This window comes from Tachysurus vachellii, chromosome 3, assembly GCF_030014155.1.
Source record: "Tachysurus vachellii isolate PV-2020 chromosome 3, HZAU_Pvac_v1, whole genome shotgun sequence".
In the NCBI taxonomy this organism is placed as follows: Eukaryota; Metazoa; Chordata; class Actinopteri; order Siluriformes; family Bagridae; genus Tachysurus; species Tachysurus vachellii.
The window spans coordinates 16,860,642-16,932,730 of record NC_083462.1 but is presented as its reverse complement, the minus strand read 5'-3'; the positions used below and the strand labels follow the sequence as shown (position 1 = coordinate 16,932,730).

At 40.9% G+C, this 72,089-nt stretch overlaps 2 protein-coding genes, 1 long non-coding RNA gene and 1 pseudogene across 4 annotated transcripts; 1 reads left to right on the top strand and 3 right to left on the bottom strand.

Annotated features, from left to right (window-relative positions):
- Positions 1-3,760: 3,760 nt before the first annotated feature.
- LOC132842413 (uncharacterized) lies at positions 3,761-12,018 on the bottom strand. The gene is made up of 7 exons (XM_060865093.1): positions 11,974-12,018; positions 11,647-11,700; positions 8,560-8,686; positions 4,982-4,984; positions 4,554-4,898; positions 4,336-4,398; positions 3,761-4,115 (listed from the first exon to the last, which is right to left on the bottom strand). The coding sequence occupies exons 1-7, from the start codon at positions 12,016-12,018 to the stop codon at positions 4,009-4,011; spliced, it is 744 nt and encodes a 247-aa protein (XP_060721076.1). The 3' UTR covers positions 3,761-4,008.
- Positions 12,019-41,132: 29,114 nt separating this feature from the next.
- LOC132843008 (G-protein coupled receptor family C group 6 member A-like) lies at positions 41,133-51,322 on the bottom strand. 2 transcript variants are annotated; one of them, XM_060866042.1, is made up of 6 exons: positions 51,015-51,322; positions 50,611-50,902; positions 49,093-49,887; positions 47,026-47,232; positions 42,807-42,924; positions 41,133-42,721 (listed from the first exon to the last, which is right to left on the bottom strand). In XM_060866042.1, the coding sequence occupies exons 1-6, from the start codon at positions 51,203-51,205 to the stop codon at positions 41,565-41,567; spliced, it is 2,760 nt and encodes a 919-aa protein (XP_060722025.1). In that variant the 5' UTR covers positions 51,206-51,322; the 3' UTR covers positions 41,133-41,564. The 2 variants fall into 2 exon arrangements, with proteins under 2 accessions (XP_060722025.1, XP_060722026.1); XM_060866043.1 differs by having other exon boundaries at positions 50,611-50,814; positions 51,015-51,075.
- Positions 51,323-53,657: 2,335 nt separating this feature from the next.
- LOC132842258 (uncharacterized) lies at positions 53,658-63,568 on the bottom strand. The gene is made up of 5 exons (XR_009648010.1): positions 63,466-63,568; positions 63,207-63,289; positions 62,832-62,987; positions 62,366-62,467; positions 53,658-54,130 (listed from the first exon to the last, which is right to left on the bottom strand). It is a non-coding gene; the product is annotated as an uncharacterized LOC132842258 (long non-coding RNA).
- A 1,204-nt stretch (positions 63,569-64,772) lies between these two features.
- On the top strand, positions 64,773-65,730 carry LOC132842412 (uncharacterized; annotated as a pseudogene).
- The last annotated feature ends 6,359 nt before the right edge of the window (positions 65,731-72,089 follow it).

Genomic DNA, 72,089 nt, shown 5'->3' with positions numbered 1-72,089 from the left:
CATTCTGACATCAGACCTTAAAAGGACATGCAGCATTAGAACAGGTATACGTTAACATGCCAGGATCGGTAATTAAAGTATAACTGATGTGAATCCAATGCTGTGTTCTGATACATAAATAAAATACACCCTTGTCAGGAAAGTAAGGAGCAAATAATTTTAAGTCATCAAGCCTTAACAGAAGAAACACATTACAACAGGGTTATAAGAATAAGAATCTTAGAGTATCTTATCTACTTGTTTTATTAGTAAAAGGAATGTCTCATTGTGTTTTGTGTGTGTGTGTGTGTGTGTGTGTGTGTGTGTGTGTGTGCGTGTTTTATGGTTGAGGGCCTTCCCTGTGAATTCACCCAGGAAGGCCAGGGGGTTATCTGGTTCTCTCTGTGTGTGTGTATGTGTGTGCGTGTGTGACACTGTGGAATGTAGCCCCCTCAATAAAATTGTAAACTGGAGATCTAAACGACCTGTACCAGACGCTACAATAGGAAAACAGAATGTTGGCTTCTACAAAGCCAACATAATTAAGAAAAATAGAAGGCAGACTGAAAAACTGAATGGCACAAACCAAGCATGCCACTCAGGGAGAGGCTAATAATCAAGTAACCTCTACACTATGGAATCGCCAGCTTGATTGGAGCCCCCTACTGGCCTAGTTGAGAAAATACTGTCATTACTAGAAACGTTTGTGTGAGACAAATTACACTGTGTTCCTCAAAGCATCCTCCTTCTCCGTTAAAAAAACAGGAGAACAGAGCCTGGTAGACATTAGAAGCAGAATCGCAATGCTTTATTTATAAAAACTGAAAAATCTATGAGTTTGTTTATGATCGTAGCTTATATTAAATGGGCCTAATGACTTAAATATTTCTAAAAAAATTTCTGTCAGAAAAGAGTGTGGATCCTAAGGCCCTGTCTCACTGAATTGGCTCTTAAAAGAGCCTTTATTAGGAGAAGGAAGAATGGACACTAAGGACAGTTCTCCAGGTTTCACACAAACTACAAACAAAAATGTTCACAACACTGAGGAGACTAGTGGACACTGCAGGACCAGACATGAGAGCAGTGGCAGAGGAGTGTGGGCTGCGGTCACAACAAAACACAGAAGCCATTTTTTCCATTTTCACTCACTTTACACTTGTGAGCTAATTACAGTTACAGTTCTCTGAGTTACCATTGTTCGTGTTTGTATTGTATTTTCATGTTGTACACACAAAGTTTGAGGAGAAATAATGTTTTCTTCCAGGTTTTTCCCCAATGTATGATTGAAGCCAAATAATTAAGTGAACTAGTAAAATTAGTTCATGTTCCAGTTCATATTTTAGAACATTGATAATTTTTTTTCAGGTTTGTTTGGATAATTCTTATTCGCCCTGCTGTCGCTACCTCTGAGCTGAATTCATTGAAAAGAGACACACTGCGTTTGTATAGTGAAGCTTTTCAAAGATTACTGAGACCAAGAGTGAGTATTTGTATAGAAGAAAGGTCTAGTACTCGGGGTGACCTATAGGCAACATGTAGAAACAGATGTGGTGTTTAACTCATTTACTGATGTTTCGAAAATCTTGTTATGGAGCTTCTGAGTTTGGCACATTTTTAACAGAACAGAACAAAAATAACGTTCAGACCAAGTCAAAGTACACCACAATCACAGACGAGGACAAAAAAGTAAGTCACATACAAATGATATCATACAGTCTGTGAAGCTGAGTGTACTGAGCATGGTGAGATATACTCATAGTATATCAATGCCCGCTTAGTTCTAAACGAGACCTGTTCTTGCTCTTAAGGAGCATAAAAAACAGTCTCACTGCTCACAGGGCCATCCCACAGCCCCAACCTCAAACGACAGTCACCCTTTAAGTCTGTGCATGCTAGAGATCAGAGGGTAGAACTAAGAACCAAGGCCTACTTTATCATGTTGAGTGGGGCGCCCACATAAACTACGAGCAATTTCCAGGGATAAAATTGGAACAAAAATACCATTACAATAGTTATACCTCCAATTATTAGGAATTGGTTTAGACTGGTCACTTCCACTCATTGTTACAATACACAAAGACACAAAGACAATTAAGACACACAGACGACAGAGTTAGAGGAACTTGTGCAGCACAAACAGCAGGACAATGTCAAATTTATCTTTAACATTCATGATGTTCTGGCATAGCAGAGAATGAGCAAACCTCCTGGTAAAACGAGGAACGAACAAATCTCCTGCTACTTGGTGAAGATTAACAACTAAAAGACTCCTTTTAGTTACTTTTTACAATATTCAGATGATAGAAGCACTGCAGTTTAGGAATATGATATTTAACTGAGACAACAGATGATCACCACATGGAGGCAGATAGTAAGAAGAGGCCTTTATTTGCAACATACACATTACAGTGCTGTGTAATTCTGTCATCATGTGTCCCGACTTTAGATGTTAATGTCAGCCATGTTACAGCTCCCCTGGACCTTACCTCCTCCTGGTTAATCCTGGACAAGCCCTCAGAGAGCTCTGTGGAATCTTTTTGAGTTCACTGCTGCTGCTACCTCTGAGCTGAATTCAAGGAGTATTTATACAGAAGGAAGGTTTAATTCCTGGTGTTATCTTTAGGCAACACTGATGAAAAAACGTTGTCAGAAGAAACAGTTGTGGGTAATGCATTTAGAAATTGATCTAAGCTGCCCGGCTTGTTTTCAACCTGCCAAAGTTCTCGCATACCACCCCGCTGCTGCGATCCCTCCACTGGCTTCCGGTAGCTGCACGCATCAGATTCAAAACACTGATGCTGGCCTACAAAGCCAAAAATGGACCAGCTCCCTCTTACCTCAAAGCCCTCATCACTCCTCGCACTGCACCCCGCACCCTCCGATCTACCAGCACTGCTCGACTGGTTCCACCATCTCTCAGGGTAAGAGGCAAGTATAGTACAAGACTCTTCTCTGTACTGGCACCAAGGTGGTGGAACGAACTTCCCCTAGAGGTCTGGACAGCTGAGTCACTGGCTATTTTCAAGCGGCGGTTGAAGACCTACTTATTCAGGAAACACTTCAACTAGCACTTCTTCATTATCTTTTGCACTTTAAAAAAAAAAAAAAAAAAAAAAAACACCTTTGACACTTTCATTGTAACTTTGAACAAATGTTTTAAACTCATGGTATCTTAAGTATGTAACTTAGTGAGCCAGCATTAATGTATTCAATGTTAGAGATTTAAGCACTTATGTACGTCGCTCTGGATAAGGGCGTCTGCCAAATGCTGTAAATGTAAATGTAAATGATCTAATCACTGTTCTCAGTTGCAGACTAAGATAGACAGAAGTTGAAGGGGGAAGTGTGTCTGTGTGTGTGTGTGTGTGTGTGTGTGTGTGTGTGTGTGTGTGTGTGTGTGAAGAGGTATCTAAACTACTGAAAAGCAGAAATTGTAGAGAAAATAAAGAGCTGTTAATAATAGAAATATGTGTTGGTCTATTAAAACCAGTCAGGATGGAAAAAAAACAGAAATCACACAATGACAAAAAGAATGTTTTTTTTTCTGCCTATAACAGAAACGTGAAATCTATATGTTAATATTAAATAAATGTATTGGATGTGGGAAGTGAACGATTAGAAATGATTAAATTTTGCTGGTTTTGAGCAGAAATGTGTTTAAAGGGTTCAACACTTTTTCATGCTGCAACAATTTGAATGATTTTCTTTGGACTTGACATCGTCCTGCAATCATGCTAAGTAAATGAAAAAGAAAAAATGATGATGACTCTGAAGATCTTATTAAAAGTCTAATTTTATTGCACTGTTCATGAAGTTCATGAAACACTTCAGGTTCAGCAGAATCAACGCAAACTTTGAATAATATCAGTTCAGACATTTGGTAGTTTTTAATCCAGTTTTGCATATCAATGTAAATGAACATTCACACACACACACACTGGACAGAAATTTTTGAAAAAATAAATGTCATGTACTGGAAAATACAGTTAGAGCGACACAGACAAGAGTTAAAAGACAATTATATCAAGTTTAAGATCTTGATTTTAAAACCTTGTACCATATTGTAAGGATAATAACTGTAATGCTGAGAACTCCAATTCTTGAAATGGAGAGCCAGAAGAACACACGCATCTCACCTACAGGGAGAAACACAATTGTTTTTAGGAATCGTTCAGTTCTGGATTCTGATTGGTCAGAAGTTTATGTCAAGTTTCTTTTTTTGTATTAAATTATTTTATTGTTCATTGACTTGTGTTGTATTGTTTTGGTAAATTTCAGTGGAACAAAGAATAAATCATAATTATGCAAAAAAAAATATTTGTTTACCTTCAAAATGAAAGGAAGCCAAATTCTTACTTGTTCCTCTGCTGCTGGATGAATCTCTGTGTGTTGTTCCAGATGTTGGACGGTGTGTCGTCTCTTTATTTTTACAGATACATCAGAAAAGGAGAAAATAAACAGAAATGATACTAAATATAAATAAAGTGAAATATTCAACATTTAATGCATATGTAGACAATTATGGTTAAAGTGTTGATCTGGAATTAGCAGGTTATCAGAGTAAAACTGTTTGCCGTTAAATTGCAGACGTGTTCCAGATGTGAACTTCACTACATTTCCGTCCATTTCTCCACAGAAATATTCTCGTTCATCATCTTCTCTTGTTTTTTTAATACTGAGATCAAATTTATTGTCATTTACACTAATACTGGAACGAGTATCATTAAATACATCAATAAATTTGTAGCCCAAATCGCTCTTGTATGGTTTTCCAATAAACTGAGGTAATTTTCCTGAAATCTGTCTGTACCAAACTGCATCATATTTCTTTGCGGCACTGCTAATGCTACACTTCATAGTTACATCTTCTCCACGCGCCACTGTTATCACATGAATCTCTTTGATGTCAGAGGTTTTCACTGTAAAAAAGTTTAATATTTAATGTCAGTAAATAAGTTAAATATAAAATATTATTGTTTTACATTAATGTTTCAGAACTCACCAGCTGTGAAGAGAGAAAAAAGAGCACAAAGAGTCTGATCATCGTTCCTGTTCACACCAAGTGATCTAATGAACTTGTGTGTTCAGTAGAAGACCAGGTCCAGACTCACACCTGATTGGATGATTTGAAGCTGTGAACTGATTTGATTGGTCCATTAGCTGTAACATGTATTATGATGGTCACATGTACCAGTTTTATTCAGAAACACACAAACAGTTTGGAGCACTAAAACATACACATGTCATTAAACTAGACTCTCTGACTACTGCACAGAAAGAATAATGTGTAAAAATGACATAATTATTGTGTAATGACCATCACACTGCTGTAGTGCCTGAAATAAAGGAAGTGTGTGCTGGTGAATGTGTTAGTCTGGAGCTGTTTATGTTAAAACACAATGAAGGTGTGAAAGTCCTGCTGCAGCCACGTGCACGTTCAAATGTGTTAATTTCACTAGTTCAGTCCTATGAGTTTATGTTGTAGGTCTTGAGTCTGGCCTCCAGACTTCTGTATTCACTTGGACTTGTGTCAGATTTATTAGTATTTGTACTTGGACTTGTTTTGGTCTTGGGCATTGCTTTTACTAAAGATGGTGTGGGTCTTGACCAAGAAATAATACTGTTTGTGATGTTTTTTCATGTTGCATTCACAATGTTTGTGTAATGAACACGGGACAGAGCGGACCCAAATGCAGGATAGCAAAAATAAACAGGGTTTAATAACAGGAAACACGAAACATGACACGGACTAGAGACAGGACAAAACCACAGTAGATGCCACGCTGCACAAGGCAACGCGGCACAGTTAAATAGACAAAGGAATTGACAATGGGCAACAGGTGTGTAGAAGCGGGAGGAGCAGACAAAGGCGGGGCAGACACGTGACGAGAAACATAAACAAATGCACGTGGCCAAGTCCGGGCTGAGTCCTGACAAAGCCCCCCCAAGGCGCGGCTCCTGAAACAAATGGACTGAACATACTGTAGCATGTGAAAAGCACACACTGCAATTCAACACCAAAAATTACACTGCATGATTTTTCACCATCTTGAACCAACCCCTTTAGATTAGATTAGATTACTGTAGATTCAACTTTATTGTCATTACACATGTACAAGTACAAGGCAACGAAATGCAGTTTAGGTCTAACCAGAGTGCAATAGCAGCAAGTGCAGGATATACAGTTTTTACAAGACAGTTAAATAAGTTAAATAAAATGGTAATATGAAGTGATTTACAGATGTGTGTGTACTATGAACATAATATACAGATGGCTATGTACTATGAATATAATATACTGGTGAATATATATGTGCTATGAATATAATATACAGGTGAATATATATGTGCTATGAACATAATATACAGATAAATATGTACTATGAACATAATATACAGATGAATGTATATGTACTATGAATATAATATGCAGATGGCTATTAGTATAAACTGAAATTTACAGAATGGTATGTGCTATAAACAAAATATATGGCTATTAGTATAATATATTGCTGTTACTATAAACACAAATCAGGTGGGTATATACAATGATAGGGCAATGGTGAACAGCAGTGCAAAAAAAGAGCAAGTGTGCAAGTGAGCATAGTTTGTGTAATAGTCCATTAGTGCAATAACGTCCATTTGTGTAAACAGTCCATTAGCGCAATAGTGAAGTGTGAGGGGGAGATGTAACAATGTATGAAGGACAGTAAGATCAGCGAGGGGCAGAGTTCAATAAAGAGACAGCTCTAGGAAAAAAGCTGTTCTTTAGTCGGCTGGTCCTGGTCCGGAGGCACCTGAAACGCCTGCCGGAGCGCAGAAGTGAAAACAGTCTATGGGCAGGATGAGAGGGACCCTTAAGAATGCTGCGAGCTCGACGCAGACAACATTTCCAACATATTGCAGTGTGACAAAACTGAAATTATGGTTTTATGCCACAAATTTAAAGAAACAGCCCATAATGTTGATGCAATATAAATAGCAATTTATTTGCAAATAAAAAAATCACATTTTCATGTTTCAAACGTTTCGCTGTTTCATATTGTCACATAGTCAATGGATGATTTTACAGCCCCCTAGTGGAGTAAAACCTTTTTTTTCCCCTCACTCATTAGTTAAAGTCTGTATTTCATATTTCAGCATTGGTTCAAACCTGACCGACTGCACATCAATAGCATTTAGAGAAAAAAAAAAGACTAGCCTCACAAAATTCATTAAGAGAAGAGAGACTGACTTTTTTAAATGTTCTTTTGATTTATATATTTAAAGATACAGAGTGTTCCTGGGGAAAGCATTTAGAGTTTCTGGATTTGACTCAATCCACAGTTGAAGTAAACTTCAAGTAAGTCAAGAAGCTTTTATCGTCATTTCAACCATATAGTATATAGCTGTTGCAGTACACAGTGAAATGGGACAACGTCTCTCCAGGATTGTGGTGCTACATAAAACAAAGACAGGGCTAAGGACTTAGTAAGTTAGTCCTAGTCACATAAAGTGTATCTGTACAACCTGGAGCAAACAGTGCAGGACAAGACAAACAAAAAGACAAGACAGTGCAGAACAAAAGACAGTGCAAACAAAAAATTACAAGACAATACAAAAAATACACTACACAAAAGACAGTAAACAGAAACAGTGCAGACCAGTGTAAATACTCTATGTTCAACAGTATTGCCTGCAGTAACACTATAATAAACACGGTTTCATAGCAGCAGATCCCTGAGATAATGTAACGAATTTTTACTGTCACACAGTAACAGTTGCTTCGGGACTTTTTTCCAGATGGCAGGAGGGTGAAGAGCCTGTGTGTGGGGTCATTCCCAATGCTGTTGGCCTTCCGAGTCAGGCAGTCCAGGATCCAGTTGCAGAGGGAGGTTTTTAGTCCCAGCATTCACTGCTTCCCAATCAGGTGCTGAGCTATGATTGTATTGAATGCTGAATTAAAGTCTATGAACAGCATTCGTACATAAGTGTCTTTATTGTCCAGGTGGGTGAGGGATAAATGGAGGGCCGTGGCAATTGCATCGTCTGTGGAGCGGTTTGAACGATACACAAACTATAGGGGGTCCAGTGAGTGTGGTAACTGGGTCTTGATGTGCTTCATGACGAGCTTCTTGTAGCACTTAATAACAATGAGTGTGAGTGCGACGGGACGATAGTCATTGAGGCAGGACACTGTAGACTTCTTTGGGATGGGGACAATGGTGGTTATCTTGAGGTATGTAGGAACAACGGCGCTGCTCAGGGAAATGTTGAAGATGTCAGTGAAGTCATCCGCTAGCTGTTCTGCGCATTCCCTGAGCACCCTGCCGGGAATGTTGTCTTGTCCACCAGCCTTCCTTGAATTAACTCTGCAGCCTCTGCAGGATTAACCTAATGAACCAGTATTAATGTATCCAATGATTGAGATTTAAGCACTTATGGACGGTGCTCTGGATAAGGGCATCTGCCAAATGCTGTAAATGTAAATTTAATGTAAATGTATAGAGTTCTCCTCAAATCCGCCGTGGATAAACAGAGAACCTGGTAATTGGGGGGAAGCTTGGTCTTCCTTGCTGCTACGTTGTTTTGCCCTCAAACCGAGCGTAGAATCGTTCAGCGCTTCTAGAAGGGAGGCATCTCTATCACAGGCAGGTGAAGCTGTATACAGGTGTATCTCTGGTGTATCTCCGCCATCTCTGGTGTCCATGTACTGGTAGTATTTGAGCTAAAAACCACAAAGAAAACCGTAAAAAATGTAAAAAGCACCATAATGAATCCGGAGAGACCGCTGCCGCACCACCAACTTTGAACCATTATACTGGTTCCCTCAAATAGTTGGCTTAATTCATGCATTGGGGAAGAACCTGGAAGAAAGCATTAACATTATCACTATTTTAGCAAGTTCTTGGTAAAGAACCACACCATCTTTAGTGAAAGCAATGCCAAGACCAAGACAATTCCAAGAACAAATGCTAATAAATCTGATACAATTGAAGACAGAATGTCAGGATCCAGCCTGGATTTTAGCCATGTGTGTTTGTTTATGTTCTGTGTTAACGTGTATGTTTGTGTGACATCAGTTCGCATTTGTTCCGGTGGGGATGCCGATCCGATTCCCCCACAGAGGATGCCGCCTCACTTCTTGTCGGCGGACGATGTCACCAGCCCGAGTTTTGTTTTGTTTTTTCCGGTGTCCTACAACATTGCTTCACATCTGTTCCAATGAGGGACGCCGCTCCACTTCTGGTTTTCAGCGGGGGACGCTGACTCACTTCCTGTCAGCGGATGATGTTACAGCCCGGTTTTGTTTTTGTTTTTTTCTTTCTTGGTGCTCTGAGACATCACCCCGCACCTGTCCGGTAGGGGAAGTGGCTTCACTTTCTGGTTTTCCGTGGAGGATGCCACTTCACTTCCTGTCTGCTGGAGGTGCTGCAGGACTGTATTTTGCTCCAGGGACTGTGGGTCTGGCCGCGGTGTGTCAGGGATTGTGCTTGGCCCTTCTTCTCGACTGTGGAGGTCACTCGGCCCTTCTGCTCAGCTGTGGACGTAAGTAAGGCACTACTTAGATGGCGGCGTGGCAGTAGCACGCAGCACGCAGCGAGACCTGATCTTCCCAGGAAGCAGAGATCAGAAATGTTCTCTAGGTTCTCTTCATGCAGGTTGGCTCTTGCATGATTTCTCTACTGTATTAGTCTCTGGCAGTCATATACATGAATATCACTTCCTCTGGTGTCTTATAGCAATGATAAATCTTAGAGCAATGATACAGGTGATGTATCAGGATGCTGAAAGTGTACTCAAGACCAACAGAATGCTAAAGGTCACTTTTAAATTAAAACGGGGAATCAGACAAGGTTGCTCATTTTCAGATATTTTGTACAGTTTATAAATTGAATTGTTTTGACTATGAAGACTATGAACTCTGTAAATGGCTTAATTTTACCTGGTTTAATGTTATACATGTTGTATCTTCTTATGTAGAAAAATTATGGTTTTAGTACAAAATTCAAAATGAAATTAAGAAAAATAGAAGGCCGACTGAAAAACTGATTGGCGCAAACCAAGCATGCCACTCAGGAAGAGGCTAATAATCAAGTAACCGTAAAACTATGGGATCTCCTAGCTTGCCTGGAGCCCCCTACTGGCCTAGTTGAGAAAATACTGTCATTACTAGAACCCTTTGTGTGAGACAAATTACAGTGTTCCTCAAAGCACCCTACTTATCTGTAAATAAAAAGGAGAACAGAGCTTGGTAGACATTAGAAGCAGAATCACAATGCTTTATTTATAAACTCACATTGTTTATGATTGTAGCCTATATTTAATGGGCCTAATGACTTAAATATTTCTAACAATTCTGTTTTTAGAAAAGAGTGTGGATCCCAAGGCCCTGTCTCACTGTATTGGCTCTTAAAAGAGCCTTTACTGGGAGAAGGAAGAATGGACACTAAGGACAGTTCTCTATGCCTCACACAAACTACAATCAAAAACGTTCACATCACTGAGGTGACTAGTGGACACTGCAGGACCGGACATGAGAGCAGTGGCAGAGGAACTTGGGCTGCGGTCACAACAAAACACAGAAGCCATTTTTTTCCATTTTCACTCACTTTAAACTTGTGAGCTAATTACAGTTTCAGTATTTTGAGTTACCATTGTTCATGTTTGTGTTATATTTTTATGTTGTACACAAAGTTTGACGAGAAATAATGTTTTCTTCCAGGTTTTTCCCCAGTGTATGAATGAAGCCAACTATTTGAGTGAACAAATATAATTAGTTCATGTTCCAGTTCATATTTAAGAACTTATGCATTTCCAGACTGCATCTCCCATAATCCTCTTACCGGGACTGATTACACCGCCACCTGCTGCCGATCACCCACTTCCTATATAACTGCACTTGAACTTGACCTCAGTGCGAAGTCTCGATTTGCTACCGCTGTCAGTCTGAGCGTTTTCTGTCCTGTGTTTACCCGGTTATTACTTTGTTCTGTTTTCCCTGTCTATTGTTTGTTTGCTGCCTGTCCTGACCTACTGCCTGTTCTTCGACTACGATTTCTGCCTTCTCTACTTTGTTGTGTTTGCTGGTATTGACCTTTGCCTGTTGTTAACGAGTAATTTAATAAAGCTTGCATATGGATCCTCAGCGTTATGACCCATCATTACAGTTATACATCCAATTATTAGGAATTGGTTTAGACTGGTCACTTTTTCCTATTGTTACAATACAAAAAGACGCAAAGACAGTTAAGACACACAGACGACAGAGTTAGAGGAGCTTGTGCAGCACAAACAGCAGGACAATGTCAAATTTACCTTTAACATTCATGATCCTCTGGCATAGCAGAGAATGAGCAAACCGCCTGGTAAAACGAGGAACGAACAAATCTCCTGCTACTTAGTGAAGATTAACAACTAAACGACTCCTTTCAGTTACTTTTTACAATATTCAGATGATAGAAGCACTGCAGTTTAGGAATATGATATTTAACTGAGACAACAGATGATCACCACATGGTGGCAGATAGAAAGAAGAGGCCTTTATTTGCCACATACACATTACAGCACTGTGAAATTCTGTCTTCACGTGTCCCAACTTTAGATGTTAATATCAGCCATGTTACAGCTCCTCTGGACCTTTCCTCCTCCTGGTTAATCCTGGACAAGCCCTCAGAAAGTTCTTACCTGTTTCATTGCACATGGGTGTTCCAGATGTTTGACGGTGTGTCGTGTCTTTATCTTTACAGATAAGTCAAAAATCAGCAAATAAACAGAAATGATACTAAATATAAATAAAGTGAAATATTTAACATTTAATGCATATGTAGACATAATTCTGGTTAAAGTGTTGATCTGGAATTAGAAGGTTATTGTCACGATCAGTGCACCTGCCTTGCTTCATAGAGAAGCGTCTCCGGAATATATATCGCTTCCGGACTACGCCTCCCAGCATCCATCACAAAGACTGATTGCTGCGCCACCTGTTTCCTATCAGCCAGCATGTATAAATACGAACTTGAACTTGACCTCGAAGTCTCGACTTGCATTAGCAGTCATTCTGAGCATTTCCAGTCTGTCTTAGTTTCGGTTTTGACTTAGGTACTGTGTTTTGATTATCTGATTGTTTGCTGCCTGCCCTGACCTCCTGCCTGTCCTTTCGTTTCTGATTTTGCCTGTCCTACAATATGCCTGTCCTTTTGCCTGTCCTGCCACCGTACGATCCAGCAGCTGTGTTCCAGCTCACTACCCAGCTCTCCGCCCAAGCACAGCAGCTCGCCGGGCACCACCACCAGCTGACGCGACTCGCCTCGCTCACCAAGAGCTCGCCACAGCATTACAGAGCCTGCGAGGGATCACCATGGTGCCGAATCCTCCACCACTGGCTGGTCTCTCTCCAGCCGTTCCGGCTGCAGCTTCGACCGTTGCCAGCCCCGACTGACGTTTCCGGAGAACGGAGACCCCGGAAAATGGCGGGGATTCCTGATGCAGTGCTCGCTCTTCGTAGCGCAGCAACCGGCGCTGTACCCGACTGCCGCCAGCCGCATAGCATTCGTGTGCACGCTCCTCACCGGAAAAGCACTGGAGTGTGCCACCGTGGTTTGGGGAGAGGAGAGGCTCCGCCTTCCCTACATTCGAACAATTTCGAGCCGTTTTCGACCACTCCACCACAGGGGAGAGCGTGGAGGAGCGTCTGCTGGCCATCTCCCAGGGAGACCGCCCGGCCGCGGAATACGCTCTGGCTTTCTGCACTCTTGCCGCCGAGGCAGGCTGGGAGGAGACGCCCCTGAGATTGCTGTACCGCAAGGGCTTGAACCTGGATCTGCAAGCCGAGCTCGCCTGCCGGGATGAATTGAGGAACATGTCGCACGCCTCCCAACCCGAAAACCACACGCGCGCCCCGACCTATGGATCCCGAACCAATGCAGCTCAACTTTGCACGCCTCACACCTCACACACGTCTCCAGCTCTGCTTGTATTGCAGAGAAGCCGGACACAGACTGGCTACCTGCCCCACCAGGCCTCCTAGCAGGTGGAACACCCCGGTGAGTTCTGATCTCCTCACTCCTCGGTCTCTAAGCTGCGCACAAGTTCAAATACGAAGGGAAAAGATTAGTCTGCCCGCGCTTATCGATTCCGGTGCCACAGGGAACTTTATGTCAGGGGAATTTGCTCAAGCCTACGATGTACCAGTAACCCCATGTATTTCCCCTTTGGCAGTGGAAGCGATAGACGGTCGGCCACTAGGAGAAGGCCGCATCAGGTGCATCACTGAGGACCTCCGGCTACAAGTGGGGCCTCATCACCGAGAACTCATCCGTTTCCATATTATCCACTCTCCGCGTCACACTTTCATTCTGGGCCTCCCCTGGCTTCAGCTCCACAAACCCATCATTTCCTGGACGGACCTGAAAATCTCGAGCTCGGACAAAGTGTGCGTGCAACATCTGCGGCCCGCAGGAGAACCCCTCCAACTCAACACCGCGACCACTGTGGGCTCCGCCCCCGACACCCCCGAACTCCCAGCAGAGTACCAGGACCACGCGTAGGCCTTCAGCAAGACTCGAACTGCCACCGCACCGACCCGGCGACTGCGCCATTGAGCTCCTACCCGGCACAATGCCGCCCAGAGGGAAAATCTTCCCGCTATCACAGCCAGAGACCGCGGCCATGATTGACTACATTGAGGAGGAGCACAAAAAGGGGTTCATCTGGCCCTCCGTTTCCCCAGCATCCTCTGGCTTTTTCTTTGTAAAAAAGAAGGATGGATATCGTAATTTTAATTGAATTAACTTAATAGAGCATGTAGTTCAGACCAGATGTTGCAGGTACCTTACTTTTGTGAGCGATACTCAGAGACAATCACTTATGGAACAAAAATATGGTGTTTAATGAATGAGACAAACACAACATAAAACTAACTACATAAACAAACAAAAGAAATAGAGAAACTAAAAGCTGAATGAAAATAAAATACACAAAAGAAATTGAAAGTGGGGAAAGGGAGGAAGAGACTGGAAAGGAAGAAATTAGAAAGGAAGGAAAGGAATGGCAAGCTTAAGCTCCAAAATTAATCACACCCTGACTGGGAAATCGTCACAGAAACTTAAGTTTACCTTACGATTCAATGCGAGATTCCTACTTGAAATACGCATCTAAATTGATTGGTAGAGGAAACGGTTACTTGCATTGACTTGCGGCACAAGAGTCTGGATGCAATGGAGAAATCTCAGTCAGGATGGGGTCAGACGTTTTTCCTGAGGATGGTTCTGGGAAGTCGAGCTTGCCGGAAGTTCTCTGAAGGAAGATGGAGTTGTCTCTAAGCTGTTCCGAAAATCTGACCACAAATTGGTGGTGTATGTGACAATTTAAAGGTCCCAAACTCCACCCATCTTTGGGGAGATGGCCAATACTACGGCCCGGGTTTCGGAGGGAAAAACTCTCTTTGTTTCAGGTGTCTGTGGGTGTGGTTTAGCTATCAAACTTTTAGATGACTTTAAAGTTTTTATCCAAGGTGTATTAAGATGGTATAGTGCCTTTCGTGCTCAAATAAAATACACCATTAAGTGAAAAATGAGTAACTGAAAATTTTGTGGTCATTTGGATACTAAACGTGTATGTGTGTGTGAATCTGGTTGAGGTCCCTATGAGTTCAATCAGAGAAACAGCATGGTCTTATCTGGTCTTTGTGTAGGATCCCAGACCTTCTGGAGCCAGGTGTGTGTGTGACACTGTGGAATGTGGCCCTCAATAAAACCGTAAAACTGGGTTGCTCATTGGTTGATTGATGAGTAGATGCTGAAGTTTAGGGTGCCTGGGATATGAAATCTAATTGACTTGTACCAGACGCTACAGATACCCTCTCCCCCTCGTACCATCAGCTTTGGAACAGCTCCGCTGGACCCGATACTTCACTAAGCTGGATCTGCGCTATGCGTATAACCTCATCCGGATCAGAGAGGGGGACGAGTGGAAGACAGCCTTCTTAACCCAGTCGGGCCACTATGAATATTTAGTCATGCCGTTCGGCCTTTCAAACAGTCCAGCTGTGTTTCAATCATTCATTAACGATGTATTCCGCGACATGCTAGATTGCTGGGTGATTGTATACATAGATGACATCCTGATTTACTCTGAGACCATGGAAGAACACGTCCGGCACATGCGAGCAGTGCTCAAGCGCCTCATCCAGCATTGACTGTACGCAAAGGCGGAGAAGTGCGAAATTTCACCGGACCTCATCGACCTTCCTAGGCTACATCATCTCAGCCGAGGGGGTCGCAATGGATGACTCCAAGGTACGGGTGGTATTGCAATGGCCCCGACCGCAGAGCATTAAGGAGCTACAGTGCTTCCTGGGATTTGTTCCCGTGCGCGTACTTCTCCCGCAAACTATCTCTGACAGAGCGTAACTACGACATGGGGGACCGCAAGTTACTAGCTATGAAAGCAGTGCTCGAAGAATGGCGGCACTGGCTGGAAGGCACCCGACACCCGTTCACTGTTCTAACCGACCACAGAAATCTCGAATATCTCCGTGGCGCTAAACGCATGAACCAGCGCCAGGCGAGGTGGGCCATGTTCTTTACTCGCTTTCAATTCACGGGAACCAAGAACACCAAAGCTGATGCTCTGTCCAGGATGTTCCGGGAGGTTGGCCAGGACACACCCCCCAAGCCCATGATCCCCGAGACCCACATCCTCGCACCGATACAGTGGGATATCATGACGAAAATCACCAAAGCCAACACACAGACGCCACCGCCTACAGAGTGCCCGAGAATCTGCGCACAAGCCTCCTGGAGCTCCTGCACTCCACTCCCAGCTCCGGCCATCCCTGCGTCACTGGAACAACACACCTAGCCCAGAACCAGTTTTGGTGGCCGTCTCTGTCCGCGGACGTACGAGAATTTGTCCGCGGCTCTGCCGTCTGCAACAACTCAAAGTCCTCTCATCAACTCCCCGCGGGCTTACTTCTGCCACTACCGACACCACACCGACCCTGGTCACACATTGCGCTCGACTTCATCACTGATCTGCCCCGGTCGAACAACTGCACAGTTATCCTCACGATTATCGACCGATTCTCCAAAGCATGCCACCTAATTCCCCTACATTCGACATTCCCCAGTTAAATGTCAACATCAGTCTCACCTCGGGGTATCATCCTCAAGCCAACAGGCAGATGGAACGGCTGAATCAGGAACTCATCCACTTTCTCCGCTCGTATTGCCAGAGCAATCAGGCCGACTGGAGCAAATATTTACTGTGGCCCGAGTACGCGCAAAATTCCCTCGTCAAACCCACCACCGGCCTCTGCCTGCCCTGTCGTAAGCTCAGTCCCAGATATGTGGGACCGTTCCGGATCACTAGGCGAATTAACCCAGTATCTTACCGCCTGGTGCTACCTCTTACATACCGCATCTCCCCCACCTTCCACGCCTCGCTGCTGAAACCCGCTGAGGAGCTGGCAAGGAACCCAGAGGGCTCCTCCGACCCACCTGCGCCACCCCGTCTCCAGATCGGCGATGAAGATGCGTACCAGGTCCGTGAGCTACTGGACTCCAGACGCTGAGGAGTACCTGGCTGATTGGGAGTGGTACGGCCCGGAAGAATGCTCATGGGTGAAGGCAGGGGATATCCTGGACCCCTCGCTCACCGCCGACTTCCAACAGCGGCACCCAGACAAGTCTGCTCCCTGGTCTCGTGGTCGATCCCGGTGTCGCACGTGCCCCTGCATTGGGAGCCGCTCGCAGGGGGGTCTCTATCACGATCAGCGCACCTGCCTCGCTTCCCGACCGGAGAGAAGCGTCTCCAAAATATTAATAACTTCCGGACTACGCCTCCCAGCATCCATCACGAAAACTGCTTGCTGCGCCACCTGTTTCCTATCAGCCAGCATGTATAAATACGAACTTGAACTTGACCTCAGTGCGAAGTCTCGACTTGCATTAGCAGTCATTCTGAGCGTTTCAAGTCTGTCTTAGTTCTAGGTTCTGGATTTTGATTCTCTGATTGTTTGCTGCCTGCCCTGACCTCCTGACTGTCCTTTCGTTTCTGATTTTGCCTGTCCCATGATATCGTGCTTGCCGTGTTTGACCCTGCCTGTCTGTTTTCGAGTTCTGAATAAACGCTGCAAATGGATCACCAGCCTTACGACCCCTCTACAGTATCATAGTACAAAAATTAAATACATGAAAAACACACAAAAAAAACACTAAATAGATAATAATAATAAATACAATACAAAAATGGGCAGTACCAATGATAAAATAAGTTAACTATTGATGATTGCAATTTTGAGTGTTTTTAATCCATTTCTTGAGTTTGAGTTTAAATGATGAATAGCTGGTGCTCTTTCTGAGTTCAGTAGGGAGACAATTCCAATAATTTGAGGCCCGTACTGAAAAGACTGTTTGACCAAACTTACTTCGCCTATACTGTATAACACAGTCTCCCCTGGTAGCTGCCCTGTTTGCCCTATCACTGTTATTCCTCAGTTTTATAAATTCACGCAGTGGTGGGGTGCAAGCCCATGTAAAATTTTAAAAATGAGACAGGCATCTTGATAATGTGAGAAATTGTTAAAATTGAATAAGTTGTATTTAGTAATAATATTACAGTGGTGATAACTGATAGGTTTTTGATCTAATATTTTTAAGGTTTGCTTATAAAGGGTCTCAATTGGTTTTAGAGTTGTCATATTTGCTTGGGACCAGCTTGTGAAACAGTATGATATGTGAGAAAAAATCATGGCATGCATAAATAGTTTGGCTGCCTCTATTGTTATATATGGCCTAATGTGTCTAAAGTTAGCCATATTATATCTGATGGTATTAGCCACTTTTTACATGCTTTTTAAAAGTTAAATTAGAGTCCAAAATAATACCAAGGTATTTAAAATTGGACACTTCCATAATTATTTCTCCTTCTATAAAAACAACTGCCTGCTGCACATTTGTGGACCTCTTAGAAAAGAACATACAGACTGTTTTGTTAATGTTAAGATGCATATCTGAGATTTTTAGCCATGCAGAAACATGCACCAATGCTTTGGTTAATTCAGTTGCCTGTTGTTTGGTCTTAGTATGCAAATAAATAACCGTATCATCTGCATACATTTGTATATTAACAGATTGACAAACTAAAGGCAAGTCATTAATATACAGGCTAAACAAAATAGGGCCCAATACTGACCCCTGAGGTACATCAATATTACAGTCAAGGTATGAAGAATAAGAATTACCAATATGTACGCACTGTTTCCTGTTAGTTAAATATGACTCTATCCATTTCATAGCCTCATCTGAGAAATTATAAGATAATTTTTATAATAGTGTCTAGTGGTTCACAGTGTCGAAAGCCTTCTTAAGGTCCAAAAACACTGCACCAACTATACCACCCTCATCCAATTTTGACTTGATATTTTCAAAGAGGAAACAGTTTGCTGTCTCTGTAGAGTGGTTTGTGCTGAATCCAAATTGCATTGGGTGTAAAGGTGTGTGGCCCAAGTTTAGATAATTTTTTAACTGTTCAGCTACCCATTTTTCTGTCACCTTGAATACTACTGATAAAATACTAATGGTCTATAATTTGACACCATTGTTTTATCACCAGACTTATAAATCTGAGATACAACTGCTGTTTTCCAAAAGCTTGGAAAAAATACTTTGCCTAACTGATAGATTGATCAGATGTGCAATTGGGCAAGCAAGTGCATCCTTGTGTAATTTTAAAAATGTGGTATCAAAACCATATGAATCCCTAGCTTTTGAATTTTTTAACGAGGTTATAATTTTTATGACCTCTGATTCAGATATTTCCTTTATTTTAAAAATTGGTTTAGTTTTATCAATAGGGATAAATGGTATAGTTTGAGTTGGGATACTTTGAACCAGCTCCCTGACTGAATTTATAAAAAAATCATTACATGTACTTCATATCATATCAGTATCTTGGGTCAGGACTCCATTCACTTTGAGTTCAGGTAAAATTGTCCTTTGTTCTTTATTCCTACCAGTTAATTTATTAAGATTTCTCCAAAACGTTTTCCATTTCCTTGAGCTTCATTGATAGTTGTGATAAAAAATTCAGCCTTAGACTTTCTTAAATTCCTTAATACCTTATTTCGGAGAGTTGTGAAGGTACTGTAAGCCGGTCGCTACTATGTCCTGATTTTAAAGCCCTCTTTAAAGCAGAGTCTCTCTCTTTCATTTGTTGCCAGAGCCATTTAGCCATGGTAAGGTGATCTTCTTTCCATGATTACATTTCATCTTTCTTATGAAGGCTGCTCTTTTCTCAGTGATAGTCGGAAAAAGTGCTGCAGCTAATCTCAGTATCTCCGCTGGTTAGGAGGTCAGACCAGTCAATTTGATTTATAGCTTTTTCTAAGTTGATTATTTCATTTTTAGGAATTTTCTCATAAAATTGTTTTCTTGAGGTTGGATGTACTAATTGTTTTCTGTTTAGTTTCCTTACTATCGGTGTGATATTATGATCGGACAGACCAGTCAACAGATTATGTGATTTAATTACTCTCTCAGGTCTGTTTGTAAATATCAGGTCAATTTGTGTCTGGGAGGAGTTGGTTATTCTTGTTGGACCTTGTATCAATTGGGAAAGATTGAATTTGTTTGTTATCTCTTTAAGTTTTTTCCTCTCTGTTTTTTTGTCCCATTTTATATTAAAATCACCCATTAAAATCAACTCCTTTTTATCATCACATTGCTTAAGGATATTATGGAAATGCTCATAAAATATATTATTGGTTGATGGTGGTCGGTATAAACAAATTACAATAAAAGACATTTGAGGAGATAGACACATGTTCAACCCAATATACTCCATGTCTATTTCCTGTGACCATTCAATGACTCACACCTGATTGGATGTTTTGAAGTTGTAGACTGATTTGATTGGTCTATTATCTCTAACGTATTCTGATGGTCACATGTACCAGTTTTATTCAGAAACACACACTTACATAGTTTGGAGCACTAAAACATACACAATTTATTAAACTAGACTCTCTGACTACAGCACAGAAGGAATAATGTTTAAACATAACAGAATTATTGTGTAATGACCATCAGACTTCTGTAGTCCGTGAAATAAAGGAAGTGTTTGCTGGTGAACGTGTTAGTTTAGTTTCTCAGGCTTTACACTGCATGATGGAGCTGTTTATGTTAAAACACAATGAAGGTGTGAAAGTCCTGCTGCAGCCACGAGCACCTTCAAATGTGTTACTGAGTAAAATATGTTCCTGTTTATATTAATGTTAACATAATAAAATAAAGATTCAGTATAAATGTATTTTTGTATTCTCAGTCCATTCACTCACTTTACACTTGTGAACTAATTACACTGGTTCAGTCCTATGAGTTAATGTTGTAGGTCTTGAGTCTGGCCTCGAGACTTCTGTATTCACTTGGACTTGTGTCAGATTTATTAGTATTTGTACCTGAAGTTGTCTTGGTCTTGGGCATTGCTTTTAAACAAGAAATAATACAGTTTGTGATGTTCTTTCATGTTGCATTTACAATAAGATAAGACGAATGTTTGAGAAGAAGTAATGATTTCTTCCAGGTTTTTCCCCAGTGTTCCCCAAAATTCATCTTCCAGTTCCTCATACCATTTCAGTGAGATTTTCCATTGCCTCAGCCTTGCTCATTAGGGATAAATATTAATTTAACTTTAAGCTTTGTCATTTCTATTCTATAGTTTTATATTTCTGTAAATCTGCTTTGTAACAAAGTTTATTTATAAGGAATGAATTGAACCGAACAAACACCCGAGTGTCCTGTGTGGAGAGAAATGGACAAATCCTTGAAAAATGGAAAAATGCCATGAACGTGTCAAATTATCAATGTGAGATACAAATTGAAGATTAAGAATAATATTAGTATTAAATCTTTGTTGGGAGGTAATATATCAAGGTTTTAAGTTAAATTCTATTTTAAGAACTTCAGGAAGAGATGTGGTTTGAATATTGTGGTTTGGACTGCCAGTGAGTCAGTTGGTCAGACATCTAGAGGAAGTTCATTCTAACTCCTTAGTGAGAAAACAGAGAAGAGTCTTTATGCAGGTTATCTTTGTACCCTGAAAGATGGTGGAATCATTTAAGCAGACATCTCATACAGAAAACTTCACCACATCAACAAATGCATATGTTTTTAAACGGTTTATGAGGATCATCTGCTGTACAAGTTTCCCTGTGAATGAACTGTTTCTATAGAAAACTTCAAACTAATGAAGCCAGTTGACTATAAATATCTCTATGTTAGTGCCCCAGAGTGTGATGTGGAGGTTTAACACATTTAGAGCAGTGTTACTGGCTGCAGCATGCATCTCACACATTCAGTGAGCTTCAGTTCTGAAAGTTTACACCTCCAACACACTTCCTCTTATTGGCTCAAGGCCACACTAATATACCATTCATTTATACCATGTCATCTTAACATAATGTGTTCTTTAAACCATTAAAGGACATCATCTTTAAAGAAAGAATGGTTTAAGCTCATGATGGGAACAATTCATGCTATTATAAGGCAGGATTCATTTACATTCAGAAGTTCAGTATTCAGTACAGTGGGTAGTTTTGCTGTGTCACAGTTAATAAATAGGAAACAGCATCTGATTAATTTTATAGTCCAGGGGTTGGCAACCTTAAACACTCAAAGAGCCATTTGGACCCGTTTCCCACAGAATAATAAAAAAAAACACAGGGAGCCACAAAACCCTTTTGACATCTAAAATGAAGATAACACTGCATATATCGTTTTTTACCTTTATGGAAAGTTTTAAAAAAAACTGTAGTGTGTTAATTTATGAAATCAATGAACTGCTACCGAGTAAACAAAATTTTATTTCAGGAAGAAACAAAAATATTTTGAACAGTTTGAACTAACCTTAACATAAAAGATGCTGGGTTGAAGGTTACTTTCAAATAAAATGTTCAATGTCTAATTGAGTCCTCTTCGTATTCACGACATCAAAATTTTAACTTGCCGGCTGCAGCAAACCAAAAATGCGTCTGCTTCTGTGTGTTGGATTTCGCAAGTCGACAGTTATGACATATTTTGAGCAACAAAAAAATTAAACACGGTTTATTTTAATGTTACAAGAGCATCATAATCTTAGAATTTCATTTTTTTAAAAGCTAACTAAAATAAAATAAATTAAAATGAAATATTTATTTTCCAAATCTACAGGGAGCTGCAGCAGAGGGATGAAAGAGCCACTTGCGGCTCCGGAGCCGTGGGTTGCCGACCTCTGTTATAGTCTATTATCAATATCAAACTATTATAGACAATATCAAACTATTAAAAAGACATTGTACCATGTCTTAATTTATATAGCTAACATTCTGAAAACAGGTGATATAAAGATTGTATATACAACTCCAAATCAGAAAAAGTTGGGACAGTATGGAAAACACAAATAAAAAAAGAAAGTAGTGATTTCTAAATTTACTTTGACTTGTATTTCATTGCAGACAATGTGAACACAAAATATTTCATGTTTTGTCTGGTCAGCTTAATTTCATTTGTAAATTTACATCCTTTCCTGTCATTCAGACCTGCAACACATTCCAAAAAAGGTTGGGACAGGAGCAATTTATGGCTAGTAATCAGGTAAATTGGTTAAATAATGATGTGATTTGAAACAGCTGATATCAACAGGTGATTGTAATTATGATTTGGTACAAAAGCAGCATCCAAGAAAGGTCTAGTCCTGCAGGAGCAAAGATGGGCTGAGGATAGCCGGTTTGCCAACAAATACGTGAGAAAATTATTGAAATATTTAAAAACAATGTTCCTCAAAGAAAGATAAGAATACATTTGCTTATTTCACCTTCAACAGTGCATAACATAATTAAAAGATTCAAGGAATGTGGAGGAATTTCAGTACAAGGGCGAAAGCCTGAGCTGAACAACCATGATCTCCGATCCCTCAGGCGGCACTCAAGAATTGTCATCTATAAGCGATATCACCACATGGGCTCAGGACTACTTTGGCAAACCTTTGTGAAGTACCACAATATGTAGTTACATTCACAAATGCCAGTTAAAACTACTGTGCTAAAAGGAAGCCCAATGTTAACAGTGTCCAGAAGCGCCGTCGACTTCTCTGGGCTCGGAAGCATCAGGGATGGACCATCACACAGTGGAAACGTGTACTGTGGTCAGACGAATCAGTATTTCAGGTATTTTTGGAGAGAAATGGATGCCGTGTGCTCCGGACCAAAGAAGAAAAGGATCATCCAGACTGTTACCAGCAACAAGTCCAAAAGCCAGGGTCTGTCATGGTATGTGGTTATGTCCATGCCCTTGGCAAAGGTAACTTGCACTTCTGTAATGGCACCATTAATGCTGAAAAGTACTTCGAGATTTTGGAGCACAATATGCTCCCTACAAGAAGACATCTTTTCCAGGGACATCCATGCATATTTCAACAAGATAATGTAAAACCACATTCTGCACACATTACAAAGTCCTGGCTGCGGAGGAAGAGGATACAGGTACTTGACTGGCCTGCCTGCAGTACCGACTTGTCTCCAATAGAGAATGTGTGGTGCATTTTGAAGCGCAAAATGTGACAACGAAGACCCCGTACTGTTGCCCACCTTAAGACTTGTTTTCAATGGGACAAAGTTACACCTGAAGCACTTCATCACTTGGTGTCTTCAGTCCCTAAACGTCTTTTAAGTGTTGTGAAAAGGAATGGCAACATTACAAAGTGGTAAATGCTTTACTGTTCAAACTTTTTTTGAAATGTGTTGCAAGAACCAAAATAGGAATTTTGTTTTTTTGAAAAAAAAAAAAAGATCATGAGGAACACATTAAATAATGTGCTGTTGTATTGCCTGTAATGAAATACAAGTCAAAGTAAATTTAGAAATCACTACTTTCTTTTTTTTATTTTTTTGTGTTTTCCGTACTGTCCCAACTTTTTCTGATTTGGAGTTGTGTGTATGTGTGTATATATATATATATATATATATACATACATACAGTATATAAGTATAATATAGAGTCTTACCACACAGTGCTGCACTTCTGTCAGCTCTAAATGAGGTGAGTCCATTGAGCTGAATGGTGGCGTCCAGAAACTCTGTCGCTGAGCCACGTCGATGTAGTCCAGTTTATTGTCTATGGAGCAAACATTGGCTAGTAGAATGGACGGGAAAGCCGGCTGGCAAGGGTTTGTTTTTAGCCTAGCACAGACACCCGCCCGCTTACCATGCTCCCATTTCCTCGCACACTGCTTTTGGTGTCCCCTCTCCTGGTCTCCGGTATCAGGTGATGCCAAGGACTAGAGGCCTGGTCTCTCCGCAGCAAGTCGATGTCACGAAGCCTATCCAGTACATCATCATGCAGGTTGGTTGTTGCACAATTTCTTACTTTATTAGTTCCTGGTGGTTGTACAGTATACAGTACATGAACACCGCCATCTCTGGTGTCCATGTACTGGTAGTAGTCGGGCTAAAAAGCGTAAAGAAAACCGTAAAAAACGTAAATAGCACCATATTGAATCCATATTATACTGGTTCCTTCAAATAGTTGACTTCATTCGTGCATTGGGGAAAAACCTGGAAGAAAGCATTAACATTAACACTATTTTAGCAAGTTCCTGGTAAAGACCCACACCATCTTTAGTGAAAGCGATGCCAAGACCAAGACAATTCCAAGAACAAATGCTAATAAATCAGACACAATTCAAGACAGAATGTCAGGATCCAGCCTGGACTTTGGCCATGTGCATTTGGTAATGTTCTGTGTTCACGTGTATGTTTGTGTCACATCGGTCTGCATCTGTCCCAGTGAGGGACGCCGCACCACTTCCGGTTTCCCGCGGGGGATGTCGACTCACTTCCTGCGGGCAGATGATGTTACAGCCGTTTTTTTTTTTCTTTCCCGGTGCCCTGTGACATCACCTCGCACCTGTCCAGTGGGGGACGTCGCTTCACTTTCTGGTTTCTCGTGGAGGACACCGCCTCACTTCCTGTCTGCTGGGGGTGTTGCAGGCCTGTATTTTGCTCCAAGGACTGTGGGTCTGGCTGCGGTGTGTCAGGGATTGTGCTTGGCCCTTCTGGCTGGCTGTGGAGGTAACTTGGCTCTTCTGCTTGGTTGTGGACATAAGTAAGGCACTACTTAGATGGCGGTGTGGCAGTTGCACGCAGCATGTAGCGGCCACTCTGATTCAATATGGTGCTATTTACATTTTTTAAGGTTTTATTTATGGTCCATTATACACTTTCTCACACAATGCTTAGTGCATCCCCTTTCCGGACCACTGGCATCAGGCCACACCGAGACCTGATGCTCCCAAGAAGCAGAGATCGGAAAGGTTCTCCAGGTTCTCTTCATGCAGGTTGGCTCTTGCATGTACTGTATTAGTCTCTGGCAGACATATATCACTTACAGACATACATCACTTCCTCTGGTGTCTTATAGCAATGATAAATCTTATAGCAATGATAAAGGTGATGTACCTGGATGCTGAAAGTGTACTCAAGACCAACAGAATGCTAAATGTCACTTTTAAAGTAAAATTGGTAATCAGAGAAGGTTGCTCATTATCAGGTAGTACAGTTTATAAATTGAATTGTTTTGACACAGACTATGAACTTTCTAAATGGCTTAATTTTACCTGTTTTAATGTTATACATGTTGTATCTTCTTATGCAGAAAAATGAAGGTTTTAGTACAAAATTCAAAATGAAATTAAGAAAAATAGAAGGCAGACTAAAAAACTGATTTGCGCAAACCAAGCATGCCACTCAGGAAGAGGCTAATAATCAAGTAACCTTAACACTATGGGATCTCCTACAGTAGCTTGCCTGGAGCCCCCTAATAGCCTTGTTGAGAAAATACTGTCATTACGAGAGTGGAGGAAATTCTATTCTATAAATCAGAAATAATAGTTCAAAGTGAACTTTTCCTGAGGAAGGCACATCTCCCTCCCCCCATCCTGACCATGTTCTACAGAGGGACCATTGAGAGCATCCTGAGCAGCTGCATCACTGTCTGGTTCGGGAACTGCACCATCTCAGAACGCAAGACCCTGCAGCGGATTGTGAGGACAGCGGAGAAGATCATTGGGGTCTCTCTTCCCTCTATCACAGACACTTACACCACACGCTGCATCCGCAAAGCCAACAGCATTGTGGATGACCCCACACACCCCTCACACACACTCTTCACCCTCCTGCCATCTGGAAAAAGGTACCGAAGCATTCGGGCCCTCACGACCAGACTGTGTAACAGTTTCTTCCCACAAGCCATCAGACTTCTCAACAACTGAAATGTACTGTACTGAGCACAACATACACACACATCATCTGTATGGACTGCATAGACCCTCACAAAACACACACACTGACACAACATACTGTTTACATGCTGCTTACAATCCAGCAAACTGTTTACATGCTGTTTTGCACACCTTGTCTGCTGTTTTTTGCACAAACTGTCCCAACATTTCAGCCGTTTTTGCACATACTGTACAATATCTCAGCCATTTCGCACATACTATATTAACACATACAGTATTAACACTGGTCGGTCGGCGCTGTTTCTGTGACTGTTTCTGTGACTGTTTACTATTTATTGTCTTTTGTGTACTGCATTTTTTGTACTTTTTGTATTGTCTTGTAACTTGTGTCTGCACTGTCATTGTCCTGCACTGTCTTGTCCTGCACTGTCTGGTCCTGCACTGTCTTTAGTCCTGCACTGTCTTTTGTCCTGCACTGTCTTGTCTGTCTTGTTTGTCTTGTCCTGCACTGTTTGCACCAGGTTGCACAGTTGCACTTTATGTGGCTAAGACTACTTACAAGTCTTTAGCCCTGTCTTTGTTTCTATGTAGCACCTTGATCCTGGAGAAACGTTGTCTCATTTCACTATGTACTGCAACAGCTATATATGGTTGAAATGACAATAAAAGCTTCTTGACTTGACTTGACTTGACTCCTAAGTTGCAGAGAAGAACGTAGCAGAATCCTGTGGAATATCCAACTTATTTATTCAAAAAAATTGTAAGTGTGAAGTCAGTCTGTCCCTACCTAAGTCTGAACCGCAACATTTTTCTATTACATTTCCACCCTTTTAAATCACAAAAATGGACATAAAAATTGCTAAGGAAAAGCATTACTGCAATTACTGATCTATATAATATATTATACTTAATCATGCATGCTCGTGCTAAAATGTGGTTTGAATAGGGCTTCTTAAGCAAGCATTAGCTAAAACAGTGATGACAAACAGAAAATGGGTCTTCTTCTAGTTGATTCCACACTTGTGTCCATCTTCAACGCTGTTCTTAGTGCATTTATACATGTGGGCTTGTCTGTGTTGTTCTCACACCATCTGGTGCCAGTTCTGTTCAGGTATTGTATACGTTGATTTCCACGCTCCTTCTCTGTTGCGTTGCCTGGTACAGTAGCATGACGTATCATAACCTAGCATGACGTATCATAGCGTAACATAGCATAACATAACATAACATGACATAGCATAACAAGGCATCGCATAACCTAGCATCGCATAACCTAGCATAACATAACGACATGACATCATAGCCTAGTATAGCAAAGCATAGCATAACATAGCATAGCATTACGTAGCATAGCGTAATTTACAATCAAGCTGCTCCGGTGAACCAGTCACCGTAATTACACATTGGATTACTGTTTATCGCAATAACGATAACGAATGTTTTCACAACACTTGCAAAAAATGATTATTATTATTATTTTTATTTTTTTTTTGTCTGTGTGCAATATTTCTCTCTCTTTGCTGCTGTAACAGAGAATTTTTCCCATTGGGAACAAATAAAGGTATATCTTATCTTATAACGTAGCGTAACATAACATGAAATAACCTAGCATAACATAGCATGGCGTAGCATAGCATAACGTAGTGTAGCATAGCATAATGTAGTGTAGCGTAGCATAATGTAGCCTAGCGTAGCATAGCATAACAGAATATACTACACGCCAGCCCTAAGGTCACTTCCGACTCGACTGCGCAAACAAGCACGCCATATCGATTAACCGTAAGTTTAAAGCATATTCAGACTTTCCTTTCAGCTCGAATATATGAGTATAATGGAGTTTAAATCGCGCGGCAGCATCGATGGAGTTTAAGTTGCTGCCGCAATGACATCTTGGAACCATAATACTGGTTCCCTCAAATAGTTGGCTTCATTCGTGCATTGGGAAAAACCTGGAAGAAAGCATTAACATTAACACTATTTTAGCAAGTTCTTGGTAAAGACCCACACCATCTTTAGTGAAAGCAATGCCAAGACCTAAACAATTCCAAGAACAAATGCTAAGAAATCTGACACAATTCAAGACAGAATGTCAGGATCCAGCCCGGACTTTGGCCATGTGCGTTTGTTTATGTTCTGTTTATGTTCTACGTGTATGTTTGTGTGACATCGGTCCGCATCTGTTCCAGTGGGGGACGCTGCTCCGCTTTCGGTTTCCCGCAGAGGACACCGCCTCACTTCTTGTCGGTGGACGATGTCACCAGCCTGAGTTTTGTTTTGTTTTTTTCTTTCTTTGTGCCCTGTGTCATCACCCCGCACCTGTCCGATGGGAGACGTTCCTTCACTTTCTGGTTTCCCGTGGAGGACGCTGCCTCACTTCCTGTCTGCTGGGGATGTTGCAGGCCTGTATTTTGCTCCAGGGACTGTGAGTCTGGCCGCGGTGTGTCAGGGATTGTGCTTGGCCCTTCTGCTCAGCTGTGGATGTAAGTAAGGCACTACTTAGCACCGTGGCAGTAGCACGATGATGATTCTCATCATGCAGGTTGGCTCTTGCATGATTTCTGTACTGTATACCGCATATTACTGGCAATCATATACATGAACATCACTTCCTCTGGTGTCTTATAGCAATCATAAATCTTATAGCAATGATAAATCTTATAGCAATGATAAATGTGAAAGTGAAAGTGAAGTGACATACGGCTAAGTACGGTGACCCATACTCAGAATTCGTTCTCTGCATTTAACCCATCCAAAGTGCACACACACACAGCAGTGAACACACACACCGTGAACATACACCCGGAGCAGTGGGCAACCATTTATGCTGCCTGGGGAGCAGTTGGGGGGGGTTCTGTGCCTTGCTCAAGGGCACCTCAGTCGTGGCCGGCCCGAGACTCAAACCCAGTCAAACTCTCGAACCATTAGGCCAAGACTTCCCATAAATGTGATGTACCTGGATGCTGAAAGTGTACTCCAAACCAACAGAATGCTAAATGTCACTTTTAAAGTAAAATGAGGAATCAGACAAGGTTGCTCATTATCAGGTACAGTTGTACAGTACAGTTTATAAATTGAATTGTTTTGACACTGACTATGAACTTTCTAAATGGCTTAATTTTAATTTTACCTGGTTTTAATGTTATGCATGTTGTATCTTCTTATGCAGAAAAATCATGGTTTTAGTACAAAATTCAAAATGAAATTAAGAAAAATATAAGGAAGACTGAAAAACTGATTTGGCGCAAACCAAGCATGCCACTCAGGGAGAGGCTAATAATCAAGTAACCTCAACACTATGGGATCTCCTAGCTTACCTGGAGCCCCCTACTGGCCTACAAATGACACTGTGTTCCTCAAAGCATCCTCCTTCTCCGTAAAGAAAAAGGAGAACAGGGGCCTGTTTCAGAAAGCAGCTTAAGTGAAAACTCGGAGGATTTTAACCCTGAAATGAGGGAAACTGGCTTTTCTGTTTCAGAAAGGGAGGTGTGTTAAACCCGAGAAAGCAGCTTAAGTCAAGCCCGTTTCTGAAAGAGAGCTAACTTATACTCAGAGTCAGTTACCATAGTAACAGTTCCCATAGTAACTTACTCTGTGAACCTAACCTGGTCGGGAGCAGGTTTTCTTCGGTAAAGCCAGAGTTTCTGTCTGTCTCCTCCCCTTTTTAATGAGGAAGCGACGTTTAAACACCTCATTCATTGCCCACATTTCAGTTACGCAGAGAGCAGCAAAGGGAATGTGGGATGTGGTAGCTCAGTGGTTAAGGTGTTGGACTACTGATCAGAAGGTCATGGGTTCAAATCCCATGTCCACCGAGCTTTTGTGGGCACAATCGCTCAGTTGTATAAATTGAAACAAAATATAGGTCACTCTGGGTAAGGGGGTCTGCTAAATGCCGTAAATGTAAAATTAATGAAATGGCGTGTCCTTTTATGGACGATCCTGTTGATGAAGAGTCTGTATTAATTCGTTTGAGCCCAGACTGGATTTTTGTCACATCCCTATGCATTTTTATTTGAGCGGTACCGTTTTTCTTTACAGTCAATAAGATCCATAATCTCATCCATTCTTGCATCAGCCATCGCGGCCATGCTCTTTCATCCGAGCAGATGCTTTGCGTTGCCTTATGTTTTTTTGCAAATTGTAGTTTTGTGTATAACATTGGGGATGTAGAACATATTAGTATGGCTACTGTTTGCAGAGCGGTCAGGAAAGTTTGCCTCGCTCTTAAGTGCTTTCTGATCATTTTTGTGTTGTTTCCTGATAAAATAAAATACTGTTCTTCCGGTTTCACCTCTGATATTATAACAGTTTACACAATTTACTCTAAAATAGTTCTTAATTACTAACTACAAATTGAATTGAACAAAGTGTGTAACTAGAGGGAGAAGTTTACATTAAAAATACCCCTTTTAAAGGTAGATTTACGAAGCTATATATATTGTCGCTGTCGGGCGGAAACCTCGTATGTCCAAATTTTGTCAATTTCATATTTTTTCACATATCGATGCTATTGGTCAGTCCCCATGTGGGTCTGTTATTTTTACGTTATTAACCAATCTAAAGCCTTGAAAATAGCTTGAGCGAAAATCTCTTAACTCCATTGGACGCTTCAACTGTCTGAGAAACCTCGTAACTCCACCTCTTCTTCACTCCGCGGGAGAGCTTCACGGCATATTTCTCCTCAAGATTAAGAGTCGCAAAGAATCAACACTTGACCCCCCGCTAATTCTGGTGCTCTTCTGAGGACAGGAATTTAGCGCAAGACAATCCACTGCAACGCGGACTAAACCCTGTGCATTGCAGATAAGATAGGATTGTATCTTACAATGTCAAGGCAAGCCGTTATGTTCAACAAGTAGCTGCCTTTGCCATCATGCTCATCACTTTAAGCAAGCTGGCTGGCTTTTTGTCTCGTTATTATAGGTAAACATGCCGTATAACGTAGTGAAACGATAATTTGACCTTTATTAATTTTATTTTTTGGGTGAACTATTCCTTTAACTATGATTTTATCTATGTTTATCTGTGTTATTGATGTATTTTAAATATCTATTTCTTACTATTTATTACTGCTTATTATACATGTTCATTGACGTTTTAAAATGTTTTTTTATAATATAATATTTGAATTAAATTGAATGTTTTGGATACCACTATTAAATTATTGTTTTTATTATTATTCTACTGACTTTAAGTCAGCCTACTTATTGTCACGATGCAGGACAAAGGCGAGTGAGGATCCAAATGCAGATTAGTTTAATTATTCAAAACACAAGAAAGCAGCTGAACAGACAGGCAGACAGACAGACAGACAGAACAAGGCAACAAACAGGGCTAACAGGAAACGGGAACAGGCACACCAACATCCAACATGCAATAACGACCAACACCAGGGAAGTGAACAAACAGAGTATATATAGCTGACAGGAACCAATGACAAAGCAGAGACAATCAGAGACAAAGACAACACACCTGAGGAGATGAATGAGTTCAATCAGTGTCCATGGGAACAAACGAGTGGGTGGAGCAAACAATTAACAATAGGGAAAGACAGCAGACAGAAACAGGGCAGAAACACAGACAGACTCATTACACTTGACCTCTCTTGGCACTGTGCATGTAAAACACTGTTTTTTGGACACTAACAAGTGAAAATAGTTAGGTTAGTTACGTTTGAGTAGGCCTGTTTTGTTAAAAATCGATAGCTGTAATGCTTCTGTGCAGAAAGAAACCTGTGAGGCTCGCAAACTTACCTTCGTGGCTCACGGGTTTCTTTCTGCACAGAAGCATTACAGCTATCGATTTGTGCGGTCTGTGTCCGTACCATTCTTATCAGTGACAGCATAATCTCGTATCTCCCTGCTCCCAAGTCAAAAAGCTTGTATCTCAGATAAAACTTGACGTGAAAATGTTGTGTTAATGTTGGTACACAACAGTATATGATAGCAATATAAGGTATAATAACAACTTTAACGATACAATGTTTAATAACTCAAAAGAATAAGGCGTTTTTTTAATTTCCTGAAAAATAATGGTTTTGGAGATACGAGGATTCCACCCGACAGCGACGATATATATATATATATATATATATATATATATATATATATATATATATATATATTCAGTGATACCTCGAGATACGAGTTTAAGTCGTTCCGAGACCTTGCTCGTATCTCAAATTGCTCGTGTCTCAAAGCAATTTTCCCCATTTAAATTAATTGAAATCCCATTAATCCGTTCCAGCTCGCAAAATTCCACTCCAGTTGTTTTGTTTATGTGTTTTGAATATGAAAAATGTACAGTACCTGTATTAATAAATGACTAATATTGTATAAAAACATACAGTAATAAAAAAGAATGTTAAAAAAATAAACTGGTTTTACTTTACGGAAGATGCGCCCGGAGGTTGAGGGAGGAGTAAACAGGCGGAGGAGTTAGGAGGAATTCCACTTTCACTTTCGTTTACTTACTCGCACTCTTAATGCTACTTTACACTTAAATGTAACTTAACTAAACTTCATTTAGAGCGGGGAGAGCAGCAACTAGAAAATAGAATAGACCCCCGTATAACAGAACCATTAATCATGCATAGAGTTAAAAATAGGAAAGGAAAATTATAAATGAATAAATGGATATATAAATAATTAAATAATTAGAGAGGGAGAGAGAGAAAAATATGTGGAGATTTATGACATAAACTGGTACAACGAACACAGGTTCCGGCATGGTGGAGTCTGGGTTGGAGGAGGGAGTTTAAATCGCAGCAGCAGCAGCGAAGCGCTAGAAAGCTGCTCAATGAATGGAAATTTAAATTGTCGGGTAATATGGATGTCGTAACCGGATTGGTGCTCGTTGTGGACAGCTGATTAACAGCTGATGCATGCTTGAGGACGTGGCCTGCCAGAACTAACGCAATGCTTGATTTCTCTTAACTTAACTGAACTTAATTGCTACAATTTCTGTTTTCTTTACATTAATTTTGCTTAATTTTCTTCATCGCTTTTCTCTTCACTTGTTTTTGCCTTTTTTCTCTCTTTCCTCACTAACATCTGGCGGTCGTTTTAATAAAATCCTGTCTGGTCGGCATATCAGATGCGGTGTAGTTGCACAAGTTCAAATTTTTTAACGGATCCGAAAATTACGGATCCACAGATAGTCGGCACCTCACGCAGCCCCTTTGCGACTCTCCATAGGAAACTCGGCTTTAACCGAGTGAGACGCGGGAAGCTGAGGCAGGGGAAACAGAGCACACGTGGTTGTTGGGGATCTTTTTTCGGCGGCGGCGGCTCGGATGCTCATGTCTCAAAAATTTGCTCGTATCTCAAGCCAAAAATATGGTCGAATCACAGCTCGTATCTCAAAAAATTCGTATGTCAAAGCACTCGTATCTCGAGGTATCACTGTGTGTATATATATATATATATATATATATATACACATTTTAAATACACCTTTTAAAATCTTATGTTATATCCCCTATTGTTTTATACAGCAGTGTTGCTTTTTTATTTTAAATACGTGTTTATATTCTCCATATGTTTGCATAAGCATTTCCAGTTCTGCTGGTGAGAAATATGCAGACCTTTTTTTTGTCTGACGCTGTTGCCATGGTGACTTGTTATATCTGCGCTCCATTGATAATGGCTTTTTATAGTTGTGGTGCACGCGCTTAACTCAGAGTCAGTCAATTTAGAGTTGATAAAACTAACTCTTTTCAGTTGTTCTGTAACCGAAAACTCAGAGTTTCCCATCTCAAGGTTTGTCAACTCAGAGTTCAAGTTTAAACTCAGAGTTGGTTGAACCTCCTTTCTGAAACAGGCCCCAGAGCTTGGTAGACATTAGAAGCAGAATCGCAACGCTTTATTTAAAAACACTGAAAAATCTATGAGTTTGTTTATGATCGTAGCTTATATTTAATGGGCCTAATGACTTAAATATTTCTAACAATACTGTTTTTAGAAAAGAGTGTGGATCCTAAGGCCCTGTCTCACTGTATTGGCTCTTAAAAGAGCCTTTACTGGGAGGAGGACGAATGGACACTAAGGACAGTTCTCCAGGTCTCACACAAACTGAAACGTTCACAACACTTGGGTGACTAGTGGACACTGCAGGACCGGACATGAGAGCAGTGGCAGAGGAACTTGGGCTGCGTTCACAACAAAACACAGAAGGCATTTTTTCCATTGTCACTCACTTTTCACTTGTGAGCTAATTACAGTTTCAGTATTATGAGTTACCATTGTTCATGTTTGTATTATATTTTAATGTTGTACACACAAAATTTGACAAGAAATAATTTTTTCTTCCAGTTTTTTCCAAGGTATGAATGAAGCCAACTATTTGAGTGAACAAATAAAATTAGTTCATGTTCCAGTTCATATTTAAGAACCAATAAATTTTTTCAGGTTTGTTTGGAAAATTCTGAGTTGCCCTGCTGTCGCTACCTCTAAGATGAATTCAGAGAAAAGAGACACACTGACATGACATACGGCTAAGTATGGTGACCCATACTCAGAATTCATTCTCTGCATTTAACCCATCCAAAGTGCACACACACAGCAGTGAAACCACACAGACACCGTGAACACACACCCGAGCAGTGGGCAGCCATTTACAGTATGCTGCGGCGCCCGGGGAGCAGTTGGGGGGTTCGGTGCCTTGCTCAAGGGCACCACAGTCGTGGTATTGTCGGCCCGAGACTCGAACCCAAAACCTTAGGGTTAGGAGTCAGACTCTCTAACCATTAGGCCACTACTTCCCCCGTGCTTTCTTCCCTAATTTGTATAGTGAAGCTCTTCAAACATTACTGAGACCAACAGGGAGTATTTGTACAGAAAAAAGGTGTAGTACTCAGGGTGACCTATAGGCAACATGTAGAAACAGATGTGGTGGTTAACGCATTTACTGATGGCTTGAAAATCTTGTTATGGATTTTCTGGGTTTGGCACATTTTTTATCAGAACAGAAATAATGTTCAGACCAAGTCAAAGTACACCACAATCTTAGATGAGGACAAAAAAAGTAGGTTACAAACAAATGATATCATACAGTCTGTGGGGCTGAGTGTACCGAGCATGCCAAGATATACTCATAATATATCAATGCTCACTTAGTTCTAAACAGGACCTGTGCATGCTCTTAAGGAGCATCAAAGACAGTTTCTCTGCTCACTGGGCCATCCCACAGCCCCAACCTCAAATGAAAGTGACCCTTTAAGTCTGTGCATGCTAGAGGTCAGAGGGCAGAAATAAGAACCAAGAACTACTTTATCGTATTGAGTGGGGCGAGCCATTTTACAGCACCCCTGGACCTTACCTCCTGGTTAATCAGGGACAAGCCCTCAGAGAGCTCTGTAGAAACTTTTTGAGTTCACTGCTGCTGCTACCTCTGAGCTGAATTCAATGAGTATTTATACAGGCAACTATATATTATCTTTAGGCAACACTGATGGAAAAAAACGTTGTCAGCAGAAACAGTGGTGGGTAATGCATTTAGAAATTGATCTAATCGCTGTTCTCTGTTGCAGACTAAGAAGGACAGATGAAGTTGAAGGGGGAAGTCATTTAAACTACTGAAAAGCAGAAATTGAAGAGAAAATAAAGAGCTGTTAATAACAGAAATATGTGGTGGTCTGTTAAAACCAGTCACAACAGAAAAAAGCAGAAATCACATAATGACAAAAATAATGTTTTTTTTTCTGCCTATAACAGAAACATGTGAAATGTATGTTAATATTAAATAAATGTATTGATGTGGGAAGTTAAAGATTAGAAATGATTACATTTTGTTGGTTTTGAACAGAAATGTGTTTAAGGGGTTCAACACTTTCATGCTGCAACAATTTGAATGATTTTCTTTGGACTTGACATCTTCCTGCAATCATGTTAAGTAAATGAAAAAGAAAAAATAATGATGACTCTGAAGATCTTAAAGGTCTAATTTTATTGCACTGTTCATGAAACACTTCAGGTTCAGCAGAATCAAAGCAAACCTTGAACAATATCAGTTCAGACATTTGGTAGTGTCTTTAAGCCAGTTTTCTAGATCAATGTAAATGACCATTTACTCACACACGCACACACTGGACTGGAATTAAAAAAAAAATGTCATGTACTGGAAAATACAGTTAGAGCGACACAGAGAACAGTTAAAAGACAATTATAACAAGTTTATTATCTTAACTTTAAAACCTTGTAGCATATTGTAATTATAATAACTGTAATGCTGAGAACTCTGATTCTTGAAATGGAGAGCCAGAAGAACACACGCATGTTAGCAGTACAGCTCTCACCTACAGGGAGAAACACAATTATTGTTAGGAATCGTTCAGTTCTGGAATCTGATTGGTCAGAAGTTTATGTTAAGTTTCTTTTTTTTCCCTATTCAGTTGTTTTATTGTACATTAACTTGTGTTGTATTGTTTTGGTAAATTGCTGTGGAACAAACAAGTAATAAATCTGGCAGGTGGGGGAACGAGGCACACGGTGAGGCATGTGGGGGAGCGAGGCACACGGCGAGGCACAGCCAGAGGGGGCCGAGCGATGTCCACAGCCGAACAAAGGGGCCGAGCGACATCCACAGCCGAGCAAGGGAAGCCGAGCAGGAGGGCCGAGCGACGTCCACAGCCGAACAGGAGGGCCGGGCACAACCCCCGACGCACCGCTGCCAGACCCACCTCTCGGGAACCAGGAAAAGGGGAGGGAGGGAGGGCGGGGAGAAAATAAATCCTCCACAAAACAGAAAAATCCACAGAAAAAAAATCCATGGGACAAAACATGGGCCTGCAACACCCCCTGCGGACAGGAGTGGGGCGATGTCCTCAGGACACAGGACATCGCCCGGTGTCTGTCGCAGGACACCGAAAAAAAAAACTCGGGCTGGTGACATGGCCCGCAAACAGGAAGTGAGGTGGCGTCCCCCCGCGGAGAAACCGGAAGCGGAGCAGCATCCCTCACCGGAAAAATGTGGACCGATGTCACCAAAACCGCGAAGTCCAGAAAAACTTTATAAACCATGTTTAGTTTCAGCTTATCTGCAAAGTATCTGTTCAGTTTCCTTATTTTTCTGTTCATTGCAAGCCTTTTTTCATTGTTTGCCATCATTTGGGTCCTGAATGCTTCAATTTTTGATTTTCCTATTATTGGATATACTGTTTGTGATCACTAAATAAAATTATGTAATAAAGTTTCTCTGCACTTTTGACTTAACTGTAACTGTGGTAGAGGTTTATATTGGTTCAAGAATTTTTATGGCACATTTTTATACTTCTTCGGTAATTTAAATTTGGCCTTCTGACTCTTGCTGCTCATGAGAGGTTTGTCCTCTAATACAGTACAAATGATCTTGGCTGTCTACATTATTAACCTCAAGAAGACAAAAAAAGTAAATCTCTTAGTAAATGAACCCCATCACTAATATTTACAAAGGATGTACATTTATTACAAACACAAAGGATAAAATATAAACATACACAAAAAAGCAAAAAGCAAACAACAAATAGAGTTTTACAGACATGAATAAATCAGGTGTTTATAATTAAGCATATAGCAAGTCAAATATTTCAAATATTTTAAAGGCCTCCAGAAATTTGTGCCTCCAATCAGAGCGAGGCATCAATCAGAGTTGTCAGCTGCCAGCATTAGAACACAGAGCACTCACATGTATAAAGCATACATAGAGACAGTAAAACAAATTGGGTTGCCATAACTATAACTTCAACCCTGACTTGTGAATGTAGCTGGTGTCGTACTAACAGTTCTTTTGGGATTTTTCTTCTCAGCTCTCACAAAATCTGTTGTCTTTTTTTTTTTTTGTTGATTTTTCTCTTTTTCAGAACATTCCATATTGTTGTACTGTCAGAAAACAGGATGCTGGGGATTTTAATGACTGTAAAATATTTTCAGTTCTTTTGGAACTCACTGGATGATTTTTACAGTAAAATAAGGAGAGTTTACAAAACAAAACCCAACCTCATTTTGCTGTTATTGTCTCTAGTGTGTAACCTTTTTACTGTATTTACTGTTGTATTGCGTTGTTGTTTCTTATGTCCTACTACTTTCTCATTGTGGTTTTATATTGTTTACTATGCCAACTCCCTCATTATACCTGAGAAAACTGAACTACAGTAAAGAAGAAATTCATTGCACTCAAGTAGAAATGATGATAAAGAAATAATACAGAAATAAAGATCCTCTTGACCTCTAAGGAATGTGTAATAATAGGATGTGCTGGATCAAGTGCTTTTCTGTTGAAATGGATGATGAAGGAAATAAATTTTTAACTTCATGCTCATTAGATAAACCTTATCAATGCTATCCAGCTTCAAAACCCTGCTCTCATATTCCCATACAAAAGAAAAGTGAGATTAAGGCTACAAATGCCAGAAATCGTGGAGATAGGAGAAAAAGACAAAGAGAAGAAAAAAAGAAGAGAATAGAAAAAGCAGCAGAAGAAATAAAACAACTGTTGAATAAAATAAAGAATATGAAGCTTGAGGAATGAAGAAATCAATGGATGAAAAAGTTTACCCAATACCGGTCAGTGCAGGGCGGAGACACAGCGTACGGACACCGCCCCGGAAAAAGTCCGCGACCATAAAAGCGCGAACGTCGTGTCAACTCATTGTTGGGTTGTTGGTTGGCGAGTTGTTGGAGAGTGTTGGAAAGTTTTCGGAAAGTTATCTGCTGTGTATTTTGCCGTTGCGATTTATGTTGTTGGTGTACAATACTGTTCTACGTACGGGGCTGGAAGAGGTAAGAAGGAGTGTGCTCATACATTGTACACCACGTAGTGTACTTCCATGTCTAGAGACCTCAGGTAATACAGCCTCCCCCTGTATTCTAGTTAGAGAGGGAAGTGTAGTGTAGTTAGGATTTTGGTTTCACTTTTGTTTGTAGATGAGCGTTTTGCGTTTGAGCGTTTATGTCATTACTGTTGTCGACAATTTATAGTAATTATCACACTGAACCAGTTAGCCTTTTCCATCCATTCACATTCACATTGGTCATCACTAGTTGCTGACACTGAGAATTCCCTAGACTTAACTCAGGGTCGTAACAGTGCTGAGTATGTTATATGAAGGCTCTCGGAAAAAAAAAAGTCAACCCTCAGTGCTCTCTCTTAAAAAGATCAAAAAAGTCAACCCTCAATGCTCAGAAGGATACCGCCGAGAGTAATCCGTAAAGGGAACTTTACTTTGTTGGGGAAAACTCCCCAACACTTGTGGGGGAGGGACTTAGTAAAATGATATTGCAAGCTTGTGCTGTTTGAAAGGAATGTATACCTTAAAGAAAACAACCTTACACTTGGAGAGTGTTTGCTGATTTGTTATAATCTTTGCATTTTAATTACTTTTACTTATTCTAATACTGTTTGATTATTTGAAGGAGATTTTATTTCTAATTTAATTTTATTTTACTTTACATATCTTACACACATCTATCAGTATTACACTACTTTTAATAAAAACAAGGCCTCTCATTATGAGGACCCTGACAAGACAAAAAGGTCTAAGTCTGACTCCTTCATTTAAAGATTCAAACAATAGATTAGGTAGAAGAACTTGAAGAGGATCCTTTGTTCGAAGACCGAGGGACTTCTAAGGACACCAGTGTTCAAGGAAAGACCAACTCTGATAGTTAATCTTCTGTTTTTAACACTAACCTGTGCAAACTACAGTAGTGTTCACCATAACTGACACTGGGAATGACTGCTGTCCAAATCAGATCTCACACTTCTAAAGGCCATTGACATATGCAGGGCTAAAGAAATCACAAAAGAACACATCACAGTGATGGCAGCAACATCAGTAACACACTATGAACACGCAATTATGTAAAAGGGGTCACAGCCTGCACAGAGAAAAAACAGATTGGCAGAACATAAACAAATGGCAAAGCCAATAAGAGGACATGATCACATGTCAGGACATTGCCCTGCCTAAATGAGTATAGTGTGTAAAAAATGTGGCAAAAATAACCACTGAGCTAGCAGGAGTGGACACGCTGTTTATTGGTTCAGTTGTTAAGCCAAACAACACTGACACAGGCTGGCACACAAATGTGCATGTGGCAGGCACAAGTGTCAACTTCAGGCTAAACCTCAGGTGCTGAAGCAAATGTTATTCCTAAGAAAATCATTAATCGACTGCAGATTCCTGTAAATACACAGAACACAAAAACAGTGCTAATTTCATATGGAGGTGCCGCAACAAACCAGAAGGTGTCGCCAAACTACACGTGCAGACTAGAGACAAAACCACAGATAGGATGTTATTCGGTTCAAAAGCATCTGACATAGCCCTGCTTGGGAGACAGGCATGTGTGCAGTTAGACCTCATGAGAAAAGTTTAATCATTTGTGCTTCAGGTCATTATCATGCTGGAGGGTGAATTCTTCTTCTTCTTCAGCTATCTAACAGAAACCTACAGGTTTTGTGTTAAACAGATTGATATTTGGAGATATCCATGATTCCCTCTATCTGGACTTAAGTCTTAATCTCAGTTGAAGAGAAGCATCTTGACCTCTTCATAACTTAATCTATAGCCCAAGCTTGTGAACACTTGCCACTTGAGGTCTTCTAAGGTCTGGGGATGTGCTTGTATTTCTGAGCCACTTTTGTAGAATGTTAAAAACCTTATACATACAGAAACAGAAAAAAGCTTTCTAAAAATATCAGTTTAGACTGACTCATGCAGTTTGATTCTCAGTTTTAGTACATTTCTTCTCTAGGAAAAAACTCCTGCATAAGACATCTGTAAATGAATATGAGCATTTCATGTTAACTTTATACATCGAAAGAAATGATTATAGTATTGAATAATATTGTCATATATAGAAAAACTTACTATTGATATGTTAAAAATGATTGTAAACAAGTCTTCCTAAACACAAGTCTTTAGTTAGAAGTCTTTATTTTTAATAAATTCTTTAAGTTAATCTTGTGTGACTCATGCTTCATCCTATACAATTGTCCACAATAAACATCCCCACATTCAATTAAATGATATTTTATTTGTACGGCACTTTTATCAATGGATATCTCAACGCAGCTTTACAGAAATATAAAAATATAGAATTCAAATGACTTTATACACACATGCTTACTAAAATGTAAATCAGACTGAAAGCATCGCTATGTGTCATTTTTATGTTAAAATGAAGGCCTCAATTGCACCACTGTACATCACATCAGTATATTCACATTCATATTCATGCTGGATTTTCCATTATTTTTTCTGGCAAAATGCAGGATTAGAGTATTTTAAACTCATTGTCCTTTTGCATATTCATGACTAATTTGTTGACCAACATTACCGATGTAGTGGTTTAGAAGCTCATTGTTCTTCTACGTCTAATGGAAAGAGTATTCTGATACCAGACTAGTGCAGTAGTGATCTGTGCTCTATTCGTTATTGCTGTAATATCTGCAATATTAAGCTGCTCTGGTGACGCTGTGCTTGGTAACTTTGAGTCCACAGAGCTGCTGATGTTTAATCCATTTTGCCAGCCTGATAGTGTTGCAGACACTGGGTTTGGTAATGGAAAGGAATTCACTGAACCATCTATGGAAAAGCCTATTGCTGAATCTGAAACTGTGTCTATTGACTGGCTGCTAGTGATATGCAATGCATTTTCATGTTCAGCCTTCTCTAAGATAACCTTAAACCACTTTGGGGCGAAGTGGCAGAAGATGACTCCGTAATTGGAAACCATGATGGCTGAGATCTGAGTAATAGGCCTCAGTTCATGCTGTGTGATAAAGACTGGAATAAAACAAAACCAAGCCAACAGATGGATGATCATGCTGAAAACAATAACGTCAGTCTCTTTATCTATGCCTTTGAAGGCCAACAGGAAACACGCTACAGCTAGAACTGCGATGTACGTATGCATGGCCCCAAAGGCGATCATAGATGCACCTTGGGTACACAGATGGCTCATGGTTAGTGCAGTTTTTGATTCAATCTTCTCAACACGTGGCTGATCAAATACAAACCAGAAGATGCAAATGAGGCCCTGAATAGCATTCAGGAGGACTATGAGGAGACATGGCTTATCAAACCTTTGCAATCTGTGCTGTGTGTATGGATCACAGGCCATATAAGCTATGAAGGTGTGAAAAGCTTTTGTCAGAATGCAGGACACACACAGTGTATATCCAAAGGCATACATTGCCTGTTGTGCTATGCATTGATTAATGCTTGGTCTGCCTAAAAATATTATGATGCCTACAAAACTCACAATAAGACCGAATTTCATAACACAAGAATATTTGAAAGTGTCTCTGATGATGGGATTGTCCCTGTGTAAAACAAAAAAGATGAACGAGAAGATCAGGAGCAGTACGCCTATTCCTGTTCCAACCATCACCACGATGGAATACGGATCAGACCACTTCAAATACCAGACCTTCCACTCTTGACATTCTGTGGAATTTGGAGGAGAAGTTGTCCCATTTGGACATTTTTGACAAGTGTCTTGATCTGTGGAGAGAAAACAACGGAATGGAAAATGTGTGATTTCAGATCTTTTCAAAGTCAAACCAGAGGCCACAAATTTACAACTTACCTGGCAGGTTAGAAAAGAATCCTTCGCTGCAAACAGTACAGTTATAGCAACAGGAAACATCTGACACACTCTTCCATGTGCCTGGGGGACAAGTTTCAGAACACCTAGACCAGGGCACCTAAATGAAAAAACAGAAGATTGCATAATTATTTATCCTGCTAAGACTTTACCTCATATGTTTTTACAACCGGCAAATAACTAGTGATTATTAGTTTATCTATAATGTCCTTTGGCTTTGTGCAATTTCTAGTAGATCAAAAGAATTGGCAATACAACTTCACAGTGTGTCCTGGGCTCTCAGGGAGATCAGTGTTTAAATTAATTTTGTATGTGTTTTAAGCTTTAAGGTTATCTATAAGCTAGCATGCTATACAATGGTTGAATCCTGTCATTCTTGCTAGGGCTCACATCCATGGTACTAACTGTCAAATATGGCTTAGCTCAGGCTGTGAGTTTAGCTAAACATTATCAATTAAAAAGGTGAGTCCAATAAATAAGTCCCATCCTGACTTCCTGTTGTGGACATTATGTCAACATGTTACAATAGAAGGCTTTATTTTTGTGACATATAAATTACAGCACAGTGAAATTCTTTCTTCACATTTTTACCAACTTTTAGTCAGAGTGCAGAGTGCGGGGTCAGCCAATATACAACACCCCTGGAACAGAGAGGATTAAGGGCCTTGCTCAAGGGCCCAACAGCTCAAGCCGCAGCACTACCAATCGAGATTTTAGTTGTCTGGATGTCTGATACCTTTTGGTCAGGGGCAGTGGTTTAGGCTCTTAGTTGTTGGTCGAAGGGCTGTATTCAAAATGTATCAAGAGAAATCCTGACTGCTAATTCTATGTAATCTTAAACACACAGGATGACTGCACAGGATGTAAGATATAAAGCGAGGAGTCTCGCTGCTCTTATAGCCTCTTTCCCCTCTTATAGCTTCACATGACCCATGCGGATCAGTTTGGGAATGGTTTGCATCCTACCCCGAAGGACGCTCATATCAGGTAACATGGAGGGGAGTGACATCTGCTCCACGCAGACTCTCCACTGGCGTCCCACAGGGCTCAGTACTTTGTCCTCTTCTTTTCTCCCTGTATACTCACTCTCTTGGTGAAGTTATTTCCTCACATGGGTTTCCCTTTCGGAACTCAAGCTGCGTCGAAAGGCTATGGGAACGCCCTCCTGCGTGACCGCGTTCTGAACCACGTGTGTAATCAGACCAATAGGCGTTGGGACGTGACGTTGTCGGCGGGCGACGTTGCGTAAACAGGAAGCTACAAATGGCTGCGAGATGGACAAGACGCTAGCTTCTGCTCGTTCAGGTAAGCGTTGTGTTTTTCTGATCGAGTTATGGCTAGCAGACAGAATTTCCGTAAGTGTGTTTATCCGTGTCCCCGTTTCATTACCGGGAAGGATTCGCATGATCGGTGTGTTGTTTGCTTGGGAGTGGAGCATGCACAATCGGCTCTCGAGGGAGTCGATTGCTTGCATTGTAGCCGCATGGCTATGCGCACGCTTCGCTCTTGGAGAGCGCTCTTTGAGAAGAGCTCTCTCGCTCGCGGCTCCAGTCCCGAACTTGCTAAGGCAAAGCGGCGCCGGCGTTCGTGGGGCTCGCAGGTCGATTTAGCAGCGGGATTGGAGTCGGATGAGTCCTCTCCAGCCTCGTCTGCTGAATCGAGCTCCTGCTCTCGAGGAGAAGGGCGTGGCCCCAGCTGCTCTGAGTGGGTCAGAGGCCAGTCCCGAGGGGGTGGTTCCCCTGAGAAACTTTCTGACAGCTTGGGAGGAGCTGCCAGGAGTCTCCCGGTGGGTCCTGCAGACCATAGAGGATGGCTACACGGTTCAGTTCGCGTCCTCTCCTCCCCGTTTCAATGGGATGTGTCCCACCCTGGTGGGACCCGAGCAGGCTCTGGTCCTGGAACGAGAAGTGCGCACACTCCTGAGGAAAGGAGCCATCGAGGTGGTCCCCCCCTCGGTTCGAGAGTGTGGTGGGAAGGATGGTGGGTTGCGTCCCATTCTAGATCTACGCTCCTTGAACCGCTCTCTCAGGAGGCTCAGGTTCAGGATGCTCACCCTCAAGGAGGTCATGACTCAGATCAGGTCCGGGGACTGGTTCGTCACAATAGATCTGGAAGACGTGTACTTTCATGTTTCCATCCTCCCTGCACACAGGAGGTTCCTGAGCTTAGCTTTCGGGGGTGAAGCTTACCAATATCGGGTCCTCCCGTTCGGCCTAGCACTCTCGCCCCCCCACACTTTCACAAAATGCGTCAATGCAGCACTGACCCCACTGCGGCTCCAGGGCATCCGCATTTTAAATTACCTCGACGATTGGTTGATTCTGTCTCAGTCGGAGCGCCAGGCGATTCATCATCGAGATGTCGTCCTCGCCTGCATGAAGGTGCTTGGGTTTTGACTAAACGGCAGCAAAAGCTTGCTCTCTCCAGTGCAGAGAACCACCTTTTTGGGCGTGGTACGGGTCTCGGCCAGGATGCAGGCACGGTTGTCGCCTGCTCGGGTCGAAGTCATCCTCACCTCTGTCAGGAGAGTGCAGGAAGGCCAGCCACTCACTGTGAAGCAGTTCCAGAGGCTGCTGGGTCTCATGGCAGTGGTGTCCAGAGTAATCCCGCTCGGCCTCCTGCACATGAGGCCCCTCCAGTGGTGGCTCCGGGGCAGAGGGTTTTCTCTCAGGGGAAACCCTGTGGCTCCGGGGCAGAGGGTTTTCTCTCAGGGGAAACCTATATCGTACCATCAAGGTCTCACGCGTGGATGTTTGGAACGTTCTCTTACCACTGCAGTGCTGATGATACACAACTTATTTTCTCTTTCCCACCCACAGATGCCACAGCTTCTGACAGGATCTCAGCATTTCTGGCAGAAATTTCATCATGGATGACTGCTCATCAGTTAAAGCTCAATCCTAGCAAAACTGAACTGCTGTTCATCCCAGGTGATTCATCCCCAGGTCATGATCTTGGTATATCCTTGCACAACGATCTGATCTCCTCTTCAGCCACAGCTCACAACCTTGGGGTAACCATGGACAATCAACTGTCCTTTTCCTCTCATGTTGCTAATGTTACTCACTCATGTCGGTTTCTTCTCTACATCATTAGAAGGATTCGGCCATTTTTGTCCACACAGGCTGCTCAGGTACTTGTTCAGTCTCTTGTCATTTCTAGACTGGATTACTGCAATTCACTGCTGGCAGGTCTACCTATGAATGCAATCCGTCCTCTGCAAATGATCCAAAATGCAGCTGCCCGGCTTGTTTTCAACCTGCCAAAGTTCTCGCACACCACCCCGCTGCTGCGATCCCTCCACTGGCTTCCGGTAGCTGCACGCATCAGATTCAAAACACTGATGCTGGCCTACAAAGCCAAAAATGGACCAGCTCCCTCTTACCTCAAAGCCCTCATCACTCCTCGCACTGCACCCCGCACCCTCCGATCTACCAGCACTGCTCGACTGGTTCCACCATCTCTCAGGGTAAGAGGCAAGTATACTACAAGACTCTTCTCTGTTCTGGCACCAAGGTGGTGGAATGAACTTCCCCTAGAGGTCTGGACAGCTGAGTCACTGGCTATTTTCAAGCGGCGGTTGAAGACCTACTTATTCAGGAAACACTTCAAATAGCACTTCTTTCCTTATCTTTTGCATTTAAAAAAAAACCAAAAAAAAACCCACCTTTGACACTTTTTCATTGTAACTTTGAATAAATGTTTTAAACTCATGGTATCTTAAGTATGTAACTTAGTGAGCCAGCATTAATGTATTTCATGTTAGAGATTTAAGCAACACTGTGCATTTAAATGTATTACTTTTACCTTTTTTAGATTTAGATCCAGATTTGCAAAGAATCTTTTAAAACTTACATTTAAATTTAGTACTTTATTTTTTTGTAGAATTTATTGTATACATTATTGCTCTGTCTATCTATCTAACTATCTCAATTCAGACTCTGATGTTCATATCCCAGAATTTCTAACTTTCACCAGTTTACATAAGTCTTTACTTAATTAATAAATAATTTAATTTCTTCTGCTCTTTTTTGGTTCATCTTTATCTACTTCAACAGGAAAGAAGAAAGGGTACACTATATGGAGGTTATTATGTACAAAAGATTGTCTAAATAAAAAAATCTACATTATATAATGTATTGAAATTGCATAAATTAATTTTTTTCCCCATCATATTGCATAAAATTTCATTTGATCTCACCGTGTTGTTGGTCCATTGGATATTGCTCTCATAAACCTCCACATCTCTTTTGCTTATGAGGTATTTTCCCACCACTCTTGCTTTTCGACCATTTCCGGTATTTTTCCACATTATGAGGTCATAGCCATTGTCAAAATCACCATTGTTATTAAAAAAATAGGTTTGGTTGTCAAGGGTGAAGTTTATCTTGCGCAGAATGGCCACTAGCTGAAAGATAAAAAACACCATAGATATAACCTGTAGCCCAGATCACTGCTCAATTCTGTTTGACAAGGTTTAATTATTTATAATAGCAACTCAGACATTAGTAGAACTGCCAAAATGATGTATTTATTAAAGTGCACAGTTACTGGTAATAGATGTTTATATAACACTTATAGAAGGATTCTCCAATATCAGCACTTAACACCAGTATATCGTCGCTGTTGGGCGGAAACCTCGTATGTCCAAATTTGGTCAATTTCATATTTTTTCACATATCGATGCTATTGGTCAGTCCCCACATGGGTCTGTTATTTTAAGTTATTAACCAATCTAAAGCCTTGAAAATAGCTTGAGCGCAAATCTCTTAACTCCATTGGACACTTCAACTGTCTGAGAAACCTCGTAACTCCACCTCTTCTTCACTCCGCGGGAGAGCTTCGCGGCATATTTCTCCTCAAGATTAAGAGTCGCAACGAATCAACACGTCTTAAAGTGATATCTAAAGTGATTTTCGTGGGGCTCAAAGAAAAAAAATCTTGACCCGCCGCTAGTTCTGGTGCTCATCTGAGGACAGGAATTTAGCGCAAGACAATCCACTGCAACGCGGACTAAACCCTGTCCATTGCAGATACGATAGGATTGTATCTTACAATGTCAAGGCAAACTGTTATGTTCAACAAGTAGCTGCCTTTGCCGTCATGCTCATCACTTTAAGCAAGCTGGCTGGCTTTTTGTCTTGTTATTATAGGTAAACATGCCGTATAACGTAGTGAAACGATAATTTGACCTTCTATTAATTTAATTTTTTGGGTGAACTATTCCTTTAACTATGATTTTATCTATGTTTATCTGTGTTATTGATGTATTTTAAATATCTATTTCTTACTATTTATTACTGCTTATTATACATGTTCATTGACGTTTTAAATTTTTTTTATAATATAATATTTGAATTAAATTGAATGTTTTGGATACCACTATTAAATTATTGTTTTTATTATTATTTTACTGACTTTAAGTCAGCCTACTTATAGACAATGCCTCTCTTGGCACTGTGCATGTAAAACACTGTTTTTTTAGACACTAACAAGTGAAAATAGTTAGGTTAGATACATTTGAGTAGGCCTGCTTTGTTAAAAATCGATAGTTGTAATGCTTCTGTGCAGAAAGAAACCCGTGAGCCACGAAGGGACGTTTGCGAGCAGATTAGACTAATTTCCACCTATTAGACAGCCTAATCAGCTTATCGTGTTTTGTATTGCATCACTTATAGCTCTTAAACCTTTAAAATAGAGTTTAGGAAGATGTATGTAACTATAGTCATTAGCTTTGGTTAACTATTGAAGCCTTGTCTCTTGTCAAAAGGCTCAACATGACCGCAGACTTTATTGAACACTGCTGGCAGCAGCGATGTCTGTGTCCGTACCATTCTTATCAATGACAGCATAATCTCGTATCTCCCTGCTCCCAAGTCAAAAAGCTTGTATCTCCGATAAAACATGACTTTGCGAAAATGATGTGTTAATGTTGGTACACAACAGTATATGATAGCAATATAAGGTATAATAACAACTTTAATGATACAATGTTTAATAACTCAAAAAGAAATGGTGTTTTTTAATTTCCTGAAAAATAATGGTTTTGGAGACGAGGATTCCGCCCGACAGCGACGATATGCTAAAAAGTATATAGAAATGCAGTCTATAGCTGAGAAACTTCATTCATGGACATTCCACCTTGCTTACTGTTGATAAATTGCTGATGTACAATAGACAAAATAGTTGGCGAAGTGCTGTTGTAGGAAAATAATCAACTGCTGGGTAACTATTTGATTGTAAAAGCTCATCCCTGACCTTGATTTACCTTCTCTGTTGGAAAGTTTGTATCTCCAGGACAGGCAGTTTCGTTACATTCAAGAATCTTATTGATGGCATGAGCTACGGCATAGACTGCAACTCTCTGACTATAGGTAGCGGTGAGATCCATAACATTGAGCAAGAAGTCATCGTTCATCACCTGGGGGTCGGTCACATTGCAAGTAGATGGACGTGTGTTGTTAGAATTTGGAGCAGGAGGACATTTGAATCTTATATTCTTGTACTCCATGATGAAATCATTCTGTCCTCCTGTGCTTGGCTGAAGGTTCAGGAGATAGTCATTAAAGCCTGGAATCTCACCAGTGACAAATGTAAAACCTAAGATATCTCCTACTTTGTTTATGTCCTTCATCTTCATTAAGGGTCCTGCCATAGACCAGGCATCACTGGCTATCCAGGTACGAGTAGTGTTTGTCCTAATCATCTCTTTAAAGAGCATTTCCACCAGTGAGGGTCTTAAAATGAGCAGCACAATCTTGGCACTGGAAGATCGAATGCAATCAGCTGCCTCTTTAATGCTCTTCTCAGGCATATGAATGGTTGGTATCACTTGTTTAAATTCCACACATACTTTTACTTCTTCTGCAGCCAGCAGAAAGTTCTCAAGCGCCGCATTGCCGTAGTCATCGTCCAGCGTCACCACCCCAACCCAGTTCCAGGAAAAGTGCCTCAGGAGCTTTGCCAGTGCTTGTGTCTGGTATATGTCGCTTGGAATAACACGTAAGAACGATGGGTAACGCAGCTTGTCACTTAGTGTGGGTGCCGAAGAAGTGCAACTGATCTGTGAAATGTTAAGACGTGAATATGGACAAATTAAGCACAAAAACAGACATCAGACAAACCACATTCTGGAAAATACATGTGAAAATACTTTTTTACATTTATTTATTCTGTTTGGATCACAAATAGCTAGACTAGAGAAGTAAATAAGTAAACTATAAAGTAAAATGGTATTCTAGTAAACAGGTAAAAGTTTAAACTATTGTTCCAATTAAAAATGTGAATTATTTCCATATTAGAGCACATTGTTAAGAGTTTTATTCTTCACCCACAGCAATGCCTTCTTAAATTTCTAGTAAAGCATAAACAATAATACTAACTGTGTTTGTGTGTGTGTATAGATAGCTAGATAGCTAGCTAGCTAGATGGATAGATAGCTAGCTAGCTAGCTAGCTAGCTAGATAGATAGATAGATAGACTCCATACATTAAATGTCTAATATGTTATGTCTAAAATATGTTTACTTACTAATCAATCAATGAGACTGTGTCTAGACTTGTGTCTTGTTTTCACTGTACTATTTTAACTGGTACCTGTTAGTGTTTTTAAAGGTGTCTGAGAACATGTTAAAAATGACAAAACACCTTCAACCTTAAAGTGACGTAAAGGTGAGAAGGAATAATGATTTAAATAATAACTTTTCATACAGCAGAACATTTTGTGTACATTACAATACTCCTAACTATGAAATAAGTCCCTTCACTACAATACTTCTCAGTATTACCTGAGGAATCATGTAGAGACTGAGCATTTTGGCTACAGCAATAGATAATTCCGAGTATCTTTCTCCCAAAAATGCCTTCACGGGTGAATTAAAGTTTGTGTAGTCCGAGAGAACAGGAAGAGACCCATTAACTGCAAGCATGTGCTCCACACAGTGTAAGGCTTTAGATGCACATGCACATGGATCACACATCAGATATCCCAGCTGAAGTCCAGGCAGAAAACTCGAGTTATTGATAGTTTCAATGGTTTGAATTATCGCCAAAGACTGTACAAAGGATATTAGATTCAATCTGAAAAAGGAGAAAGTTAATAACTCACAAGAGAATTAAAATGTGTGGATTAGTCAACGGTCTGAATTTTACTATATATCTAATATGGATAACACTACAGTCTCATACTCACTCTTCACATGGTGTGAACGGACGATTCGAGGCATAAACATTAGCAAGCTTTGAGTGAACTGAGCTGAGAATCCCGATGACGATATCCCCGGGTAAATAAGCTCCACATAGTGACGGTGTAACATCACAGAGTTCCGAAATACCAGAAATCAGGGTTAGTCCAAGCAGGTAGTGATAGAAATAAGAACCCATGTTGAAAATACAACAAAAACCACATCTGACATTTGATATATTGTCCGATATATCAGGTTTGACCGAACTGAAATACAATCTGTGGGAATTTTCTGTTCCATCTTATGCATGACTTGCGTGAGAGAACATGACAAACCAGTTTACAGCAGAGGAGGTGTACGAGCAGGAAACACGTCTTCTGTACAGAAGAATAAAAGTTTTAAATACAATGTTAATATTATTCCTTTAGCTATTCTTTAACTCCCAGATATAGATATATAGATATAAACTGCCTGAAATAATAATATGATGAAATCTTTGTCAAAGGCAAGCAATGGGTGTGTGTGTGTGTGTGTGTGTGTGTGTGTGTGTGTGTGTGTGTGTGAATGACACAATGAACACCACTGGAATTCAGGCGTGATCAGACAGAATAATTTGAGTGACATAACTATTTTATCTGTAAGCGCTATACGAAAACACAGTAAGACTTGTCAGGAATGACAGAATAACAAAACACACAGGATTTATTAATAAAAACATTGAAACATAGACAGGGAAAATGTCACGCGAACATAGAACATGACAGCAAAAACAAACCTTGAAAAAACAACTAAACAACACGTTAAATAACACAACACAAAGATATAAATAAAGGGAAGGGAAAGGAAATTAATCAGCATGGTAATATAAGAATTATCTTAATATTTAGATTATTAAGATTAATATGAAGTCAAATTGTGTTATTTTGAGCTGCTTATTTTAGGTGGGTTACACCGCAGATAGCACCCAGATCAAGAAGATCAACACAACATTCCTCCAGGTCCAGGGAGCTACATAGAACAACACAGAGATAAGGACTGAAGTAAGTTAGTCCTAGACACATAAAGTGCATCTGTACAACCTGGTGTACACAGTGTGAAACACAAGACAAGAAGACGGTGTGAGACACAAGACAAGATGACAGTGTAGGACAAAAGACAGTTAAGACAATAGACAGTGCAAACAAACAATACAAGACTCCATAATCAACTCCATAATTCCATAATCTTTGAAGGTCTCAAGGATCACTATGACACTGATGGGCCCAGTCAAGGAGAACACTAAACATGTTACTTATTTAAACATAAAGCAGTCCATTTTTTCCTTTGTCTTTGCTGAATTGTTGAATATTGTAGATACCTGATTCACTTACCATCATTACTGATATTTATGATATTTAGTCACTGAGTAAAATATTTACATTTTACTTTACACGGTTTGGCAGGTGCTTTTATCCAAATTGATTTTTTATGTCCAACATTTTATCAGTGTGTGTTACCTGGGAATCTGTTTAATTTATTTATCATTTATTTTCCATTGCAAAAAAGATCCCACCATTTCAATATGCATTTGAGCCACATGAACATTGAATGTAGGAAAGTCTATGATTAGAATAACAATCAATTCTGGCCTACGGTAGGGTCATTTCTGGTTCACTGGGTTTGTTCATGTTTTACATGTGGCATGGCTATAGCTTGCCCGTAGCCCAGATCTAGTGGAGCGGTCCTGGGCTGGATAAAAGTGTAAGTTTTGGGTCAGATTAGGGTCAGTTCTGATTTATAAGGATGGTTTCTGGCTTATTAATGGCATTTGTGGCCAGGATCTGGTAAAAGAAGCAGGCTTGTAGTAGTGTCATAATTCCATGTGGTATGTGGGCCAGAATAAAAGTCAACTGTGGCCCAGATTAGGATCAGTTCTGGTTTATTTGGTTGGTTTATGGCTGATATGCGGCTTTACTATGGCTTCTTAGTGACCCAGATCTTTCAAACATTAGCAGACCGCCCAAGTGCCATCAATCAATGTGGTATATGGGCCAGATGAAAATGAAAGATGAAAATCATTTTTAGAGAAAACAATATCAGTTGTCAATAAAAAGTGTTATTTATTTATTGTTATAAAAATACTGTAAAAAATATAATCTACAATGGCGCAAGCACCAGTAACACTGATAGGCAGAAATTTCTCTTTTAAAAGAAAATCGGATAAACGCAAAAAGTTGTGTACACTCAAAAAAATTATATGTTGGATTTAATTAACCTTTTTATGTCAACAGGTGTTCCTGTGTGCTGTTGATTTTATTTTTTTTATATAAAGTTAAGTTTCTTGTTTAGATGAATTAACAATCTTGTTTTTAATTAAAAAATATTAACTCAATTAAGTTCAAAAATCATTTTTTTCTTTGCATTACTTTAATTGGTCAGTGCATTTTTAAAATGTACACATTTTTAACAGATTTTTACAACATCTATACACTGTGAACACTCTCACTGTTTTCTCTTACTATTTTAAGTAAAACAAATACACTGTAAATGCACTTATTGCATTCAAAAACATACCTTTTACAAATGTCCAACAAAAATTATTTGTTCAAAATCTGTATCTTTAAAACTGATTTCTGTTTTCTTATTATTAATGAAATTAGGTGGGTGAAAAGTCTCTCTTGCAGTCTGTGACTCCTTTAAATTGGGGAAAAATAAAGCATTTCTTTAAAACAAGATCAATAATGAAAAAAGTGTAACATGGTCAGTCCTGGAACAAATGTACTGTAACAAGCCAACAGTGTAACATCATTGAGGAAACATAAGTAGCACCTCTTGAACCTTACCTCAAGTACACTTACAAAAGAAGTTTATTTTTCAGGACATGGACCTTGTTTGACAGCTTTTGAAATGTTTCAAATGTGTATCTGAAGTCTTGTGGGTAGGCCAGGTTTAATGCATAAATTAGACCAAGCATCATAGAACACACATTGGCAATATTGTTTAGGTTTTCAAGTATTTTGACGCCTTCAACGATGATGCCAACATCTTGGTAAGGGTCTGTGACATGTGCCCCTTCAGGTTTGATGACGTAGATTTCTAGGGTGGTATTGCGCATCGAGGTTTGGGCTTCATCATGTTCAACATCCTAAAAAATTCAAATACAAAAATATGTGTAGCCTGCTTGGATATTATGTTTTATAACACAACATTGTTTGTATGTGATATATATATTTTGATGGATGAATGTATTGTTATGGCCCTTTAAGTTGCACCCTATCCTCAAGCATAGTTAATGGATGTCTTAAGCTCATTGGCTCAGGGCTTGATCTGTTAATTTGGATATGTGTGATTGGATGGGGCGGGTCTTTGTCGTGAGGAGTTGACGACGGGAAGAGAGAGTCGGACATGTTGTTTGTTTTTTTTGTGCTGGAGAGACACGTGGAGGTGTCGCTCATTAAACGGACCTTCCGAGGACTTTTTTTTTGTTTGTTTCTTTCCACCAGTTGGTACTGTCAGTGTGGCAGTATACAGTGTTCGATGGACACTTTGAAATAAATAGCGACTTTCGTGGAGCTATTTTTTCTGTTTTTTTTAATGGAGCATTTTGCCAGTTTGCTGCGGATTATAGGTGTTGTTCCCGAACTTTCCTTTTGCCACTGAGGTGAAAAGTGCTCATGTGTTTGATCCACGAACAAACACATGAGCACTTTTCACCTCAGTGGCAAAAGGACTGTGAGTAAGTTTTTTTTCCCGTTGTTCTATCGATTAAAAAGAAGGGGTGAAATAGCTTGTCGCCACAACGCTCACAAGCAGCGTACAGGCCTGCAACGTTTTTTTTCCTCTTTGTTTTGCTAATTTGGTCATGACCATAACATGTTTCAGTGAAAAACATTAGTAAGGTTGAAGATAGTAAGCTCATTGCGAATTCTAAGTGGTTTTGTTAATTAATAAAGGAAAAAATATTGTTTTATTCGTCTTCTGTCATGCGATTTATTTACTAAATGACTATTTAAGTATTGTTGGTCACACGGCTAATTTTCTTTGTTTAAATTCAATATATACACTGTGATTGGTGACTTGCTTAAGTTGTTTTTTGATCTAGTTAACGAACCCAGAGTGCTCTTATCGTAAAGGGTGGGATAGGAGTGCTACATATAAAATGGAGGCACCGCTGGGATAGTTCATTTTTTTCCCTTAAATTTTGGCAGTTTCAGATGCTGTTTGTGTAGTTAGTATGGCGACATCCCTAGAACTTTCAAAGCCTGAGTTGATTGAATGGTGTAAAGGACTAGGAGTTGACCCTTCACATGCTCTGATTATTTGTGGTGTACCAACTGAGGCAGATGTCTCTATTATAGAAGATATTGTCCAGACAGTGAAGGTGTTTGGAAGAGTTAGGGTTAGGGGTGATAAGTACAGTTCTCAACTGAAATGTCACTTGGTTCTGTGCGAGTGTCTTTACCCTGTAGACCCAGAACGTACTCCTCCTGAGATTAGACCTGCCCAGGGTGAACCCTGGAAAACAATATTGTTGACTCCATTGGTGAGTGCTCCTGAGCAATTTTCTGATAAACTTAGCAGATTATTGAGAGAGGAGGGAAAGACAATGGATGATGTTAGAGCCCTTTTCCCTCAGGGAACTGTTTCAGGTAGCTCCCCTGATAGTATTATTAGGACAGTAGGAGATCTGCTGGGGAAAACTATGAAACCACCCATTGAGAGTAACACATTTAGACGATTGAGAGCTTTCTCAGGGAAAACTCCCACACCGCCAGGTGAGGAGAATTTTGACCATTGGCTTGACCAAGCCCAATTAATGGTGGAGGAATGTAGCTGTTCAGACCGAGAGAAACGTTCCAGAATTGTTGAGAGCTTGAGAAGGCCTGCCCTAGACATTATTCAGGCAGTGAGGTTGAATAATCCAGAAGCTAGACCCTCTAATTACCTACAGGCATTGGAAAATGTATATGGCACTTCTGAATCTGGAGAGGACCTGTATTATGCTTTCAGAAATTTACACCAACAGGCTGGTGAAAAGATTTCAGATTTTTTGCAGAGGCTGGAGAGATCCCTTCGCAAACTTGTGCAGAGAGGTGGCATAGCACCTTCAGGAGTGGATCAAGCTAGATTAGAGCAGCTCATCAGGGGCTCCTTAGAATCTGACCTGACGCTAGTACATCTCCATCTTAGGGAGAGAAAACCGAAACCTCCTACATTCTTGCAGTTGATGAATGAACTCCGAGAGGAGGAAGAGAATAAAGCCACTCGCCACAAGCTACATGCTTCCGTAAGGCAGGGCCGAACGGAATTCAGAATCTACTGAAATTCAGGAGTTAAAAAATGAAATCAAAGTTTTGACCTCCAAGCTTGATGGGTTAACAAAAAACAGAGACACCGAACGCGCGACAAAAAGTAAAAGCCTTAAACCATCAGCTGAGTCCAGAACAGAAGGTGATGTTCAAGTTTTGCAGAAACAAATGAAACGGCTTAACGAGCAGCTCAGTGTATGGACTGTGGCCCATCGTCCCATGGAGCGTGGAGAATCTAAATGGAATGAAGGCAAAAATCAGCCTACTCACCGTAAGAAGCACAGGTTTCATAGCGAATCATCTGAGTTCTTTTGCTACCGGTGTGGGGAAGATGGCCACATTGCCTCTCACTGCAATTCCCTCGAAAACAACCCAAAAGTGATCCACAAACTGATAAGTGCTCTGCGGAAAAATAAAAGTGGAAGAGATTCGGCTGAGACTACAGTAGCGACCAGGAACTGTTCAGTGCGGAGAAGCACAATACATCCTCACAGGTCCAATGTGATTCCGGAAGGATTAGTTGGTCCATCTCCTTTTGCTAAAGTAACAATTGAGATACAACACTGCAAGGCCTTGCTTGACAGTGGGTCTCGAGTCACCATAGTGTTTGAGAGCTGGTATAAGAAGCACCTATCTCATGTCCCACTACAGGCGCTGACTAACCTTGCTATCTGGGGTCTTAGTGATTCCACTTATCCTTACAGGGGTTATATTTCTTAGATTTAGCATTCCCTTTTAATAAGCAGTGTTCTAAAGAAAAAGTTACACTTTTGGCTTTGGTGTGTCCTGATCCCAAGAGTCCTGATCCCAAGAGTCCTGCTGTGTCTTTCATTTTGGGCACAAACGCCCCTAAGCTTAAGACCTTATTGGCCAGCTGTGAAGAGTTTACTGATCGCAGTACTATTCAGTCATTTCGGATACTCCCCTTTGAGTGGAACGTCAAAAGACAACCCGTTGAGTCACACTACTGTAGAGAAACTAAAGATGTGGTCGGTCATGTGAAATGGATGGGACCAGGCTCGCTAAACCTTCCACCTCGTAGTACTATCTATCCAGTATGTAGGGTTACACCCCATCAGCCTTTAGAAAACAGCATACTTCTAGTGGAGTCTACTGAAGTCAATAAACTTCCGGCCAGTGTATTGGTTCCCTGCTTGGTGATGACCTCATCATCTATCGATGTAACTAATTTCTCCTTACCCCTGCGGAATGAATCTCAGAAAGGAATATCTATTCCAATGGGTACTCTTCTTGCTCAGGTATTCACTGTAGACACATTAGCCGTACCTCAGAAATCCACAGCTACAGAAAAGACTTTGGATCCTTCCTTGTTCGATTTTGGCAGTTCACCCATGCCGGAGGCCTGGAAACGTCGTTTAGCCCACAAGTTGTCGGTGAGAGCAGGAGTCTTCTCCTTGGACGAATGGGATGTTGGATTGGCTAAGCGGGTAGAACACCACTTCAGGCTCATTGATACTAAGCCATTTCGTGAACGATGCAGACGAATCACTCCGGCTGATATAGAGGACGTCCGCTGCCACTTGCAAGAACAGTTGGCTGCAGGGATTATTAAAGAATCACGTAGCCCATATGCATCTCCTATAGTGATAGCTAGAAAGAAGAATGGCCAAGTGCGCATGTGCATTGATTATCGCACTTTGAACTCTAGAACCATCCCAGATCAGTACACTATGCCACGCATTGATGATGCTCTTGACTGCTTGACTGGTAGTAAATGGTTTTCTGTCCTTGATCTGAGAAGTGGATACTACCAAATAGCAATGGCAGAGGAAGATAAAGAGAAGACAGCTTTCATTTGCCAGCTGGGTTTCTGTCAATTTGAATGAATGCCACAGGGGATAACAGGAGCCCCGGCGACATTTCAACGTTTGATGGAGGCTGCAGTGGGAGATATGAGTCTATTGCAAGTGATTGTTTACTTGGATGATCTAATAGTGTTTGGGAAAACACTCGAAGAGCACGAAGAACGGCTCTTAAAGGTATTGGATCGGCTGGAGGAGTGTGGTTTAAAACTCTCGATTGACAAATGCCAGTTCTGACAGCCACAAGTAAAATATGTGGGACATATTGTTTCTTCTGCTGGTGTTGCCACCGATCCAGACAAAGTGAGGGCTGTACTAAACTGGAAGAAGCCCACTGATTTAAAGTCCCTTCGGTCCTTTTTAGGCTTTTGTGGATATAATCGTCGCTTCATTGCAAATTATTCCATTATTGTCAGACCACTCACTGAGTTAACGAAGGGCTACCCACTGGCTCAAAAGAAATGGAAAGTAAACAACCATAGTAGACAGCATTACTTTAAGGTGCGTGAGCCTTTTGCTGAAAGATGGGATGAAGCATCTCAGATTTTTGGGATGAAGTGACTTCATTTAAGAAAATCATACATTGCCTTACCAATGCCCCAGTGTTAGCCTTTGCTGACACCAGTAAGCCTTACATCTTGCATGTGGATGCGAGTCTTGATTGTTTGGGAGCGGTACTCAACCAACAATATCCTGAAGGCCTGCGTCCAGTTGCTTTTGCTAGTCGAAAATTGAGTCAATCGGAACGTAACTACCCGATTCATCAGCTGGAATTTCTTGCTTTGAAATGGGCCATAGTGGATAAGTTTCATGATTATTTGTATGGTGCTAAATTCACTGTGAGGACAGACAATAACCCACTTACTTATGTGACCACCACTGCCAAACTCAATGCTACTGGCCACCAATGGTTAGCTGCATTGATGACATATGACTTCAATGTACAATACAAACCAGGAAAAAACAATGTTGATGCTGACCTCTTGTCCAGGAATGCGCTGGACGGATCGGAAGAATGGGAGGTCATTCCACCTTCTGGCGTTAAAGCTCTGTGTCGACAGGTCTGCACTGGCAAGACCGATGTTGTTCCCCGACGTGTGGATCAGCATGGAGTTCCTCCAGATGCCCTCCCTGATGTTTTCTCATTTCCTACAAAACTAGAAATAAGCCCTCTTGAGCGGTTGAGTCAAATAGAATTAGTTCAAGCTCAAAGAGCAGATGCAGCCCTCGGAGTAGTATTAAAGTAGTTAGAGGATGGGAAATCCATTCTAGAATTAAGTTCGCAAGACAGAGAAGTTGTGATACTCCAAAGAGAGAATTCTAAAATCCTTTTGAAGAAAGGGTTACTGTCTTGCCACATTCAGAGGCATGGAAAAGAAGTGTATCAGTTGATACTGCCTGCTCAGTTCCGACCAATGGTCCTAAAAGCTATGCATGATGACATGGGTCATTTTGGAACAGAACGCACTATAGAGCTCATTAAGGACAGATTTTACTGGCCTCGAATGGCTTTTGACATCACTCAATACATCAAGAATTGTGGCAGGTGTGTTGCACGTAAAACAGTGCCCCAGAGATCTGCACCACTACATTGGATCACTAGTACTGGTCCCCTAGATTTAGTGTGTATAGATTTTTTTTTTTGTCCATTGAGCTTGACTCAACAGGAATTGGCAATGTGTTGATTGTGACTGATAATTTCACTCAATATGCCCAGGCATTCCCGACACTAAATCAAAAGGCACTGACAGTTGCAAAAGTACTGTTTCAGAATTTCTTTGTTCATTATGGACTACCAGCTCGGATTTGAGAGTCAACTCATTAAGGAGTTGCTAGGAATACCTGGAATCAAAAAATCACGAACCTCCCCATATCACCCTCAAGGAGATGCACAACCTGAGAGATTCAATCGTACCTTGCTGTCTATGCTGGAAACTCTCGACCCTAAAAAGAAAGCGAGATGGAGTCAACAAGTGAGCCAGCTTGTGCACGCATACAACTGTACTAGAAATGATGCCACTGGGTTTTCTCCATATTTTCTAATGTTTGGCAGGGAAGCAAGATTGCCTATTGATTTGTGCTTTGGAATATCTACTGATGGTGAAAACGAAATGAAGTATCGTCAGTATGTAGACACGATGAGGCATGAACTGAAAAGTGCTTATGAGCTAGCTGCAAAAGCTGCTTACAAAAACCATGAGAGAAACAAAAGACTCTATGACACCAGAGTCAGAAATCAAATTCTTGAAGAAGGTGATCGAGTACTAATGCGTAACTTGGGTCTCCCCGGGAAGCATAAGTTGCAATATAAATGGAATCCATTCCCTTACATTGTAGTGGAGAAGCTTCCTAATATACCTGTCTACCGAATTAAGCCTGAACAAGGGTTTGGTGTTGCAAAGACAGTACACCGTGATCACCTTCTGCCGATTGGGTACTTGGTAAGAATGCCTGTGGACAAGCAGGAACCGCCAAATGTCCGGCAACCAAGGACATGGGCCCAACGGGCTACCCTGTTGGAAGAGATTAATAAACAGGGCAAGCCTAAAAGTGAGTCAAAGGACTTGCATGAAGAGTGGAGTTCTGAATCTTAAGAAGAGGGTGGGTATCCTCCAATGCAATTTAGCTTTCCTCAGCCACAGTTGTTAGAGACCTCTCCTAAAGTTGATGATTTCTTAACTGTGCTGACTGATGCTGGTGCTAGGGATAAGAGTAGTGTCCCAAAAGTAGCTGAGACTGAAAACAGAGATGAATTGGTGACAGATGATGAAGGCATTCAAAGCACACCCTCTACCACCTGTCCAGGAACCGGTGGTGGACACTGAACTAGAGGGGGGGAGACGTCCTTTCTTCTAGTGTCTCGGATGAGGAGGTAGAACCTGTCCCTGATATCAGACCGAAAAGAGAAGTAAAGCCTGTTATTCGCCTTAGTTATGATGAGCCAGGAAAGCCAATAAATCAGCCAGTTAAAATAATACACAGAGGTATGACGATTCAAATTTCTTATCAGTAAGAAATCAGAAACACCTAAGTTTATTATAGTAATTTTCTTGTGGTCTGGAACAAAGCCATCCTGTCTTATTGAATTTTGCTGTTAACACAGATGTTAGGCCTATATTTTATCTCATGAGGACATGAGGACATTCTAGAAGGGGGAGGATGTAGCCTGCTTGGATATTATGTTTTATAACACAACATTGTTTGTATGTGATATATATTTTGATGGATGAATGTATTGTTATGGCCCTTTAAGTTGCACCCTATCCTCAAGCATAGTTAATGGATGTCTTAAGCTCATTGGCTCAGGGCTTGATCTGTTAATTTGGATATGTGTGATTGGATGGGGCGGGTCTTTGTCGTGAGGAGTTGACGACGAGAAGAGAGAGTCGGACATGTTGTTTGTTTTTTTTGTGCTGGAGAGACACGTGGAGGTGTCGCTCATTAAACGGATCTTCCGAGGACTTTTTTTTGTTTGTTTCTTTCCACCAGTTGGTACTGTCAGTGTGGCAGTATACAGTGTTCGATGGACACTTTGAAATAAATAGCGACTTTCGTGGAGCTATTTTTTCTGGGTTTTTTTATGGAGCATTTTGCCAAAGTTTGCTGCTGATTATAGGTGCTGTTCCCGAACTTTACATTTGCCACTGAGGGAAAAGTGCTCATGCGTTTGTTCGTGCATCACAAAGGCTATTTCCGAGTAACCTAAGTGGAATATATATTTTTTTTCCTTTGACCCTGGAGTCAAGACTGCGAAGGACTGTGAGTAAGTTTTTTTTTCCGTTCTATCGATTAAAAAGAAGGGGTGAAGTAGCTTGTCGCCACAACGCTCACAAGCATCGTACAGGCCTGCAACGTTTTTTTTTCTCTTTGTTTTGCTAATTTGGTCATGACCATAACATGTTTCAGTGAAAAACATTATTAAGGTTGAAGATAGTAAGCTCACTGCGAATTCTAAGTGGTTTTGTTAAATAATAAAGGAAAAAATATTGTTTTATTCGTCTTCTGTCATGCGATTTATTTACTAAATGACTATTTAAGTATTGTTGGTTACACGGCTAATTTTCTTTGTTTAAATTCAATATATACACTGTGATTGGTGACTTGCTTAAGTTGTTTTTTGATCTAGTTAACGAACCCAGAGTGCTCTTATCGTAAAGGGTGGGATAGGAGTGCTACATATGTAATTACATAAAATCCAGGTGAAAGTGGGAATTGGTATTAGAGATATGTTTAACAGGCTTAAATTACCTTAAGTAATTTGTACTCCTTCACGAGGTTTGAGTGGTCTTCATTCACATAAACAACGAGGGCTGTTAGGATGCATTCATGTCTTTTTTTGATGGGGACATCCTTAAAAGTGTGACCAAAAATCTATTATTAGCAGTTTGCTTATTCACAATTGCAATTTTTTTTACATTTTTTCCTTACTGGCTGATTTAACTCTGATGCTGCTGAAAAATATGGTAAAGCTATACACAAGTCTTGATATCAAAACAGTTTGCAATTTTTTTAAGAGTTCAGATGCAATACTCTCTAAATCCACCATCTTTTCACTAAGGTGGCTTATAGAGGGTTTTGTATTTGAACTCAGATATATGCCAGGCTTTAGATGCATTTCACAGAGGAAAAAAAAAGATTTCCTGAAAAGAGAAAAATATAACTGAAAGAGAGAGAAATATTGGCAGATCTAAAATGATGAGTTTAGAGAACAAACCTAATCCATAACTGACAGGATGTTGTTGATCTTCTGTCCTGCTGCTCCTCCTTTCTTTCTGAAAACACTGATGAGCTGAGTTGAGAAATGATCAAGCTGACTCATGAATTTGGACCCCAAAAGGATCGTTGTAATCCTGTTGAATTCCACAGACACCTAATACAGTTTTAAAACAACAAATCGCTATAATTAGTGTTACATTTGCAAAAGTCCTTACAGTATTATAATATACTAACAGTATGTCTTCACCAACACTTACAGATCACATACAACATTACCACAAATGAACCAACAAAATAAACGTGAATAATCCTTCAAAAATTTAAAATTACAACAACCATGTAAGTAATTATAGCTGATGTTACAGAGACTTACCTCATTAAAGCGGGCTGGACATCTGTTCTTAAATTCACCAATGAAAGGCAAATCTTCGACCACTTCATGCTAACCCTGGCCATCTGTTTACACATAAATGGGGAAATTGCTAATATTTAACAATTGAAAAATAGTAATTTTTCTTTTTTTGGGATAATTTATATTATATCAAAGTGCAAAAAGTGGAAAATATTACATAGGAACAAAAACAGAATGCAGAGTGATTAATAATAATGTGAAAACAAAGTAAATTACACACGTGAAATACATCTGGAAATCTTCTAATCTTAAAATCTGAAAATCTCAATATAAATCCAAATAAGTAAAGTATCTTAACTGTGGCTCCTCATAAACAAAAAAACAAACTGCACAAAATGGCGTTAATCAGTTTGAACCATGTGCGTTCTATCTGCGCATGTGCAGATATAGCTCCATCTGCTGATCAATTTACAGTACTGCAGAAGCAACCCAACTTTGTTTTATTCATTTAATTTAAGTGAATTGTGTAAATTTGAAAATTATGTTTTATAAATTTTGTCAAAACAAATATTTTCATTTTAATGCACAAACTTAATGATATAATTCAAATTTATTTAGATTCTCTGAACCAACAACAGCTGTGTTTCATTTTTTTGAGTGCATGTGATGATATCTGATATATATATGGAGGTATGATGTGTGATGTATAGACTTTTTATTAATTTTCTTTTGTTGAATGTTCTGCTGAATTTCCTGTTCATTGTGTCCTAAATCATACAGTCTCTGTTTTACACCATCAGACTTACTGACAATGTGTTTCCATGATTGCATGTGACTAGAAAAGAAAAAATGATGATTTTTTTTTTAACAGTTTTATTTAGTTATTTTCGTTAACTATTTTAAAATGATGATTTCTTCCTTCCTTCCATCTTTCTTCTTTCAACAGATCCTGAAAAATAAAAAAAAACATTTGGTTATTTAAATAAACTCAGTGTTGCAATCAGTATTTCCTCATTTATTATTAGAGTGATCTCTGTTACAGAATTCATTACTGATCCACTACAATCTCTGTGTTTTAGACAATGAAAGCGTGTCTCAGCTTAGTGTAATTAAGTTTATTCTACACTAACTGTGTAACATGACCTAATCTGCCCCCATAAACCACTTGTGGCTCAGGATATTCCTGAACGTTGCCCAAGATTTAGGGTTTTGTTTCAGGCACCACTCGATGAGCTCACATCACACAATGTAAGCAGTAATGAGTTTAAGATTCAATTTAAAACTCAGACAGTTATGAAAATTTATGACCGTGACATTTTCTCATTCTCTGACACAACTGAATAAGAGTAGAATTGGACAGAATTCTTACAAGCATGTATGGGATTGTACATTTGTTCCATTTAGACATTTGTTCCATTTGTTCCATTTAGACATCACTTTTTTTTACTGAGATCTCATTACAGCCACTGGACCAAATCAGACCACAGCTTCAAATCATCCAATCAGGGGTTGACTCTAAACTTGGATTTCTACTGAACTTCTAATGAATGTTCCTAACATCACTATCACTTTGTTTGAACAAGAACGATGATCACACTCTCTGTTGCTCTTTCCCTCTTAACATCAGGTGAGTTACATTTTTATATAAATCAATCGTATAAAATTATAAAAATAAAATTCATGACACATTTGACTTTATTACTAAAAACCATTAAACACTGTTTTTTTTTTTTTCCAGTGAAACCTTCATAACATCAAGGAGCTTTAAGTTATAAAAATAAAAAGTAGAGAAGATGCTAGTATAAAATGTGGTGTGTCCAGTGACAAAGCTAACCTTTTTTGGTTCAAACAGAGTTTTGGAAAGCTTCCTCAGTTGGTAGGGAGAGCATTGGGGAAAGATATCAGACTTAATGATGGACGCTTCAGTGTTAGTGATGTAAAATTGTTTAATCTCAACATTAAAAATGTAAAAGAAGAGTATACAGGAACATACATCTGTGTAGAAATGCTGGGCACTTCACCAGACTTTACATCTGGAACCCTTTTGGTTGTTGAAGGTAAACAGTTTTACTCTGATAACCTGCTAACTATAACCAATAACTAGCTCCAGATCAAGCCTTTATGTAGAATTCTCTGTAATTTTACACCACTTGTTATTTATCGTAAAATTTTTACTAAGTTAAAGATGAGAAGATTAAACGATTTCCTCCAGCTGTAACGGTGTTGGAGAACGGAGAGTCGCTCACACTCCAGTGTTCAGTACAAGCCATTACTTCAAGCTGTGAAGAACCGAGCATGTACTGGTTCAGACACGGCTCAGGAGAATCTGATCCAAGAATCATTTACACTCATGGAAACGCCAGTGATGAGTGTAAGAAGAGCTCTGAGGCTGGTTCCTCCACAGAGCTGTGTCTACACTCTCCCCAAGAGGAAGCTCACAACCTCTGGTAAAGAAACGCTCTACTTTGCTGTGGTTGAGTGTGAACAAATCCTCTTCGGGAATGGAATTATACCTTCAGAGAAAAGTAAGACCACTTCTTCATAAACAAATTTATATTTAAAATTTCAAAAATAAGTGTTTTAAAGCATCTGTATTTTTTCCATACAGGTTGTTGTTTCCAGATTCAGGTGGTGATCTATCTTTCCATGTTTAGAGTTCCCTTTCGAGGGAACTCGATGCTGCGTCAGTGCTGACGCTATGGGAACGCTTCTGTGAGGAAGTTGTGTCTGAAGCTCTGTGTGCACACACGCCATTTTAATGGCTCGGGAAGGACACGTGACGGAGTGATTATGTGCCAGCAAGTCCATATAAAGGGCATCTATATCACAGTACTCCAGCTTCTTTGTCTTCAGGAAGCGTTCTGTGTATGTGTGTGAATTGTTTGTCCTGTCTAAAAAGGGAGAGAAACAATATGTTGCAATCTAAGCATATTAACCCTCTGGGGTCTGACCAGTTTGTGACACTGGCAGAGGTTCTGACATGCTCTTACATTTGGTCTTTTTTCAGTTACTTCAAAACATATTAATGGCTAATATCTCACAACACTGTATTCAGCACAAACTGGGCTACAATATTCTGTAAGTAAAATGTATGTACATGTTTGTATTTTTAAGTAAATGATGTTTGTGTCGTTAGTAAAAAAATGAAAAAGAAAAGTTGCTGAAATAAGGCCAAGAAACACATACTAAACATTTGTTCACAAACAATAAAGTTCTCTACTCTTGTAGAGTTGAGAATTTGCTACAAAAAGATGTAAAACGTGTGTGAATAGCAGGTGATGGTAAAGGTAAAGGTGATGCAGACACATTCCTAAAAAAAAAAAACAACATAATTAGTCTCATCGTGTATTTTCCAAAGTACTAAGCAACACATTAGTAATAATAATATATAACTAATATATACTAATATACAATATAACAGAAAAATGGGTACATGTGGACGTACTCTTTTTTGTTCCCAGTTGCGTTGCTGCGTGCCCTCGTGCGAGTATCGGACGAAGGTGAACGTGTTGTAGCCACATTCCTAAAAAAAAAATCATAATTAGTATCATGTATTTGCAAAGTACAAAGCAACACACCAGTATTACTAATACTGAGAACATAAAAAAGGGTAAATGTGGCTTACACTGGATGAATGTCGCTGGATGAAAACTTACTCTTCAGAAATTATATCCTCAGCTGGATCAAGTTGCTCTTCAAAATACAAACGTTCGTCGTCGGAGTCCTGCTCTTCATCTGAGGAAACTTCCTCAGCTGTAAAGCGTTTCATCTAACCAAGCGTTGATAAGTGAATGAATCTGTTAAAACTTTGTGCTTCTTATAGCATTGTTTGGGGGCGTTGATCTTATTTGCATAGCCCGCTCATAATTTTCATATGAATGGCGCGCACGGCGGTAGGTGGGATCACATTAGTGGTAATGAGGTTGAGCCAGAAAAACTGTACCTCTCTTTACTTACATACAGATTACACAAAAAGACAATATTTGCTTTCGATTTTAATTACCTTATTTAAAAGTAAACATTTCAGGCTTTCATTAGACATATGTATCATATTCGTGTGATAAGTATTGGCGGAGTTATCAGTTAATGTTTGTAACGTGTTTCAGGAAGAAGGGCAAGTTCACAGAGATGTCTGAATACACAACCTGGATATTTTCTTTATTTGCCAAAAGCACAGCATTTTGTTGTTAATATGAAGGCACTCACATAAAAGTAGACACTTCACAGTTTCGAATGATGTATTACATGTATGCGTATGACTAGGAATGACGGAGTATTTTAAGTGGACTTCACGTTGAAGAGGAAAAAATGCGCCAAAGAAGCGCCGGCTCGTCGTTCGACCCCAGAGGGTTAAGAAATGCGTGCATCTGTGACAAGTGAGTTTCTAACTCATTATTTAATTTACAAGTTTGTTATATTCATGGTTATATTAGAATGTGTATTAAGTTTGTCACTGTTAAAAATTAGACGAGTAATATTAAGAAGTGGAATTCAGATAATGCTGATCCTTATCTGTCTGGGTTGATTACTTGTCGATGTGTTGGTGATGCCTCGGGGCTTCGGTAGGGGGAGGGGAGTGCGTGCGCCTCTTCCTCATTCAATACAGACGAGTGAAGGCATGAGCTGCGTGTGCGTGTGTTTCTCTATCCTTCTCTCGTTACTTTTTCCCTTTTTAAGGTAGTTACCTCTCACAAAACAATGTAGATCTTAACACCATGTTAATAATACACTTTGTTATGGTATTGTGGTTTTATATGAGTAAAAGAGATGTTTTTGCATTGTTTAAAAGTTCTGTGCTAACTGAGAATATGTGTAGCTTTCTGCTAACCGCCGGAGACCTCGTGGCTCCGTCGTGTCTGAGTCCCACAATATACGAGTGTTTACTGTGTCATTGGTGTTTAAGCTAGTTACTGCCGCGTTTACACTACATATTTTTGCTGTAAAGTTTGTGTATTTAACACTATAAGGGTGGGTTCATGTCATGCTGAGACAATGAATACTGTTAACAGTGTAATTAATTTTAGTGTTGTGAGAACTCATTTAAAAAAAAGAGTATTTAAAATGTCATTTTATAACTTTGTTTAGAACAATTCACATTTCATATGGGAATTGAGTTAAAAGGATATTTTAGAAAGCATTAACAAGGTGCTTGTGACTTTGGTTCTAAATCTGATGAGTGCACGAATGTTGAATTGGCGGCTTTGATCATGGGGTTCGCAGGTTGAATTAGCTGAAACGGAGCAAGAGACGGGTTCCCTTTCTCTTTCCCTCTCCCCTAACTCCCTTCGCTTGGTTTCGGTTTCGGGAGCTCGCGCTGCTATTTCTCCCGACCCGGAAGTGAGCATGCCGCTTTCCGCGTCGAGCTCTGAGGAGCTCGATGTGGGCATGGAGGAGCTTCCCCCCCTCCGAGCAGCCGACAAAATCAGCGGCGTTCGAGGAGCTCCTCGAGGCGGTGACGCCTGCTGTGTCTAGATTAAAATTAGATTGGCCGGAAGAGGAAGTTAGTGTCGTCCGTTCTAAGCTAGACAACCACTTTCTGAGTTCAGGTCACAGGCCACCTTCACGCAGGCGGCTGCCATTTTTCACAGACCTCCATGCTGAGGTGTCGAGGTCGTGGAAAAGTCCATTTTCAGCGCGTGTTTTTTCCCCTGCCATGTATGACTTTTCAGCCATTGTAGGGCTTGAAAGCCATGGGTATGGGGCGATGCCTAGGATTGAAGAGACGCTTGCAGGCTATCTCTCACCTACATCAACTGCATGGAGGAAGCCTGCCCTTCCATCCAAGCTATGTAGAACCACTTCAGCCCTTGTGGGTAAGGCCTACACGACAGCAGGCCAAGCATGTGTGGCCCTGCACACCATGGTGGTTTTGCAGGCCTACCAAGCTGCCCTGCTTACAGACCTTGACGGTGGTGAGGGATTGGAACCTCAGGTGGTGTCTGAGCTCCGCCGAGCCACTGACATTGCGCTCCGTGTCACAAAGCAGATGGCCCGCTCCATAGGCCGTTCAATGGCTGCACTGGTTGCCACGGAGAGGCACCTGTGGCTCACTTTAACTGACATCAAAGATAAGTCCTCTCTCCTGGACACCCCGGTTTCGACTCAGGGCTTGTTTGGCGAGTTCAGAGAGTTTCTCCCCCGCCACAGCGAGCAGCCTGGGCCATCTTCCAACCGCACCCAACTCTCTCCTAGCTCACTCAGGGCAGTAAAAAGGGTTAGTATGGGTGCCCGTGCCCCCCCCGTCTAAGACTAGGGAGGCCGGTTGGCATACCCGGACCCAGTCCCGTCAGGTGAGAGGGGACCTTAGGTCTGTCATCTCGGCCAGGCGGGCTACAAAGGAGCCCTGATGCTTGAGGGCTGGGGTTCCTAGGAGCATCCTATTCAGGAAGGCCCCCTCTACTGCCTGCCCCGCCACCTCCGGCTTTTCGGGTAGCAGTAGGGTCTGTGCCTGCTCCCCTTCCTTGCACGGAGCTCCCTGAGTTGGCACCTGCCAGTTTCAGGGCGCTCGGGAGGTCTGCACGAGGTTGACACCACTTTCAGACAGCCAGGCAGAGTAGAAACTTCTGCCAGTTGTGTCTCAGTGGGTCCTGGATACCGTAGGAAAAGGCTACAGCATCCGGTTCTCCTCCCGTCCTCCGCACGTCCAAGGTGTGCTACCCACGATTGTTGGCAGGCACCAGGTGGTGTTTCTCCAAGAGGAACATCTCTCACTCCTGAGGAAAGGGGCCTTAGAGCTTTTTCCCTTCCCAGAGCGGGACTCCGGCTTCTACAGCCGATATTTTGTTGTCCCCAAGAAGGACAGGGGCTGTGTCCAATTTTGGACCTCTGGGCTCTGAACTGTACAGTGAAGACGTACAAGTTCGAGATGCTCATGCTCAAGGTTATCGTGTCCCAGATCAGGTCCAAAGACTGATTTGTGACGATCGACCTTGTGGACGCTTATTTTAGGTGTCCTGCCAGAGCACAGGAAGTTCCTCAGGTTCACTTTTGGGGGGCAAAGTGTACCAGTATTGTGTTCTTCCTTTTGGCCTAGCCCTTTTCACCACGCACATTAACAAGGTGCATGGACGCTGCCCGGGCACTGTTGTGTCCCCGGGGCATCCGTGTACTGAATTACCTGGACCACTGGCTCATTCTGGCCCAGTCCAAGGCTATGGCGGCCAGTCATCAAGATGTATGAGGTCTCTAGACCTCAGGTTGGACCCAGATAAGTGTATGCTTTCACCTTTTCAGAAAACCACCTTTCTGGGGCTAGTTTGGGACTCCCCCACAATGCGGGGACATCTGTCTCCCTAATTCTAATTTTATCTAACATCTAATTTTAATCTAGACACAGCGCGCGTCACCGCCTCGAGGAGCTCCTCTTATGCCGTTGATTTTGTCGGCTGCTCGGAGGGGGGGAAGCACCTCCATGCCCACATCGAGCTCCTCAGAGCTCGACGCGGAAAGCGGCATGCTCACTTCCGGGTCGGGAGAAATCGCAGCGCGAGCTCCCGAAACCGAAACCAAGCGAAGGGAGTTAGGGGAGAGGGAAAGATATCCCTTTGGGTCTGCTTCACATGAGGCCACTCCAGCTCTGGCTCAGGGGTGCGGGCTTTCATCCTCGCAGACATCCCCTGAGGGTTATAAGGGTTACGCGCTGTAGGCTTCGTACCCTTCTTATGTGGTAAGACCCTGGTTTCTGGCCTTGGGTCCCACTCTAGGGGCGTGTCACCGTCGCAGGACTCTTTCGATGGACACCTCGCTTTTCGGGCTTTACCTTTATCTGGTCCTATAACCTGGTCTTGGACCCCACTCCAGGGTCCCAGGTCCTGCAGGGCCTTGATGATCTGTCGATCGTCTGCTCGTGCTCTCTCACGGCCTCCGGCACAGTGATCGACTGGAGCGTGGTGACGTAGGTATTGGCGTTCCCATAGCGTCAGCACTGATGCAGTGTTGAGTTCCCTCGAAAGGGAACTACACCAGGTTACGTATGTTACCCGGTTCACTGAGAAGGGAACGAGATGCTGCGTTGCTGGCCACGCCCCGGGCATCCTCTCGCGCTTCCTTCAGACAAATAGAAGCTGGAGTAGATGTGACGTAGATGCCCTTATATGGACTTGCTGGCGCGTAATCACTCCGTCACGTGTCCTTCCCAAGCCATTAAAATGGCGTGTGTGCACACAGAGCTTCAGACACAACTTCCTCACAGAAGCATTCCCATAGCGTCAGCACTGACGCAGCATCTCATTCCCTTCTCAGGGAACCGGGTTACATACGTAACCTGGTGTAGTTTTGGAAAGCTTCCTCAGTTGGTAGGGAGAACAGTGCGGAAAGATATCAGACCTAATGATAAACGCTTCAGTGTTAGTGATGAAAAATTGTTTAATCTCAACTTAAAAAATGCAAAAGAAGAGGATACAGGAACATACTACTGTGTAGAAATGCTGGGCACTTCACCAGACTTTACATCTGGAACCCTTTTTTGGTTGTTGAAGGTAAACAATTTTACTCTGATAACCTGCTAACTATAACTAATAACTAGCTCTAGATCAAGCTTTTATGTATAATTCTCTGTAATTTTACACCACTCAATATTTATAGTAACATTTTTACTAAATTAAAGATGAGGAGATGAAACGATTTCCTCCGGTGTTGGAGAACGGAGAGTCGCTCACACTTCAGTGTTCAGTACAAGCCATTAATTCAAGCTGTGAAGAACCGAGCGTGTACTGGTTCAGAACCGGCCCAGGAGAATCTGATCCAGGAATCATTTACACTCATGGAAACACCAGTGATGAGTGTAAGAAGAGCTCTGAGGCTGGTTCTCCTCCACAGAGCTGTGTCTACACTCTCCCCAAGAGAAAGCTCACAACCTCTGATAAAGAAACGGTCTACTGTGCTGTGGCTGAGTGTGGACAAATC

What these genes read in the sequence shown, in the direction of transcription:
- LOC132842413 (XM_060865093.1), bottom strand. Translation starts at nt 12,018, where the DNA reads ATGACTGCTAATGCAAGTCGAGACTTCGAGGTCAAGTTCAAGTTC. An exon ending in ACCCATGTGCAATGAAACAG is followed by an intron (nt 8,687 to 11,646) that starts GTAAGAACTTTC and finishes TGTGGTTTTTAG; the next exon opens with CTCAAATACTACCAGTACAT. An exon ending in ATCCAGCAGCAGAGGAACAA is followed by an intron (nt 4,116 to 4,335) that starts GTAAGAATTTGG and finishes TTCTCCCTGTAG; the next exon opens with GTGAGATGCGTGTGTTCTTC.
- LOC132843008 (XM_060866042.1), bottom strand. Translation starts at nt 51,205, where the DNA reads ATGGGTTCTTATTTCTATCACTACCTGCTTGGACTAACCCTGATTTCT. An exon ending in GTCTCTACATGATTCCTCAG is followed by an intron (nt 49,888 to 50,610) that starts GTAATACTGAGA and finishes AACATTTCACAG; the next exon opens with ATCAGTTGCACTTCTTCGGC. An exon ending in TCCAATGGACCAACAACACG is followed by an intron (nt 42,925 to 47,025) that starts GTGAGATCAAAT and finishes TTTTTCATTTAG; the next exon opens with GTGCCCTGGTCTAGGTGTTC.